The following is a 70,555-nucleotide window of genomic DNA, read 5'->3' as shown; positions in this document are numbered from 1 at the left end:
TCCATCAATCCCGACATGACAGTGCTCACCACTTGGGCCACTTTCCTGCAAAACATCCCCTCCCTGCAGCCAAGAGGATTAGACCCTGGAGTGGGTGACAATTTCATTCTTTGCTTTGTTTATTTGTCTATTGGTTTGATAGTAGGAAGAACCCTGTGTAGTTTCTCCTTCTGCAGCCATTAAAGGTGCTTTGGCTCAACCCTTCCTGCCCACTTGCAGCACTGGAAGAGACTCTGTTAGAATTTGAATTTGGAAGATGGCAGTTCTGGAATATGCAGTATTTTTGCAGGAGAACACATAGTTTGGGGTGGGGATGTTGGGGCAGAAGGAGCTGTTCTGGTGCCAGGCCAGACAGCAGGGCTTGCACATCACTTTCAGGTGAACAGTGCCCATGCCTTTTGGCAGTCCATGGTTGATCAATAGGTGCTGTGTTTGGGAACTGAGCAGGAAATCAATGGCCTTGCATTCCAGCTGGTGCTGAGAGATCAGAGAGGCTGGGAGGGGCTGGGCTTCATTTCTGATTGCAGCCACTTCAGCACCATCAGTGTGCTTGAGTCCAAGAGAAGAACTTGTCTGAGCACAGATGCACAAAGAAACTGCAGTTCCCAGAGCAGTGCTCTGCGTCTGACAGCAAAGCACCAACACAATCCAGATTCCCCAAGAGTGTGATTTATTGAAGCAACCGGAGAGCAAGTTCAGCACTGCTGCTGATGGGGGCACTGTCTATCTATCTATCTATCTATCTATCTATCTATCTATCTATCTATCTATCTATCTATCTATCATCTACGTATATATGTATGTATGTATGTATGTATGTATGTATGTATCTATCTATCTATCTATCTATCTATCTATCTATCTATCCATCTAGCCATCTATCCATCTATCTATCATCTATTTGACAGATATCAAATATTCCATTTGAATTTTCCCATCTCTGCTCCAAAGCAGCTGGTGGTATAAAGGTCACCTAAAGGCATCCCTTTGAGGAGAGGAGGAGAGACAGGTTCCATTGACTGATCCAGAGCAGGCAGAGATGATTCCCTCTGCAGAGATGGTTGTTTTTTCCCCTCACGGCTCTTTTTCTCCTCCACTCTCTTCTGCTGTGAAACCTTCTTTTTATGCAACAAATTGCTGCATGTCCTAAGGGAGTGGAACAATCTCAAGCCCTAGGTGGAGTTTGGAGACTTTGGTCATACATAGATTACATGACGCATGGTTTCCTTCATTGGCATCCCTCGGGGTGTGTCAATTCATTTGTTGATGGGGCCTTTGGAGGATCTCTGTTAGTGTTGCTCAGAATTCTCAGTTGACAAAAGAGGGAGGATAAACACCTTGGTCCTCTCCCATATACTCAGGTGGCCATAGGGGCTCTCTGACCTCCCTCAGAGAATCAAATTCCACACATCCTTATCTCCTGAATGAGCAGGATTTCTAACAAGAGTATAGATGTCAGAAAAGCAGGAATGGTGGTGCAGGCCTGAAGAGAACATGAACTCCACAAGTGTCTCTCACAAGGGATGAAATCACACAGGAAGCCACCTGCAGAGCCAGGATGGAGCTGTGGGACAGGGCTGAGTGTGAGTGACTATGGAAAGACAAAGAGGACAGAGCAGAATGGGAGGGAGGCCCTCAGCAGACCCTTAAGAAATGGCACACATTTCCTGTCAGCTGCGCAAGAGTCTGTTGGGGATTCAGACCCAGCTGGACCCTGATTGTACTGCCAGTGTCACTTTGGAATCTGGGTCTCCCCATGGGCAGAGAACAAGCCAGGAGAGCAGCAGCACAGTGCTTTGGGAACGTGTGAGCCCATCAGTGTTTGAGTCTTGGCCCACAAATGTTGTGTGGGGAGTTGAAGGCCATGTTCTCTTGCTTTCTGTGCAGGTTGTTCTGGAGAAAGAGCAGGAGCAGATTGATTTGTCAGAGATGCCATGCAAGACTGAGGGAGAGCTGTTGCCAGCCCGAGAGCAGGAAGAGCAGCTTGGGCAGCAGATGGAAGAGCCACTGGAGAATGTCCAGGTAAGCCTGACTCAGCAGGTGACAGAGTGCAGGGCAGGAAGAGGGGCATAAAAGACAGCTCCTGGGACTGAGGAGGCCAGGAGTCCCAGAGGCACTTGAAAGCACAGAGCCTTGTAATCTGCAGAGATCAGCACTGGGACAGGAGGGCTACAGTGGAAGCAGAGGTGGTTAAGTAAGCAGAAAGAAGTGACTGAATGAGTGTGATTTTGAGGCTGAAAGAGGGAAAAGCTGAGCCTGATGGCAGCTCCCAGTCACTTGTTCTCCATTTGTGTGTACAGAATATCAAGACAGAGCCACAGGCAGAGTTGCCTGAAGCTCAGAGTGCCATGGTGGCAGTGAAGAGGAGGCACCAGGAAGATATGAGGAGCACTGAAGAGGAGATGAGGCTCCATGAGCAGAGAGGAGATCAGCAGAATCAGGTGAGTGAAAGAGTAGAAGTCACTCCACTCATCAAGCTGTCTCTCTCGTGTTTTTTAGAGGACATCAAGGAAAATCTCCAGGCAGAGCTGCAGGAAACAGAGGCTAGGATCGACGCAAAGGAGAAGAGGCTGGAGGAAGAACTGAAAATTGTCATAGAGAAAATTAATCACCTGATTCAGAAGAAGGATTCTCTACTAAAACAAGTGAGTGAAACAGTGATAGCCACTGCAGTCACTGCAGTCTGGTGGTTTCAGCCCCTCTTGCCTTTCCTCTGCAGAGCAGCAGGGAGCTGGGGTGATGCCCCTCAGTGCCATCCTGCTGTAGTGTCTATCCCAGCTGCTTTGAAGGAAATTTCCTGGTGTGCTGAATCCCAACTGCTGCTCTGGACAGTGGCACAAGCCGCTTTCCCCTTTTGCCAGCACTCGTCTGAATGCATTCCTGCTGGCCTCTTCCTGCTCTCCTTGTTTCTTCAGGTGTTTTTGCAAGTGAACACAGTCACCCAGATAGATGTTGAACACAAGCCACAAGCTGTCTGTATCCCTTGTGGAATCTGCTCCTCTCCTGCTCGTTCCCTTTCCTCACAGTCAATGAGCCTTGGCAGAAAGGGACAAGCTGTAGTCTCTGACTGCTTTGTTCTGTTTGACTTGAGGTCGGAGTGTTGACATCTCACCTGGCAGCCTGCAAAGGCTTCCAGCGAATGACTGGTGATGAAGAGACCCAAGGTTGGCGTGAGGCACAGCAACTGTCCCAAGCAGAGATGCTGAAGGTTGAGCATGTCTCCAAGATGGTGGAGGAAAAGTGGACTCAGTGGGAGGAGGTACAACATTTGGACAAGGAGCTGCAAATGTGTCTGCAGCCCTTGGAGGGGGAAAGGGATCCTTGGGAGGAAGTGGAATGGTCATTGCTGCAGTCATCCTTCAGAAAATCCATGAAAATGGAATATGAAGGTGGCTATGAACTCAATTAAAACCAATTTCTGGTTTTGACCATTTGGTTTCAGAAGCAGGTGTCCAAAATAATCCAGTTTATGAGCTTGGCATGTGGCTAAGAGCAACTTCTTACGGGCTTGAATTTGAAAAGAGTACTTGGGGTAATCTCTGCCAGTCACTTTCCTGACACCAACTCATTTCTACTCTCAGAGCTACCAAGAAGCCTTGGTTCCCCTCCCTGAGAAGTGGAGCCTGTGCAACTTACTCGTCTCCAGCACTGACACAGATGCTGCTCAGCCACAGGAGGATTTCCCGGAGCTACTGAGTACATCTAGTTTATTTCTTGTCTAAGGGACAGTGAATTGTGTGCACGTGCCAGCATAGCTGTACCAAATGTTCCTCCTCAGTTTGGTGTCACAGGGACATTTAGGTCTCTCCACAGGAAGTATGGATGCTAGCTTTGGAACAGGCTGCAGAGAGCTGCAGAAACTGCAGGCCCATGGCCTCTCAGTCCTGCCTGAGAAGCTAGCCTGGGAATTCAAAGGAGGATTTCAAAACAATCCTCAGAGACAGAAAACAACTGCCAGGTGCTGTTTATCTGTCCTCTTGTTTCCTCTTTCAGGAGAGGGTCAGGGGGGTAGAGTGCCCCTGACCAATGATGGTGATGTAGCACTTTGCTAACCAATAAGAGTTTCTTTTCTGTACTTTCCACGTATCTGTCTACAAGACAGGACAGAAGCAATAAACTAAAGAATTCTCGTGTTGAGACTCCCTTGAGAGTCCAGTGTCGTTCTTTATAGCCGTTCCCAATCGGAAAGAAAAGGAAGTGCTCTGCTTTGAGGCAGGGAGAGAGCACTCTGCATGTTCCTGCTGTCCCTGAGGGCAGCCTGGACTCGTTAAAGTTTACCTGGCTTCCCTTTCTACTGAAGAAAGAAGCAGGAATTGTTGCTGGAGCAGTTGCTTGAGTTCTACCCATTGGCCCAACCCCTGCTCAGATCAGCCTCTAGGAAAACACATCAAGCCCTTTGTGATTCTGCAGCACAACCCATTTAATCTGCTTCTTGCTCATAAGAGCTGACAGTGTTGTGCCCTCCCATAAAGACCTGGTGGGGCTGAGAAAAGATCCCATTTCATCTGTGTGTACTTTCAGCTGTTGAGACAAAATTGATCCACACCTCGGTATGTCTGATGCCAAAGCCAATCCCATTGTGTCCTGAATGGGGGCAGCAGCTTGTCAGGGGCTCAGGCTGGCTGTGGCTTGTGGCCATGGCTTGTCAGTGCTCATGCTTGGCCTTTGGCAGCCTTGCTGTGTGCCCTGGCCCTGAGGGCTGCTGTGACTGCAGGGGCTGGAGCCTTCCTTAGCTGGGAGAGTGGCGCTGCCGCCTGGCCGGCCGCTGCAGAGCTGAGCTGGCCCGAGGCAGCAGCCCCTCGTCTGGGCCGGCTTCTGCACGGCACGGCCTGGACTCCCGAGAGGGACAGCATCTCCTCTGGGCAGCTGTGCGTGTCACAGCAGCGCCTGAGCAGCACTGCTGTCCTCGCTGCCCTTGCCCGCTGTGCCCACTTGGGAAGGTGGGGGGGACGTGTGCGGTGCTGAGAGGCCGAGTCCAATGGCAGCCACTGATCCGCACTGTCAGGGTGAAGGGAAGCACTGGGGTTCTTCCCATGGGCCACGGGCAAGGGCATCTTGGAGCTCAGCCTGCTCATACAGGGTGAGGGTCCTGATGCCAAAAGCCCCCTTGGAATAGGTTACAGCATCAGCTGCTTTGCTTTACAGATGGAAAGCCATTCATTCTTTTGGCAAATTGCAGCATGGTGGAGACGATGGGAACATTTGGCAATGCTCGTCCTCTTACCAAATTGGCATCTCTTTGTAGGAATTGATTCTAGGTGTCAAGATGCATTTAATCTTAGGAAGTATGAAACCTTTTGTTGAATGAAACATTGAAGTGTTTATTCCCAAGAAAAGAAAGGCTCTGTTAGGTCCAGCTCTCTTTAATGTTTATAGATGACAAACATACTTGCTACCTGTTCTCTTCTGGTCTCTGTTTCCTCTGAATGTAGTCTCCCTGTGCTTAGTTTCCTATCAAGAAGTCTTTTCAAAGGATTGTTCAGTATCAGTTTTTGTGCCAGGCACTTGTGCTGTGCAGCTGCCTCTCTTCTTGTTGTTGCTCCTGTTCTTCTTGTTGCTGCCCAGCTGACCATACTACTCTAAAATCCAACTCTACATTCCTACTCTACAATCCTACTCTACAATCCTTCTCTAAATTCCTACTCTACAATTCTATTCTAAGATGGCCATGAAGAAAACTGTTCTAAATTGATTAGAACATTATCCTTCTCTCCTTCCACTGTTTCACTGAAAGAATGAGTGGCACCAGGCTGGAGCCAGGCTTGGCCAATGTTACAAATTGATGCTGCACTAAGGAAAAGAAAACAAGAAGAAAGCATGATTTTCCAAGCTAAGAGCTTCAAAGGCAGGGGAATATTTTTTAAATGAAAAGGGCATTGAGTCAGAGTAGGTTTAAGGAGCATGGGGCAGCAGTGGCATAAGTTGGCCCAAGAGCTGGTAGGTGCCCCACGCCTGGAAATAGCTCAGGTCTGAGTATCCTGTTCTCTTTAAGGATGTCCCTGCTCTCTGCAGGGCACTCGGACCACATGAGCTTTACAGGTCCCTGCCAGCCCTGCCCAGTCTAGGATTCCTCACCATTCTCAGTTGAACAGCACCAAGATTGGAGGTGAGGAGGAGGGGGGCACATCTGATGCCTTGGAATTCAGAGGAGAAGGAGCCACCATGCCACAGACACTGTTTCACCTGCAGCCCCTTGGCATTTTACCTGCAGGAGCTCCTCAGCAGACCAGCGCTGTGCCTCGTCTGTCTGCAGGCAGCAGCTCAGGAAGTTACGCAGCAAAGCTGAGAGGAGTTTGGGCTGCGGCCGCTGTGGGGTCCCTCCTTTGGCTATCAGGAGTTGAACCTGGAGCAAACAGAAACACAAGGCTCCACCTGCTTCTTTCCCATCTGCAACTGCTCTCCCAGAGCCCATTGTTTCAGCTCCACTCTGCAGTGGCAGATTTTGCTCTGGCAGAGAGGCAGAGATGACTTCCCTGTATCATCAAAAAACACAAGCCCCAAAGCAGCTCCAGCTTTTCCAACATCCAGCAGGTCTTGCTTTGGCAGCTGATTTCATGGACTGATCTAGTTAGTGGGAAAATAAAGACATGCAAATACATGTTTCCTTCTCTGAGAGTTCACACCAGCTTGACAGGCTTCTTGGAAGAGGGATTTTGCTATTCTAACTCTACTCTTTCCAAGAATTATTACATAAAAGGCAGCTCAGCAGTGCTTGTCGTCCCTCAAGCACAGCTGCCATAAAACAAAACTCATCAATTTTTGTCCTGTTGTTGAAAACAATAGTAATTGGAAGAAAAGAAAGGAAATCCCCCCAGGTGCTCTTCAGGGAAGGAAACAAACATTTGAGATCCCCTATTCAACACAGATACATTAAGATGCCTCCCCAAATGTATTGAGATAAAAATGCCTGTTTGGGCACACAGGAGCCACCTGTAGCTTTGTCTCTCTGCAGTCTGAAAATTTCAGGTTTCCTTATGATGTAAAAGGAAAATATTCCTGGTGAAATCAGAAGAAAGAGAAGTGTCATCCCTTTGCTAAGCCTCTGATCGTTGGATACTCAAGTCAATGCAAAAACACTGGGCCCATTCCAGAAAGTGGCAGGAAACAAACTGGAGGTTATGGCAGGCTTTCCCCATCACCAGGCTCCAGCTTGGTGATACGGAGAAAGTGGCTTGGTTTATGAACAAATATGGTCACTAAGTGTTTCAGCAGCACGGCACAAGAAGCAGCAGGGACTCTGTGCCTTTAAACCATCCTCTCCAGGTTGCAGGCAAGAAGTGAGAAGAAAGGGGGTGCACTTCTTCTCTCAAAACCACTATTTTAGAAACTTTGTTTGGTTTGAGTTTCTTTCCTTCATTGCTGGAAAAAATAACACCAGTTCTGAGGTGCTTTTTTCCTGTTATTAGGGCCATCTACACAGCCAAAAGAGCTGGAACAATAACCCACAGCAAAATGTTGCCTGAGAATGGAGATTGTTGGCGTGGGGTAAGGCTTGAATTGCCCCACTGATGCAACCAAACCTAGAGCTGATGCTGATGTGCTGCAGGGACATTTCTAGAAGGGGGGCTCAGTGGAAATACTTGCAGCAGATGGCAATGGCATATTAGGGCATCTCCTCATGCTCCTTTGATTTGGAACTTGATCTTTTTTTATTGACTTTTATGTTATCTAATATGTGTCTTTTATATTTTTCTCTCTCTTGAGAGAGGATTAAGGTCTCTAGGTCTTCTCTTTGCAGTGAAAGAGTTAATATCTCACCCTGGCCTGCAGATGGTTACGATGATTTTTGCTGGGTAGTGGTTGCAATAATTACGGTGATGGATTTGAGGCCGTGTTGTGGTTGTGCTAAGACCTCAGGGACCTGGCCACAATGGTCATGGCTGATCTGGCTGTGTGGCTGGTCTTTGGCCCCTGCTGTTTTTCATTTCAGCTGCAGACTGATGGCTTCCCCTTCCCACTGATGGCAGCCGCTTGTGGGGGGTCGCGCTGGAAGAGGCATGGCTTGGCCAGCAGCTACTCCCAGGGCCCAGCGGACTCTGGCTCGGCACGAGCAGACAGGGCCAGGGCTGAGGCCAGGGCTTGGTGTTAGTAAGATGTTAGTAGCTGTAAATTGACTTAGCTCTGGCCAGGGCCCCGCAGCCTCCCGTCCCCCGCCTGGCTCCTGTTGGGGCCTGGCCCGGCCCCTCCAGGCCTCGAAGGCTGCGGTGGAGCGGGGCAGGCCCAGCCAGAGCCCAGTTACCTTTCAAGGCTGGAAACAAGAGAGGGCTTGCCTGTCTTTTAAAATGTAGAATTCACAGGGCCAGAGCCAGCTTCTAAAATTATTTAATGGGTTATCACTTCTCAGAACTAGACAGCTATTGGTTTTTTACTAGGCACAGAGGAAGCTCTTAGCAGCTTCTCTCAGAAAAATCATTTTTTTGGCTGGCTTCTTCCCTCCTCACTGAGTAATAATTAATGTAAAACCAGCATATCCACACATGCTCAGAGTCCCCAGAGTCCATGGAATGGCCAGTGATTGGGGAATGCTGGCAGCCACAGTGATGTCAGTCATCCCTCCTTGGTTACCCATGGGACTCCTCAGCCCCTTTTGAGATTTCCTACGCTGCCAAGGCCATGGGGAGGAAATGCCTTTGCTGCCATCCTGGGCAGGATCTTGCTCGGCACATTATGGCCTCATGTCCCCCATGTCTCATTGTCCTCTGACAGCCCCTGTGTCCCTGCACTTCCCTCAAGAGCAGGACTTTGGTGCCAACACCCCAACACTCCAAATCCATGCAATGGCATTGTCCCTATGGTACCCCCACACTTACTAGATGGACGAGAATACTGCTTAGTTGACCTAGGAATTGATCCCTGGGCAACAAGATAATGTTGCCCTATCGCCCTGCCCACTTTTCCCCCTCCTCCCTTTCTTCTTTTGGATACTGAGGCAAAGAGATAGTGCTTGAACTAGGGGGAAAAGCTGTAGCTCTGAGGAAAGTAGTTACTTTGTAACAGGGTATGGGAATCCAGCACTTCTTAGAAATCAGCAACTTTAGCACAACAAGCCAACTGCAAAAAGCTAACCCCTGGGTATTTGAGCAGACAATCTCATAGAGCATGTGCAGAAACAGAGATAAAAAAGTTCAAGCCTGAGGAATACTTCTGGCCTTCATCCGCAACGACCATCAGGAGGCTGACGACCACCTCGTCCAGAGCCCTGCTACAAGGGCTTCCATAATGAAGGAATTAGAAAATATGAAGGTCAGGGAAGTAGAATGTGCCCATTAAGTTAAAAAAGCTCAAAAGCTTGTACTGTGCAAACAATGGACAAGTGGCGGAGCTATTCCCCTCACTTGTGGTGTTGAATGAACAAATCCATGCTCTATAGGCCCTGCACTATGGAGTACTGTTTTCTTGACTACTTTTTATGCATCATAATCCCAGTATGATTTTCATTTTCTTTTTAGGATCTTCTAATCATAATAAGAGTAAGAGAGCGAGTTGTGTATTGAGAAGGTCGAAACAGGGTAACCCAGGACAGAAGCAGAATTTCCAAATGCTATCCCTGGAAAGGAAAGGACACAAAACAGCGCTGGGGAAGAGCGTCCCTCGCACAGCCCTCAGAGCTGCCACAATGCACAAGATGGCGGCTGGGGCTGAGGCAGCCATGCACAAGATGGTGGCCAGAGCTGAGGCTGTGCCATGCACAAGATGGCCGCCAGAGATGAGGCTGTGCCACGCACAAGATGGTGGCCAGAGGTGAGGCTGTGTCTCTCAGAGCGTTCTGCAGCCTCTACCAGCCCAGCCCCAGCCCCAGAACAGCGCAGGGCAGTCAGAGCCCCTCTTCCAGCCATCTCTTTCAATGGACATTGACAGACACCCGGGGCACGGACACAGGGTAGCATCTGTGGTCTGTGCACACAAACACGTACCAGCCAGTTTGTGACCTTGGCTGGCAGTAGTCTCAGGTGAAAATAGAAAGAAACTCCAGGGTTTGAATGTTTTAAAATAGAAAATTTCATTTGCGTAAAGAAAAAGTACCAAAAGCGCAATGAGGCATCAGAGCCTGGGTCTTCCATGCAGGACTCATAGTGTGAGGTGATGAAAATGGAGATGGGATTTAACTGAAAGCAGACTGTGCAATGGTTGCTCACCTGTGATATCCATCCCTCAGGGTACTTATTTATTTAGAACATGATGAAGACTTTGTAGGAATGAAAATAACCCATCAAACTACAGCAGGAAATCCATTGTAGCTTAGGTTCTTCTTAATTGAGATGCTTTAGGTTGAGCAGAGATTCTGTGATCAGCAGATGCACAGGCAGAGGCTTCTTGGGCTGCTGCTCTAGCACCCAATATTTTGAGTAGGGGATTGCAGGAAAAAAACGAGAGAAACCCATCAACTCCTGAAGAGAAAGAGTCACTGACAGGAAGCAGTGGGTGAAGAAATGTGAGGGGAAAAAGGCAGAAAATGGGAGGTCACAAGTGTGAGAAATGTGAGTGAGGAAAGGAGAGAAATGGGAAGGTGAAGTCAGCTGTGTGTGACGGTGGGGTGGTGAGAACTTCAGGGCTCGGGCACCTCAGCAGCTGCTTCTGGGCTTTCAGCTCTTTAGCCCTCAAAAGGGCTGCTGGAGTGAAAACAGCTCTTAAGGCAAATACGGAAGAAAAGAGACAGATCTTCGTAGCTCTGATCTCTTAGGAGGTTTTAATTCAGCTTTCTCCTCCAAGAAATCCCAGTTCAAAAGCTGCTAGGGTCGGAGAGAACTTGCTTTTTATCCGCTGTGGAAAAGGGTGGGTCAAAGGGAATAACCAGTGAGAAACACAGAATGTACATAAAACTGGAGGCATGCTGGGGGTGGCTTTTTGACCTCAGCACACCTGTAAAGGTGGCCAGCCAGGGTCTCTCTCCCAAGGAGAGGGCAACCATCTGCAGCCTAAGGGGTCTCCTCCCTCCAGGGAAGAACGGCCACACCGCTGGCCAGATCCCTGGCCACTACAGGAGGGAAGAAAAGGGTAGGAAAGCTGAATGGCAAAGGGTGAGAAACATGAGGAGCAGCAGCTGCTCCAAGCTGGGAACATGAGTGGCAGTGCTGATTGCCAGGGCCTTCTGTCCCCCAGGTGAAGCCAAGGCAGGAGCAGGTTGAAAAGTGCTGGCGCTGCTGCTGCTGCTCAGTGCCAGGGAGCTCTGTCTGGGCAGGGCATGGTGCCCACTGTGCTGTGGGCTCTTTCTCCTGCTAGATCTGGACACACCTGGGAAGAAATGATGATTTCCTTACACCTGTGAGGGAACTGATGGATTTTGTGGAGGCTGCATTGCTCTGCACACACTCGGGCCACCTGCAGCACAGAGCTTTGGCCCCCCAAAAGGTAAACTAGAGGGAAAGAGCTGGAAAAGATTTTGTTTCGATCTTTCTTACCTGCTCAAGAGAAATGGCCAAAATGAAAGTGACCAAAGAGGGCCCATTCCCCACAGCCAGCTCAGGGTTTGAAAGGAGGCAGTACTCTATTTCAGTGCAGAGTGTGTGGAGAATCCCTTCCTTAAATTGTGCACATGTAGCAATCTCACCTACTAGCTTGTATCCATGGAACTAAGACATCTTCGGTACTTTGCTGAAACTCACAGGCTAACCATTTCCCCAGATTATTTGACATATTTAAATCCTGTCTCAGAATATATTGAAATGGAAATAGGCTTGTCCTGAAGCTCTCTGGTAGTCATTGTCATAGCTTCAGAAGGAGACCCATGTAGAAAAGAAGCCAAGACACAGTGGGGGTTGCAAAGAAAATTTATTCCATTAGTTGCAGTAGCAAATAATACATACCAACTCCTGGACTCCCAGAAACCCACTGAGCAGGAGAAGGTGGTGAAGCATGGTACTCGGTGGGAGGGGCAGGTAGTGTCATGGTTTTAAACCAGTAACTAAAAAAAAAAAATACTTATTTTTTTACTGTGAGATATGGATTAGAACAAGAGCAAAACAGGCATTAAACTTAAAAGGAATAAAGAAAGTTTATTAACAAACTCCAATAATAAGAACACCAGAATAAACTTCCAGAAAAACTTTTTTTATCCCCTATCTACTATTCCCTTGTTCACATGACAACAGAGACAAAAACTTTGGAACTTTGGTGGTTAAAACAGTCTTAATTCCTGCTACAGTCTTTTCAACAGTCTTTGTAGAGAAACAGAAGTTTCTTTCTGTTAATTTATGGAGTTTCTCACAAGAAAACTATTTTTTGTTATAGTTCTCCATTGCCCTGATGTCAGCTGCCCAGAGCTCCTAGTATCAGAGCTCACTCCTCCCATTTCACATCACTCTGAGGTGTGTATCCAGCATCACTCTCTGCTGGAGAGCAAGTAACACAGGATTTGCTGTCCTTGTAAGGCCATAGTGTCTCTTAGAAGTCACTGCAAAAAGTGGTGTCAGTATGACGACACAGAGAGCAGCCAATCCAGGTCTGCTCCAGAAGATTCAGGCTGAAGACAGAGAAGTCAAACACCTAAGGCAGCAGCACTTCACCCCTGAGTCTAGGGATGGCATTTTAAGGATGAGGTATTCAAAAGCAGAAGTCTTCTTCATCTGTTTCTGTGAGCTTCACCAGAAAACAGTTTTTCTCATTGTCCCCCAAGGCTTCAAATTTTCGCTTCACTGTTTCCAGCACTTCACTATATCACAATCACTCTACTTTTTACTCGAAATTTTTGCTTTGAACACTCTATTCCTCCCTATATACTGTCATGAATTAAAGGAGTTCTTTCAGGACTTTATTGTCCATCTCCATAGCTTTAACAGAAAAATATTTCATCTTAATTAAAGCATCTTCTTAATTCTCTACCTTTCCTGAAGCTTCTTTTCTTTCTTGTCACTGGTAGTTTATAAAGTCTCTTTTCATGTTGATCACTCTCTTTTTCCTTCTCTGGATAAAAAAAAATAATAATCTGCAAGTCTCATCTGGGTAATGAAAGGGTTAAAATCTTGCCCAAGCTTTGTAGATGGTTCTGTGACCTCTGCCGGTGCAGGAGCTGGAGCTGTCTGCGATGGAAGATTCTTCATGGCTGTTCTGGAAAGTGTAGTCGCCGCTTTAGCCCGCTGCAGGTTCAGAGCCTCTTTCTTTCTTCACTTGGCAGTCTCTAGTAAATTTAGTCACAGTAAAACCTGCAGCCAAGCCAGAGATCGGCCCGGCCTGGCCAGAGACCGGGGAAAGCCTTCCACAGGCCCCATCTCCCGGCCGGGAGCCGCTGGGCCCAGCCCAGCCCCCGCCCGGCCACATGGCCTGGGCAGGGAACAGGAGGCCGGAGCTCTGTTACCTTTTACAGCCAGGAAAACAGAAAGTACCAAAGTGCCCTGACTTTACATCTTAAGGTAGGGTTCACAAGTTGTTCTCCCTTTTCAATGGTTAAAATTGCTGTCAATTCCCAGTAATGACCAATAATTGGTCAGGTGAAGACACTCCTTTCAGTCCCCAGCAACTTCAACTTCTTTAGCTCTCACAGCCATCTTAAAGGTAAAGTCACCTCATGATAACATGATAGTCAGAAAACCATTGTTATTGTCCTGAAGCCATGGGGTGTTTCCTGTAAGAGGAAGAAAAAACCAAAAGATACAACCATAAAATAGAAAATGAAAAGTTAAAAAAAAGTTAGAAAAGTTAGAAAAGAAAATAGAAAGTTAGAAAAAAGAATAACTGTTTTACTAGGCATGTTCTGAAACACTTGTATGTTTTTCTTCTAGTGTACCTTGACTAAATGATGCATTTTTTTGATTGAATATGTAAAATTTTGATTAAAATTAAAAAAAAAAAATTCTCTAATCAGTCTCATGTGATTACTTATGGATATATAGCAGCACACTTGAGATTTACACTGGAGATACTTTTTGTAGCTTCTTAGAATCATAGAACCATACTGCCTTGGGTAGAGCCATGGCTTGGGTTGCAAGGCACTTAAAGATCATCTTGTCCCAACACTCCTGCCATGGTCAGGAACAGCTTCCACTAGACCAGGTTGCTCAGAGCCCCAGCCTCACCTTGCACACTCAGCTCCTCAACTGAGCACCCACTGAGCCACAACAGCAGCACTGAGCAGTGCTGGAAGCTGCACTGTGTCCCAGAAGCCAGAGTGTGTTCAGGCAATGCAGGGAGGATTTGGGAGGAAGGCTTTGCTTTATGAGGCATTGAAGAAAGAGGGAAGAAAGAGAAAAAGGAAGCAGAGATCCCATGGGAGAGGATCACCAGGGCTGGGACCAGCATTGATCCAGCCAAGGGTGTCCAGGGTATTGTGAGCTCTCCACCCAGGCTCTGTGGGGGTACCTTTTTATAGGTAAGGCCATGTAGCCTCCCTGCAGCCCTGTCAGACTTTGCCAGTGGTTCTGAAAACAAGAGGCACAAGGACACCATTAAGACTCTTCTCCCATCCTCCCTGACACCACTGTAAACCTGTGGGAGCCTGCTGATCTTTTTCCTAAAAGCTTGTCTGGTGAAGTTTTTGTCATCTTGTGGCAAGCATAGAACTGCAAGAAATTTCCTGTGGGAAGGGATGGATGGGTGAATCATATGATTTCATGCAGAGGATTGGCACTGACTTGGCTGGAGATGGTGTCTTGTTTCCAGGGTTGTGGCATGGTAGCCATCGAGGATTGCCAGGGATGGTTTGTGCCCATTTCACTGCAGTGGTATTAGGGGAAGCTCTGCTGCTGGAGAGCAAGTAACACAGGATTTGCTGTCCTTGTAAGGCCATAGTGTCTCTTAGAAGTCACTGCAAAAAGTGGTGTCAGCATGAAGACACAGAGAGCAGCCAATCCATGTATGCTCCAGAGCCTCAGGCTGAAGACAGAAAAGTCCAACACCTAAGGCAGCAGCACTTCACCCAAGTATAGAGAGTGGTTTGAGGTGGAAGGCTGAATGCTGCTTAAAGTTATATTTTTAAAAGGTTTGAAGTTATTCTTCCTCTCCAGGTCTGACTTTCCAGCCATGTGATGTACTCACAGAATGTTTTTACTGCATGTGTTTTGCATTCAGTGTTATTAGGACAAAAATGGCTATTTTGAAAGCATGTATCTTATGAAATCTCGAAGCCATTCTAAGCCTGTATATGTGGCTGTCACATTTGGAAAGGAAGAGGAGGTTGAGGTCAAGTGGTGGGGAAAATCCCCCAAGCCTCCAGTACTGACATCCACCCCTTTTCTCACTTCTGCTCTGCTCCCAGCCTCTCCTTCAAGGACAGCTGAACACAATGGCTGAGCCCAACAAGAATATCACTCTATCAGTCTTCATCTTGTGCAGGCAGCTGGCCAAGTTCTTTTTGTGTCAGGGAGGCAGACTTGGTCAGAGGAAAGCCAGCCCTGATTCTGACTTTTGTGGCTGTCAGGGTGAAGACTGTGTTTTGAGGTTTGTAACCTGAAAGATTTTCCACCTTACCTGGAGATTCACCTGGGGACTCCCAGCTGAAGACATTCAATTCTCACTCTTCTTTCCTCAAAAGGATAAAGATTTGGGGGCTGGCTATAGACTCAAAATGCACAATCAAGAACTACCTACATTCTTTTATATGTTCAGCCACATTCAGTTAAGATATTAGCTCGACAAGCCTGAGCCAGGACAGTCCCTTCTTTCTGAAGACCGAGGATATTTGTTCATATACAAAGACATTCTAAAGACTTTTTATTCATTAACCTGATGAGTTCTGCTCTTTCCAACAACAAAATCTTCTCACCTGCAGCAGGTGGGGACCACCCCATGCACAGGTGCAGCTTCACAAGCACTGCAAGCTGGGATGCTCAGATCTGGTTTGCACCAGGGCTTCTCCCCACTGTGAGCAGGCATGGGACAGAGGAGTAGTGACAGGCTTCTGGGAAAGCCAGCAGGGTGCCAACCCTCCATCACATTCCTCTGCCAAGGACACTGTGCCCTGCCTCACTCCCAGCAGTTTCCAGCAGCCTTCTGCTCTTCAGGGATATTCCTGCTTTGTTCCCCAGCTATGAACTTGCAGACTTAAATCCAAGCTACACCAAACCTCCCAAGCTCATACAATCATTTTTAACAGGTATATAAAGCAACTGTAATTTACTGAATTGGTGTCTTTCTAATTGTAATATTCAGAAGCTCTTTTCCCATATTTCCATATAAGGCTGTTGAGGTTTTATTTTCTTCCTGTTTGGCATAGACTGTTTTTTTATTTCTCCTTTGTTTTTTTAGGGATGTGGACAGAAATGACAGCCAGAAACACACAGGTCTAAGGAGTATGTGGACATTACACATCCTAAAGGCAGTTGACAGCAAGAGTGAAATGTGACCCAGAATAAGGATGTGCCTGTAAAACCTGTCTCAGCCCACACTCTCAACAGCAGCACTCTTGCATGCTCCGTCCACCAGCAGCAGTCCCCAAGTGCCCAAGGGAAGGCACCCCAGCAGAATTCACCCCATGCTCCCCATGTCACCGTTCCTTGTGCTGCTGCACTGACGAGCTGTAGGAGCAGCTCCTGGCCCAGACAAAGCAAGACCCAAGTCTCAGGCTGTGGATGCTAAATGCAAGCAGCAAGCAGGGAACCCAGTGTCTGTGGAAAAGCAAGTCACATAACTTTCTCAGGCTTGAATGAGAAAGTAGCCTGGGAAATCATAAGGAGGAATCAAAATAATCATTAGAAATAGAAGACAGCCTTGCAGGTGTTTTCAGTTTCTTGTTTTATTGCAAGAGAAGGTCAAGGGGTGGTGTAGACCACTGACCAATGATGGTAATGTCTTAGTTTACTGACCAATAAGAATTTAACTTTTCTGGACCTTTGCATACTTGTCTATAAAACAAGATCTGCAGTAATAAACCTTGCTCTCCTGTTCAAATCACAAGAGACTCCATGTCGTTACTACCTCACTGTCTCCAATATAGTGAGATGTCAGGATTTATAGAGGTGGCATGTTCTTGAATTTCACTTGAAAAAGAACAGAAGGGCAACAATGGATCAGGTGTTCAATCACAAAACACCCCAAGATGTCTCACATACAGGGGGCTAAACATTGTAGGCATGCAGACAATTGAGGAATTGGTGAAATAGTCTCCAAGAAAGAAAGGGGCATTCACAGCCCCTTTGAGTGTTCCCAAATATTGTCCTTCCTCAGTCAATTTCATATCCTTCCCCAGAAGAAGGTTATGGCATTGCTGGACACACCTCTACCCTTTCACCTGAAGAAATTAATGGCACGAGACTTAGGTAAAAGACAAGACTTCAAAATCCCTTTAGGTCTGTGCAGGAATCAACATCTGTGTCTCTCTAGAAAGACTGGTTGTGACAGATTATTTTGGAAAAAACTACAAAACAAACAGAGTCTCCATAAAGACATTTCAAGCCACTTTCTCTTTAAAATCTGTTGATGAGCCTTGCCTCCAACACTTCTCCATGTGTTTTATAGAACACTTGCAAAGGATCTGGATATTCCTTGGCTCACTGACAAGATGAGGCCATGATCTCCAGGCAGTCCTGGCAGCTGCTTCAGCTGACAGTTTAGAGCAGCCCATAACATATTCCTCTGTAACCCTCCCAAACAAGCTGACTGGGGGAGGGGGTTGTCCAAACTCCTACTCTTTGGACCACTTAAGGCAAAGAGTGTGCGTTAAGGAGAACAGTTGGAAAACACCCCTATATGTATCATAAAGAATTGCCATTTCCTCTAATATTTTCTTAAAATGTGGGCAACCTCATAGTAGAGGTACTGGGCTTCAACCTTTTCCTGATAAATTTATTTCACTAGACAAACATACGTCTTGAAGAAAATAATTAACCAGAAGAAAAAAGCCACTTCAATTTGATACAAGTAACAATGAGAGAAGGAGTTGTCACAAGGGAAATTTCTTTATTCTTAAAGTTCAATACTATCATATTTGAAATTCTTAAACTTATTAAATTTTCTTGAACTAATCCTATATTTTTTGGAATTAACCTACTCTTTATTGCTAACAGAACCTACTGTTCAACACTAATGTAAATAAGCCTAAAAACCTAATCTTCTGGTTTAAATCAAAAATCCAGAGTTCATAGATATTTCTGGCTGAAGCAGTTGCCTGGTGCCAGGACTCCACTTAATGCTTGTCAAATTCAGATATGAGGCTCTGAATATGTGACAGCTTGTTGTGGAGGTACAGGCACCTGTTCTTCATTTCAAAGTAGCTGGGGCTACCCTATGAAGGAGAAATAAAAAAAAAAAAAATAGGGCAGGCAAAGACTTCTGTAGAGTTTACAAGATGTGCTTTGCTTTAAAAAAGCCTTAAGCCAGACTCAGCAGTAACCACGCTCTGCAGATCTGGTGTCAAACATACCTGTTGTATCTGCTGATAATCTGCTAGGATTCGATGAAGTAGCATCTTCAAGAAAAAACACACAAAGAATGTTTCACTACCACCATAAAATGCAAACTTTACTAAAGCACTACAAATACATTCCGTTTGACTCCCGTGATTTTCTTTTCTGTGAGCCACCACTCTTCTGGGAGGTTTGCAACAACAAATCCCCAACTCCCAGTATCACCCAAGATCTGCAATTGAGCCTCTCAACAGGCACCAGAAGGAGCACATGCTCTAAGACTCTGCTTGGGACACCTCTCACCCTACGGATTGTTCTCAGACAGCTCAAACAGGGTTTTATGGGCAGGGTCTTGTGAAAAATCTGACCCAGCCCAAGCAGTGTCTGAGCATATATGCCAATTCCTCAGTTTCCCTGCATCTCACTGAGCAGCTCCAGGGAATCCAAAGGACTGCTCTGATGAAGCACAGTCTTCATGGCTTTATCCTTCTCTACCTGATGGGCTTCAGAGCCTGCGGTCACAGACTTCCATTGTTCCTGAAGCTGTGTGAAGTGCTCTCTGATCTTGTCAATCCGAGTATATAAATTTTGGTATTCCTCATACTCTGCACTGAAGTCATCCTTGTAGCGCTGGCGTTGGTCCAAGGAGACTATGGCTACGTATTTTCTAACGGAAAAATCAGACTATTTTTCTAGGAGTGTACTCTAAGAGAACATTCTGATATGTTTCTATTCCAGAAAGCACACTTGTACTGTTACACCAAGCACGTGGTGAATGTCAAACACAGACCACCAAACTCTCAGTCAGTCACTCTGGGTCTCAATGATTCTACAAACAAGCTGATGTGCTTCAAGAGAATGAAGTCAGGTAGCTCTAAAAATCTGCCACATTTCTATGAGACCTAGGAACTACTGTTTTATATTGTAGAGGTTCTCTTCCTTAGCAAGTGGATCACATTTAGGAAATATCGGCACTGATTTCCAATGTCAAAGGACTAACAAACACAGCATCTTCAGGGAGAGAAGAAACATTGCCTAATTTTATCTTCTTTCTGGGTAGGAAAACTTTTTCATTTACATTTCTTTTTGAAAATCCATCTGCAATACTATTTTGGCAGGGACTGCATTTCTGTTGAACTGGGTGCAGAGTTGGACTTTTAAGCTCCATTTTTGTCTGTCTAACAGCAAAGCAGAGTTAAGGATAAAATTTCATTTTTCTAGTGAGCTGCAGTTACATCACTGACCATTGAAAAGAGGCACTTGTATCAGAGGCACAAGAACAAACTGCAGACTGGTCTGAAACCACAACTAAACCCCAAACCACATCAGCTCTTAAGGAGGGCAAAACTCATCAATGCTTGAAGCCACTGATGGGAGTAAAGCCTTCTTCATTCCCTTCCCCCTCAAATCAACACAAGTGCAGTTCTAACAAACTCATGACACAAATCCAAGATGAAGTGGCAATGAGAATAATAGATATCACTTCAACATTGCCACACCAGTACTTCTGCTGCTCTAGTCCTGAAGACCGGTTTCTTTTTGGATGACAAGAACTCTTTCCTCATGGGAATGAATCCTTCAAAGTATCTGAGATTAATATTTACAAGCAGGAAATCTTTAACAACTTGAAATTCAGTACCAAGACAGACAACATATATGACTGATGCACCCCAGGCCAGCTGCACCTGACTGGTGTGCTGCATGGTTTTGAAAAGAAAACTGCAGAGGCCTTTCAACATTTTGGGAGGTAGCAGAGAAGCAATAGCCTGGACTACTGGCTTTTGCCCAGGGACATCCCCTAGCAAGAGCCCTACCACAGGCCTCCCTCAGCTGCTCCCCTGCAGGGCCCGCCTTGCCCTCAGCCTCCCCACGGAACATCCCTGGCTGTATCCAATATGAGCCAGAGCCCTGCCGCACCTGCTCCAAAGGCCGCAGCTGCCCCAGAGCCCAAGGGCTGCAGGAGGCATGACTGCCCTTGCCAACATCACAGCTCTGACAGAACCTGAGAGCAATTCCCACTGCTTTATACCACACACACACACACACACTTCCCCCTCCCCTCCTGCACTGCAAATCCCATGACGGGATGCAGCACCACTGCTGCAGCTGGCCCTGGGCACCTGCACTGCAGCAAGGAAGGACCTTTCCAGGCCTTTCCAGGCCTCATCTCAGCTTGGAGCCTTGGAGGCCCAGCCAAACCTTCCCCAACTTATCCTTTCCACACAGGAAACAGCTTGACACTGCACCCCACTGAGAGTGGCAAGAGTTAATGGCAATTTTACTCACCTCAAGTCGTCTGGTTGGTTGGCTGTTGCAGAGCATGTAGAGGCAATGGAAGTATCTTTTGTTTCGCCTGCAGAAAAGTAGGATCTTAATTATAAGGTCTTTAGATATCCAAAAACACCCACTTGATGGACTTGAACAAGTCCTTTTAGAGCTTCCTTCTCACAGCATTTTATCATAGGAGGGCACATGTGACCTTCTCCACAGTAGCCAGTCCCAGGGTTTAGAAAGAGGATGGCCACTTTATTCTACAGGTTCTGCATTGCTACATGGTGTAGCAGAAGTATAAACAGAAGTGTCAAAGTGGTAATTAAACTGGACAGAAATAGCAATAGTCACAGTATGTTCAATACAGCTGGTAAGCTTTGGGGTGGGCATTTCATTTCCAAAAGTGCATTTGCTCTCATGGCTCAGTCCACACAAAAGCTTCAGCCTAAGCCCCAACTTGAAACACAGTACAGATTTTTCCAACAGCAGCTGGGCAGAATTTTCTAGCTCGCTTCTGAAGAACAATGCTCACATCTTTAGAGACTCAAGCAGGAATCTTTCCAAAAGACATCTCAAGGTTTGCAGTTACCATGTGTATGTACAGAAGAAATGTGCAAAGACCGTCTCAAGGCACCTGTCTCTACAAGCACAGTACCACATACAAGAGCAGACATGCCTCCAGGCTAAAAAATCCTTGTCATTTGCAAGCTCAACCTCCAAAAGGGATAAGACATAGATTTAACAAAGCAACTGAACTCTGCCCTACTGGGTGTGTCCCTCTGATGACAAATCAAGTGCTCCTTGTGGATTTTCTGGTTAGCTTTTCAATGCTGTTTTCAGTCTGTACCACTTCTAGACCTATTGAAGAAAGAAATTCTGCAGCTAGGATGGAGAGGAGCTCCCAGGCCACTTCAAACTACAACTCCAGCAAACCACAGTCCAGGTTTTGTAGCTTCCATTGTGTTTCCATGGAAAGGCTGAGTTCAACAAACAGTGATGAAATCATTGAGATGCTTACATGTTTCAGTAAACTAGTCTGCAGTAAATGTCTGACAGGTTTCTATTGCCAGCATGCAGACTTGAAAAGCTGCTGATGGAAAAAATGGTGGCTCAATCAACTGTCTGAGTCAACTGTGTGTTTACTAGAAATCAAATGAAAAGAAAAAATCCAATCCCTGTGACTTTCTAACGCCTGGCTCTTCCTTTTAACCAGGTTCTCCAAACAGCAATCTATTGGACATTTCTTTCTTCTTGATTGGTTTTGCACTACAGAGGGAGAATTTCTAAAAATTAAGGTAGTTTTAGATAAGGTTGCAGCAGCACAGATTTCTGGCCTTTGCTGCTGCTGTCTTTTAAACCAAGAGTTACAATGGAATGCAATGGCAGAAAAAAGAATCTTGGTTTTTCATGACCATCAAGCAAGGAATAATGGTAGAGCAGAAATGTATAGCAGTGCCTTCATATATGCAGCCTTCAAAGCTGCCTTTTCAGCAGGTGCAAGAACACAATTATCTACTTGAGAACACTGTCCAAGAAGGATGTTCCCATAAGAGATAAGGCAGCACAAGGGGAATTTAAGAGAAGCACAGATGGAATGAAGGAAAGCACCAGCCTTGGCCTAACAGTGCTGAAGGTTTGCAGTTAGGTCACCAGACAAACATTCCACTGGAGAGACTGTGGGTAAGGGAATAAATGCTTCCATCACTTCTAGCCCAAGGTGTGGGAACATTTGTGAGCACCCTGTGGATCCAGTATAAAGGTGGTACTTTCAGAGCAACTTGGGAACCCCCACCACCAAGAAGACCAGAATGAAGAAGGACCAATTGGACAACACAGAATCCAGGTGGTACTGATATCTTCCTACTTAATGTCTCTCTCTTCCCCCCACCCTGCCCCTCTTCCCTAATTTCTTTTTATCTCCCTAGTTTGTATTAACTGTTAAATAACATTTTTCCTATTGACACTGGAAAAGGGCTGCACTTGCACCTTAATTTGGGCAGAAGCTTCTCTTAATAACCAAATCTTTACACCATGGTTATCCACCCAGGACTTAGGAAAGGCAGCACATTAATACCTTCATCGAATTCTGAGGGACACAACTGCTTCAGCCTCCCCAGTTGGTTTTTCTTTCCATTAGAATTGGGGATCTCCTCCTGCACCCCAGAAGGCTCTGGGATGCTAGAACTCTGAAATTTGTCTTGTTCTTGCACCTCACAGGTGCAGGGGGAAACGGAGCCAACACTTGGAGACATGTTCAAAGTGGAAGTGGATGTAGAAGGCAGCAGCAAGGAAGAGAAGTGGCCATCAGCTGCTGGCTGGTTGTAACTGAGCTGGCGAGCAATTCTCCGCTTCTTGCTCATCACAGGACCACGAAAGTCAGAAGCCAGAGGCCGTTTCTGCAACAATAACCAAAGAACTCATTCATCTATGTCCATATATTTATCTTTCTAGATCAGGTATCTCTCCCATTCTGAAAAAGTAACATTCTGAACTGGCAGTGCTTGAAAATACATCTTAACTGAAAACAACATTGAAACCAGGAAATACTGCAGGTAAATACATTCTCTATCTCACTCCTACTTTCTCATCTTAAGACTTAGCAAGTCTTTCTCCAAGTTGTGGGAGATAGACACTCCCTTCAGCACCTCTATCAAAGGTTTCCCCACAGAGGGAGAGGTCTGGTCTGTTTTGTCTAGTTCTCAATTTCCAATAGTACACACCAGGAAGAGACTCAGCTTTTGCTGTCACACACCCACATGATTTACTAAAGAGGCATCTGACTCGCTTCAGGTTTTATGTGGTAAAGACGGGATTAATCTTCACTGTCACAATCTGTCAGTACAAGGTGGGATGTTTGTGAATTCTCATCAGGCTGAACAAAAACCTCAGTCACATGTAAGGAATTCCTGTGCTTTCAACAAGAGTGACCTTCACTCCAGCAGCCACCCCACACTTCACACTCAAAAGCTCATAGCTGGGAATCTTGAAATTTTTATAAGAGAGTTTCACAAGTGGTGACTAAGGGGCCCTCACTTTTCCTCAGTGCCCTTCAATCATCTCTCAGCACCTCCCAAGGACCTTCTCAAAGGTGCTGGCTCCAAAGCCACAGCACACGGCCACAAGCTCCCCACTCCCACTGCAAACTTCAGGGCCGAGGATGGAGTAGAACAGGACAGCCATGCTGTGCCCAGGCAGAGTGAGACAGGAGAAAAATAAAGGCAGGAAAAAGAGAGACACAAGAGAGAATATCAAGGATCTGGAGATCCTGCATTGGTCCTGACATGTGCATAGTCTGGAGCTGGAGTCAACAGAGAGAGTGAAAGAGAGAGTGAAAGAGAGAGAAAGGGGAAAGAGAGTGTGAGGGCCCCATCTGCTCCACCATGCTGCATCCTCTCATGTACAGTAGATTTTTCATGTGCTTCTGTCACACAGGCACAGCTAATCCTTTGAGCCCTTCTGCAGGGAATGAGTTGAGGGTGGAGACTGAGCTCAAGGCTCCAGGCAGAGCAGCAAGTTGGCTCAGGACGCCGCTGCTCGAGCCCTGCAGGAGCCTCTCTTCTGATCACAGCCTTCCTGTGCCAGCAGTCACAATTACTGATTAACGTGCTTTGGCCAGGTCCTGCACATTCCCACCACAGCTTTTACACCAGCAGCAAGTGTGTGAAAGCTATTTAGCAAGTGTGCTGCAACTTCATACACACTCCAGAATGTTAAAAATGCACAAACTACCTGAGCAGGCCTTGCTGAAGCATCTCTCTTAGAAGCTTCCAGAGATGACTCTTGGCTGGTGCTGCTTGTGTTGTGAGATGGAGCTGTTTTTCTGGAAGGATGGTGCAAGAGTTCAAGCAACAAGGTCTAAATGGTCAACAGCCATAAGTCTTTCCTTGCTGGTAAATCTGACCTTCAGTGTCATTACTCAAGGAAACAGCATGAAGATGACTTGAGGCAGCTTTAGGCTGGATGTCAGCAAAACATTCTTGCCCCAAAGGGTGCTTGAGCCCTGGAATAGGCTCCCCAGGGCACTGGTCAGTGCAGCAAGGCTTCAAGAAGTGTTTCAACAACACTCCTGGGCATATGGTGTGATTCTTGCAGTGTCCTGTGCAGGGCCAGGAGTTGGCCATCAGTTGGATCCCAATGGGTCCCTGCTACCTCAGCGTACTCTAAGAATCTAGGCTTCATTTCCTAGGGCCTTCTTCTGAAAAGACTCTTATCCTTCCCCTAAAGACTGAACTTACCTGGAAAGTATCAACTTCAAATTCTCTCTGTCTACATCAGTATAGCCAGGCCAATTGTTCTGAATGCTTTCCAACAGATATTCCTTCAGACTGTAGGAATTATCCTTTAGATTCAGGTTGGCTACCTACAGGCAGACATTTAAGAGAACAACCATTCATGATGGGTGCTGTATGTAAACTAAAGCAATAGGATTGGTCCTCAGCAATGATTTGTGAACACCCACTTTGAACTAAACAACATCTTTTGGTAGAGAGATGAATGATTCCCTTATTGCATGAGTTTTCAGCTATATTAAAGTTTCACCAAAGAGAAACAACCACATAATTCTATTTCTATCTAGCAAGTGTTCCTTGGAAACCAACATGTAGTGCTACAAGATAGAACTGTGGTCAGGCCCAGAGTCCCTCTTCATGTGGCAGAGCCAGGGTTCATTCCAGCAAAGTGGTGCCACGCGAAGACCATGCACATGCCTTGTTGTATTCCTTTGAAAACCAGCGAGCTTCATATCTTCCTCAAGACAACTACCAAGTCTACTCAAAAAGGTAAAATGCAGTAGTAAAACCTCAAGATCACTAATATCAAAAGGGCTGGTTTAGGCTTCACCACTTCACACCTGCTCCGAGTTCCATAGAAAAGCCCACAGGAAAGTTTGACCCCTACAACACACTGAATACATGATCAACACATCACCACCATCTGTAAAAATTTACCCTTTTTTTCTCCTTGAAAACATGCTAAATATTGCTGATTTGGGTCAGTGATGATGTCTGTCTGTCAACAGTTTAAAAAAATGTAAAAGTAACAAAGCTACTTTGAATTAGGAATTCCTGTCTTAAAATCAGAACTAAGGTTGTGTTTGAAGGGAAGCAAGAGTGTGTGTACCACATCTCAGCCAGCTCAGGCTTCCCATTTTACATTTATACAAAAGAAACTCCCACTTGCTCTGCTATCTCGAAAAGCCTGAGCAAGGCATTTGAGTGTGCAGTGCTCACACAGCCCTTTCAGAATGCAAACCAGTACCTTGAGGCAGTTCACACCTCCTACAGGACATTACCTCCAAAGCAATCTTAAACATTGCAGTGGAACAGGAGGAAATGTTTTTACCCTCTACCTTCTAAGGAGCTGAGCTGTGAAATTTTTCTAATCTATTTGAAATCTAAATGGGCTTCCTCACTTGGGATGGTAGAATATGGCTTTCATGAAATTGTCAATTTGTGTCTTCAGCAGGCAAAAACTCTGCCACTGCCCTGAGCAACCACAGCAATAAACTTCAGAATGACAAGGAATGAAATTCTTCAATCAAGTTCTTAAAAAGTCCCTGTGGGACCAACTGAAACTGTGTCTATGCTGAATTTTCCTGCCTTGACTATGTTCCAAACAATTTTTCCTACCTAAAAAAGAAATATTCCTACTTGACATTTAGCTGAAGGGAACAGGGAATATTTAAAACAGAAGGACAAAACTACTGCATCTTTCCATGGGTGTGCATCTTCTAACTGTTTATCCTAATGAAATAGCAGTAGAAGATAGAGCAGCACTGGAGGAGGCACTAAATAACATTGTTCCAAGCAAGATGAAGACTCAATCTACACGACAGGAAAGAAACCCTGTGCTCAAATTTGGGCTACCACCTTTATCATGGAGCTTTTGCCTGAAACACCTTTTCCTGGCAGGCAATCCTCACAGATCCCAGCAGAAGCCAAGTACCATTGAGAGGTCACCAACTCTGTTAAAAGGAAATGCTGCCCTGTGCACTTTCCAAACGTCTCTCCTCTCAAACTTGTCCTAGGAAATTTTAGGTACGACTACAAACCACTTCACAAAATCAAGGAACCCCTGTCAAGTTATTGCATGAAACAGTTCAACAGTGCTAGGAAAAGAGAGAGGATTAAAACAGGCATGAGCAGCAACAACCTTACAAAGTGTTACTCATTGCCAGCTATTCTAGCAAAACACCAAGACCTCAAATATTTTGAAGTTTTGTTTCCTTTTCCTCGCATGGACTTGCAGCTTGAGGCATCTGGACTATGTTGATGGACAAACTGAACTTAGGTGTATGGAGCATTCTATAAGCCACTGCTTAGTTTCTAATTTCTAATTGAAAGAGGGTGAAGGAAACAAGTGAAAATGAGGAAGAAGAGAGGAGTACTGTGGAAAAATTGCCGTCACAAACTCCACAATCTCACCTGATGGAGGATCTTTCCAAGGGTACCCTTGTCCTTTTGCTTGATTCCATCTCTCTGCAAGCGAGCGAGTAACTCTGGCTTCTTGTAAGCCCTCAGAGCAAGTAAGTGAATCACCCTGTCCTTGTAGGGTTGGTGATAAACAGCAGTGCAAGGATTTTGTTCGCTGTCTGCAGGCTTCATGGGCTTTGCTTTTTTTTCCTCTGGTTCAGGACATGAAGTGCTCAGTTCAGCTCTTTTGACATCTGCTTGTTTTCCCAAAGGAAAGGAAAAGAGTAAAGGAAGTGTGAAATGGGAGGTTGGGAGAAGTCAAGAAACTTGATTTCAAAGGATGATGGAATTCTTGGGGACAGAGCTGGACTTAAATATCCATGTGGATCCCTTCCAACTCAGCCCATTCTCTGATTCTGTGACAAATCCCACTCCCTAATTGATACTGCATGGAGCATGCTGCAGAGGCACCCTGTAGCCTACCAGCAACCAGTTCTGTCTCACCTGTGTTTCTCAGTGCCAGCCCAAAGCAAAAGTGGCCCCAAGTTCCATGATTGTCCCACCACTGCCAGTCCTCAGACCCCAGTCACTAAATGTTAAATATGCCCTTAGGATCTATGTAAATCACCACCAAGAATCACACAAATCATCATTCACATGTGAAACAGTACATCCCCAATGAGAAATTGGCAAGGTGAATTTTGTCTCTCCAAAAAGCCAGGATGATGCTGCCATAAAATGCTCTAGACTGAGCTAAAGCAGGGCAAGAGCTGCCCTTCCAGTGGCAGGCATGTCCCTGCAGGCAGGGGACTGCAGCCACAGCCAGGTGAGAGCTCCTTTTTCTCAGGGCAGCTGGCTGTGCCTGGCTCAGCTCACTGCTGCAGGCAGCACCACTGAGTGCCTGCAATGGCAATGTCCACCTTGTGTGTGCCTGGAGCCAGGCTCCTTGGGGAAACAGCACTCACAACAGATAAAAAACAAACGACACCACCTAAGCGCATTGGAGTGTTTTCTTTGTGGGAAATGACAAAATCCATGGGGAAGATGACATCATGACTTTCCTTTCACTTGCCTTGAAAAGAACCCAAGAGGGTATTGTGGCAACAGTCACCTAATAATGACCAAGACAAAAAATGAAACCAAGCAAAGTTTTGCATATTGACCTGATGAAATTCTCTATGCAACTTCCTCAAAGTCATTTTCTTTCAATTTCCTTTTAAGGTGAATGGTTTAGCCCAGTGTGCTTGCAGTGGTGCAACCCTTGACTTCAATGCTCAAAATTCCAAGCCGTCAATCAGCATGGGAACAAGGAAGAACGAGCAGGCTTCCTCAGGGGGAAACAGGCCAATGGCTGAATGCCATTGTGACAAGGGATTGCAAAGCTGACCTAAGAGCAAAGCACCCGCAGTTGAGATCTCTGAACACACCCCCTTGTCTCAAGAATATGCTGCAAAAATGAGTTACCATGTTTCAAGTCTTACAGACATGGAGCAAAATATGAAAAGCAACCATACCTCCAAGTGGGTTAGACAATTTGACAACCTGCGCACTTCCAGTGTGTGACGCCTCTCTGGTATTTGGCTAAATGGAAAAAGAAATCTTCTGTAAAACGTTCAGCCCGCACTCCATTCCTGCTGATTAAGCAGGCCCTTAATTTTAAACAAGAGCTGAATTTGGAAAGGTTTACTCTCCCATCAACTACAAAGGGCTGCTTTGACACAATTCTCCCTCTGAAAGCAGCCGGCTACAAAACTGCCCTGAGAGAGCAACCGTCACTTAGCCTCTAATGCAGCCAAGCATTCAAGTACCAAGTCATCCTTTCCCAGTTGCTGGAATTGATGGGCACCAGCTTCCCTTGAAATCAAGTGTCTGAGTGCAATTGAACCGGCCAGCGCTCAGCTAACAAACCTGGCAAGAGTGGTTCACAGAAAGATCACAAAGTTGGGGCAGGACCCCACACTGGGATTTATTTGGAACTTAGGAAACCCATTCTGGAGTCAGCTCCAAGAACAACTTCAACTGCAAAATATCAACTTCATTTGTAAAAGGCATGGAAACCCTTGCTCATTTCCTCAGCTTAAGATGCAATTATTTGCATAGATGTTAAAATGGAAACAGTTTATCCTAAGTTAGTCATATGTGACAAAATTTGGCTTGCTTGGCTTGAACTCATCATTTAGTCCTGAATGTGCTGCATTCCACTGGAGCTTAAAAATCACTAAAATGTCTTTTGGCATAATCATATTTTTTAACAAAAACACCTGACTGCCATGCAAGGGCTTCATTCTGAAGGCAAAACTGGCTGTCAGTGAAGCTGAAAAGCTGCTCATCTGAAATTGGCCTGAACTTTTCAAGAAATAGGAGGATCACTTGCAAACATCTGTGAAAGCAATATTCAGCAGTCTTTTAGAAATCCTTCTACATTTTGCTTGCGAGACTGTTCATCTTTCATCCATGTCACTTGCACAAAGTGCTGACTCAACACAATTCCATTAATATTTCTGTTTCATTCATCACTACTGGCAGAGCTTGGGACAGGGAGAGGACATGAAGGGGAACAGGGAGTCAGTCCCCTGAACTTCACATCCTTTTACATCAGCTTAACAAAGGACTATGCTCTAAGAGCATCTGTGCATTTTATAGAAGAAGGGAAACCAATCATGTAAGCGACCAAAACATGAGCTTGAGTTACTTATGCAGTTGTTCATTGTTTGTTTAGCCTGCATTTTTTCCTACCTAATTATCTTAATTAACTTTGTAAGTAATTGTTTAATTAATCATAAGCAGTATATTAATCATAAGCACTGTATCAGTCTTAAGCACTGTCATTTCCCACTTTAGAGAGCAGGTAGCTAAGAACCTTTTGGCAGTCAGCTGTCAGAACTGGATTGTTAGATCACCAGAAGTTGTCGTTTTCCAAAACTAACCCTGATAAGCTTCAATGAACAAAGCCTGAGGTGTAAAAGGCTGGACACCTGGAATCTACGCCTAATAGCCCTCCAAGAACATGTTGGAGTAACCAGGAGACAAACACTAATAAAAACATTTCTGCCTCAGAGCTCAAAACAACCCATCTGGGAAAAAGTTAATCAACAGATTGAAAAATGTGGGCTAATTGAAATGAGAAAGGTGACACCAATATCCAAGCCAATACAATAGAAAAGTAGTTAATGAAAAGAATGATGTCATTTAGAAGCCATGAACAGTAATTTCTTGGTTTGATAAAAAGGTATGAATAAGTGGAAAAGCTTTGGAATTGGCATGCATGTGGCAGAAATTCTCCACTGTGCACCAGAGCCAGGAATAAAGTAATGGCTACTCCTAATATCAAAAAAAATTCCTGTTCAAGGGCTTCATTTATCCTTACATTTTCAGTGACCCCATTAAAAACATGGGACAATGAGAAATCCATGCATTTGGACCAAAAGCCATGCCCAGAGCATGAGGTTACTGAATGTCACAGCATGGGGTACTTCCAGCTTCCACTGGTACCTCCTCCATGTCATCCTTGAGAGCCACTTCCATCAGGGAACCTGTGACTTCCACTGGCACCTCCTGGGTGTCATCCCTGTGAATCGCCTCTAGCGGGGCGGCTGCCTCAAAGGGGCCCTTGGAGCACCAGTGGGGCCCCAGCCCTGCACAGCAGGACCCGCAGGGTCAGCAGCACGTGACATCAAAACCACGGCCAAGCCCCCACGGTGTCAACGCCCAGAGCCCGACAGCCACCCCTCACCTGTTGGTCCTGGGACCTCTGGGTCACCCTGACGGGCATGGCAGTGGTGCTGGGGGCCCTGCGGGGCGCAGTGTGGATTAGAGCCCTGTGGAACATGGTGGATCGTGCCCAGGCTCTCTGCTCGGCCATCCGGCTCTGCCTTGGCTGCTCCCGCTCCCACACAGCCACTGCTTCTGTTGAAAAATCTGGGAAATGTAAACTTGATGTTAGGAAAACGTGTTCTTTGCTCTTTGGCCTTTATGGCTTCCAAGGCTCATCAACAAGAAGGGAGATTATTTCCATGAAACAGAAAGTAGCCAACAAGCTCTAAGTGATGGCCAGGTGTTGGAAAGGCAAATTACTTCTTGGCTGAATTGCCTTTTGAAGGTGTCGGGCTTGACAGGCAAGAGTTATCTCCGACCTAGGGGAGCTTAGCAAGGCTTGGGCAGAAGAAAGTACCACTGATGGTGGACACAAAGAATGCAGAACTTATGGGCACAAGGACATTTGACAGAACCCCCAAGACAAGGAGCCAACTACTAAAGCCAAAGCAGCAACTGTGCTGAATCAGCTCTGGTGGGGTAAAAGGGAATTGCAGCAGGGCAAACCATGGCCACTCACTCCAGAAAGCTCTCACTAAGAACAGAGAGACAGAACATGCAGACTAATTAGCATGAGAAGTGACAGGATCATAATCAAACAGTAGAGGGAATAGTGATTATGAGAAGAACTTGGTAACTTGGAGACAAAGAACACTAATTGCTTTAGTTGATAAATAGTATAAATACTAAAACATTCTGATTCTTGTCACGGTGGCTTTGTGGATTTATCACTGAGCCCCCCTTTCTGCACAGAACTGTAAAGAATTACCTCCACTCAGTGCGTGGATTGGCCTCTTGATCACCTTGTGCTAGAACCAAGGAATTTGGAGCAACACTCCCTAGCACTGTGACACCTCCGCTCTTGCTGCAGCCACGGAAGGATCTGAGCGGGCCTGCTGTGTGCCGGTGACAATGGCCACGTGTCCTTGGAAATGGGGAGTTCCATGTTCCAGGCTGGGTGGGATGTCACTGAGGAGCGGGATGTGACACGCTTGGGGCAGAGGGAATTCCAAATGGGCAAATGTGGGGAATTCCCAGCCCTGTCCCATGAATGACTCAGCTGGTTTCCAAGTGCAGAAAGGGGTGCTCCAACCATCCCAGTTGCTGCAGCAGTGCAAACCAGGGCTAACAGAGTGTTTCTGCACAAAAGTGCTGTACTTGGCTGCCTCCGAGGTGAAGGAGCGGCTTAACACCTCTAAGCAGGGCAGCAAGGTGCAGCCCTCCCAGCACTGGTTAGTCCTGCCATGGGCTGATCAGTCTGTGAGCCTTTGAGCACGTACACGGTCACTCAAATATCATCTCCTTGACAAAAACCCCCAGAGCCTTCCTCATCCCAGCCTCCTAAAATAAAGCAAGCCAGCAGCACACCCAGGCGCCCACGTGCCCTGCAGGAGGAGCTGACATGGAAGAGCCTGCACTGATCCTGAACACAATTACAGGCTGATAGGTGTGCTGACTACTGGTGGCCATTGAAGTTACTGACACATCTGGAAAAATATTTTACACTGGGTTTATATTTGCATTTTCCCCATACACAAGCTTATTCCTGATTTAAACCATGCACCAAAACCCTTGTCTTGTCATTACAGGGGGAGGGAACAAAAGCATGTAATTGAAAATGTGTCCTGTATTACTTTCCAAAGCTCATTTCCCAAGAAATCTTGTCTTTTTTTTTTTTTTTTTTTTTTGTGTTTTTCTACAAGACCATGTCCATATCTGTCCATGTCAGGTCTCCTGGCTTCCACACACACAAGGACAGGGTAGTTTGAGGAACAGAAAAGAAGAAAGCAAATTGTCAAACACCAGATCTAGAAAAGAACTGTGTCCTTTTTTGTGATTGACTGCATGGTGTTGATTATGGATCCCCAATTACAGACTATTGGAAAAGCCTTTGTATGAAACATCAAAGGAAATCAAGGAGGACTTACACTGGACTCCTGAATGTCCAAAAGCCTCTTCATATATTAAATTTCATGACTTCTGCTCTGGGGTTACCAGAATTGACTGAACTCTTGGCACTCTTCATACATGACTGCCTTCACCTTGCACAGTAGATCCATTTTTAGCTCAAAGACTAGAAATGCAGGAAAGAACCAGTGGAAAGGAGCATATTTCTCAAAAAAGAACTGAACAATGTACTTGAGGGATGGCCTGTGTGCATCAGAGTAGGAGGGCCCATGGTCCTGACTGATTGAATAGGTCTGAAAATTAATGGGGAAATAAATGTCAATTTCTGTCCTGCACCTGCTTGTGTCTGGTTTAGAGCAAAAAGGAGGTCACTGGTTATCCCTGAGCAGAATCTTAAAGTAACAGGCAGTACTCCTGGAACTAAAGACATGGCACTAAAGACACCTACTGCCGTGAATCCTACTAAGTTTCTCGATCCTTCTACAGGGAATCAGGATCTCCAATCAAATATGGAAAGCTTTGGGAGTGTCCAGTTCCCTGCTAAAGTACCAATAATGCACTGCAAAGCTCACCAGTTCAGCCAAACACCAGCCAGCATCAGCTACTGAGTAGGAGACAAAACTGCTAGAGAGGTGGCAGAACAAAGCAATTTTTCCCTAAGTTGTGAACCTTTCCAAACCAGTCACAAAATACCATGATGCAGATAATCAATTGGCAAAAGCTTTTAATGCCTGATTGAATCCTGAAGGGTGGTGGGTAGCAAGAAACCAACAAGTTAGAGTGCCACAAGCAATGAGATAAATTGTAGTAGATAAACATAAAGAAACTCATTGGGGTATTGAAAGCATGGTAGACAATTTGAAAAGGCAGCTACTTAGCACTAGGCTGACAGGGATTGTGACAAGTATAGAGAGAAAATGTAAAATCTGCTTACAGAGCAATGCACAGTTTTACAGAAGACTGCCAGTAACTATCACAAAAAAGGGAAGTAGTGCAGGAGCTTAATGCCAAAGAGATTTTCTTGAGTTACCTCAATAAGAGACATATAGCTATTTATTAGGTTTAGTAGACACGTATTCTGCACGGCCAGAGGATTTTCCTTGCCACACCAACAAAGCTAGAGAAGTACAAGAAATAATACTCAGGTTGGGGATCCCATTTGGAATGTCATCAGATAGAGATTCTCTTTTCATGCCTTAAATTCTACAAAACCTATGCAAAACATTCCCAGTTCAATGGGACCTACTTAGCCCATGGAGGTCATACCCCAGTGGCCAGGTTGAGAGACCAAATCAGAGTCTAAAAAGACAAAGGAGTAAAATTGGTCAGGAAAACTCACTGGCCACAAGCACTTCCCCTTGCCCTTCTGAGAATCACAATTCACATGGCTTCTAAAGAAAAAGTCAGCCTAAATGAAGTGCTCTATGGAAGACCTCACCAAGTTGCAATCCTTTCTGGAGAAAATAATATGATAGGAAATGAAAATTTAAGACCATGTCTATTATCTCTGGGACAAGTGCTCTCATCTTTGCACAGGTTTCTGGTTTGACCATCCCTGATGAATCTGCATGCTCAGGTACATCTCATCAACCTGGAAACTGTGTCTGTGTCAGAATGTAAAGCAACGAGGCACTTAAATAAAACTGGAAAGGAGCATTTTAAGTACTCCTAAGCACTGCTGCAGCAATAAAAGGGGGTGGAGGCAAAAAGGCAGCTGGGGCAGGGGCAGAGGGGGAATGTCAGTGAGTGAGAGGTTGTCCTCAAGTCCCTTTTACCGGGACAGATGCCGTGGGGGCTCTCATCCAGAGCAGGAGCCAGGACCCGCAGGGCAGATCCTGTGTCCTGGATCCAGCCAGGACAGGGATAACTTTTGTAGCAGCCAGGAGGAGCATGGCCAGGACCTTGGGGTAATTGCATGCCACCTCCCACATGGCAGGGGGAAATGGAAGGGATTTGTTCTTCCTTGGCCAGTGTGCTGTAAGTCATGGGGCATGTCAAGTCCTTTGTGGTCGTATGTGACTCATTCACCTCTTGTACACTCTGTTTTTAGTGTTGTTGTTACTGTTTGTGTTCTTGTTTCACTGTTGTTTCTAGTAATTTGTTCTTATCTCAACCCATGATCTGTAATTATTTGTTTTCTCCTCTCCATCCTGCCACAGGGAAAGTGGTGGGGAAGTCAGTGAGTGTCACATGGTCTGAGGTGGTTCAGTGTGAGCACTAAACTGGGGAATACCATTCCTACTCTGCAACAATGTGGAAAACTCAATTTCCCAAGTGCTATAAATGAAATTAGAATTTCAGACAACCAGGTCCCTTGAGTTAACACCAGTTTAAATAAAAATGAATAGAATTTAGTAAATTAAATAGTAATTTGATATAAAAGAATACCGTTTAATAAAAGAAAACAATTAAATAAAAAATACAATTTATATATATAATTTGCCAGTAAGTATTAAGTATGATTAAAGCATAAGCAAAACCGACCGGGGTACGGGGAGGGCTTCTCATCCCACCTCACGTACAAAACTGACCGGGGTACGGAGGGGGTTTCTTACCCTGCCTCACGTACAAAACAAAGCACTTCAAGCTAAACTTACATACTGTATGCTCGTACATATTCATTAATGTTTCCCCTAAGTTTCCTCCTATTTCTCATTTTTCTGATTTCACATCATTTTTCTTCATGGCTCATGCCTCACTTGGTGTTAGGGGGTCTTCAGTCTTCTTTTGGGGTATTTTGGCGAAGGCTTCTCCTCTTCCTCGTTGTCCTTTGGATAACCTTACAGGTTTACATGTGTGTACCAAGCGTTATGTTATGTAAGTCTCGTAATTAGTCTTATATTTAATGATTTTTAGGCCCAATGCCTAAAGTTGTTCTAATTTTGTCTATTTCAAGGTTGTTTTCATCTTGGGACATCACTTATCTTCCAAACTACATCTTGTATCTCAATTTTAATCTGTAACATCTGTCAAGGGGTACATCTGCCTTGTAACACTGATTCTTTTGATTGCTTCTAATAGGAACTTTCCAAATAGTTACAAGTTAGTTAGCACAAATCAATTCCATTTATTACACAAATGATTACTTTCCTTGTCTAGTCCTACAGGAAAATTAGCCAGCTGAAAAGCAGCTGCTGTAATTGAACTGAAAGCCTGCTAGGTAGCGCTTGTTTTAAAGTGCAGACTTAATAAAGTTACAAAGAAAGCAAAAATTAAATATTGCCAAATAATCTTTATAATAAGATTTTAAAATATTTTAAAATATTTAAAAATCTATGGTGGGAGAAATGTCCTGTGGTCTTTTTCCAGTCCCACACTGACAATTCTATAAAGCAAATTACAATTGAATATTTTCAGCTCATAAAAAAAAAAAAAAATTAAGCAAAAAAGCAGAAACAGTTACATTTAAGCTGCAGATGATTGACTTTAATGCTTAAGGCTAAAGAAGGAAAAATGAGAGGATCTGTGTGTTGAAAATAAAATTTAAAAATTGAATGGTCCAAATGCATTCTGTTCCTCCCCCAAATGGACTTTCTCATATTCAAAATACCATTGACAGTTGAGGCCAAAATTCCAAGTGATTTTATGTCAATCAGCTGCGTTAAATCATTGAAGAGAGCATTATTGGCCTGGCTTCACAGGTGTCTGAATGAATGATGAACAGAGTTATACTTTCTTGAATAAATCAGATTTTCCAGGTTTGGTATTTTTCTTCCTTTAAACAAAGACAAAAGAGTTCATGCCTTTGCTTAGTCAGTTCAAGGTTCTGAAGGGTCACTCAGCTAGTATTGAGGACACAGACAGTGGGTTCTGAGCACTTCCAAAAAGATGTGCGTGTTTTGCAGACTTTTCATGGACAAAATGCCATTGAAAAAAAAAAGAAAAATTTAAATCAATTGAATTCAGACACCACTTTGATCACCATTAAACCACAAAGCTATACTCTTATCTTTCTGATTAATACAAACACAGAAACACTGACAGCCTTGGTTGGCAGAAAAAGGAAAACTCTCACTTCCAGACAACTCATTGAGAGCAGTTCATGTTAAACCCCCTGCCCTGGGTTTCACAGCCACTCCCCACCTGTGCCCATCCCTGCAGGGCAGGACCAGCATCAGGAGGACCTGTGGCAATTGGGGCTGACAGTGGCAGGTCCTTCTGCCCAGGGCAGAAGGAACAGCACCTCTGCTCCTGGCTGGAACAGGGGCCACTTGCCCAGGTGGACCTGGTGCCTCAAAAGGACAAGGGACCTTAGCCCCAGGGCTCTCCCCAGCCCTGCAAGAGGCCAATCCACCAGCAGCTCTAGCAGGGCTCTTGGAACTCTTCGTTCAACCAAAAGGACATAAATTGTTATTTCCCTCACACAGCCCCTGGACACTGCTTTCTCTCCCTTCTAATGCCCTTCCCCTTCTGCCCCTCCGTGGCTCACCCCCTGTGCTGGGGGGCACAGCCATGGGCCCCTGGACTCTCAGGGCCGTGTCAGCAGCGCTACCACTTCCCCCAGGAAATCCTGCTGCACCTGCATACCTGCAGCATAGCAAATGCCAAAGCCAGAGTGGGCAGCAGGAGCAGCTGCTGACACAGGACCATGTCCTCAATCTTCCTTTCCAGCTACCTGGATATGCAGTGACTCCACAACACGAGGTTGGGAATCAAACTGGGGGCATTCCCCTCTGATGTTTCTGCCCAGAAAGTAGAACTAATTCCAATCTCTTGAGCTTTGCAATTGGGTAAAGGAAAATGAGTTAACAATTGAACTGACCCAAAATAAAGCTTTGGAGTGGTACATGCAAATGGGACTTCTGGAAAGAAAGGGACCTTTTGACATCTCAAGGCACATCCATCAAAAACAGAAAACAAATCTTGGCTCAACTTGAAAGTATCAAGAAACCAGTGGAAGGTGCCATCAGACATTGCAGAGCACACCAAGTAGATAAGACCAAACTGGAACTGGGGAAATATTTAGCCCAATGAGGCTGCAGAAAAAGACATGTTAGAAAACAAAGTTTTAACACTCTTGTCAGAGATACCTCTCCCAGTAGAAAAAACAGAGTATAGTGCTAGGGATTGTCAAAGAATTGAAAGTGTAGAAGCAAGGTTTGATCCATAAGATTGGCAGTCATCCTAACTGGGCAAAGAGTAGTCCTAGGGTCACTCTTGTGTGAAATAGCAAATTGCAAACATAAAGCGATTCACTGGAGTATTGAAAAACTTCTGAAAAATTTGCAAAAAATCTATAATTGGGTCTGAAATGGCTCAGATTGTACAATCAAGACTCAAAAAATGTATAGTTTGTAATAGAAACAAGCCTAATGTTCACTATGCAGTGCTAAGAGCCATAAAATCTGGAGGTGTTCCAAGTGAATAGTGGCAGACGGATTTTACTGGATTTCCCAGAACATGGAGGTATAAATCCATCCTAGTTCTGGTGGATACCTTTTCTGGCTGGCCAGAAGACTTCCCTTGTCACACCAACCACTCTAGGGAAGTGGCTAAAATACTGTTGAACCAAGTAATACCTAAATTGGGGTACCTTTGGGAATGTCATCAAAGAGAGGTTCCCACTATTGCAGAAGGGCTAAAAGAGGTTAGGAAAGCCTTGGGAATAGCTTGGGATCTTCATGCTCACTATAGGCCCCAAGCTAGTGGCAAAGTGGAAAGAATGAATCATACAATCAAACTGCAGTCAGGCAAAATATGTTAGGAAACCTCCTCGGCACGGGTCCAAGCTTTACCTGTTGCTCTACTTCAAATTAGAATTCAACCATGGGACACCAGCAAAATCAGCCCCTATGGGCTGCAGTATGATCAACCCTACCAAGTACCACACATTTCAGGAAACACACACATATAAGGAGAGGTTGATCTGAATAATTACCTCATTTCTCTTAGGAGTGGTGATCTCCAGATGTCATGGTTTTGAAGCAGCAACTAAAAAATCACTAGAAAACTTACTTATTTTTTTGTTGTGAGATATGGATTAGAACAAGAGCAAAACAGGCTTAAAACTTAAAATGAATAAAGGAAGTTTATTAACAAAAACTACAAGAATAAGAAACCAGAATAAAACTTCCAGAACAACTCTTTTCTCCCTCACTACCTAGCCATTCTCTTGTTTACATGACAACATAGAGACGAAAAACTTCGGTGTTTATAACAGTCTCAATTCTTGCCATGGTCTTTTCATCAGTCTTTGTAGAGAAACAGAAGTCTTCTTTTGCTAATTTATGGAGTTTCTCACAAGAAAACTGCTTCTGTTATAGCTTTCTATTTCTCTGATGCCAGCTGCCCGGAAAAATTTTGCTATCAGTTGTCTCTTCTTATTTCACATCACTTTGAGATGTGTTATGGGTTAAATGAGTCTAGGGATGTTATTTTTAAGGATGAGTTATTCAAAGGCAAAAGTTCTCTTCAGCTGTCTCTGTAAGCCTCCCTGGAAACAGAAGATTTTTCTTTGCCTCTTAACTATGGGCAGCTAGGGCCCGGCGGTCAAAAGATATCGGGATGTAACAGAAAGATAGTTAACCCCCTCCTCCATCGTTTACGGTAATGACCCTCGTAATTAGGCAATAGCACCTAGCTGTGATGAAACCAGATGGGAGTGACACTGTGAACCTAGGTTTTAAAGTGTCAAATTCTTCACCAATAAATGCCATTTTTGCCATTCATGACATTGGTGTTGTGTGCAAATGGACTGAGTGACCTGGGGTTGGTCACCGTGCCGTTCCTGAACCAGGTTCCTCTACCTCGCTGAAGGCAATACTTAATGGCCCCGAATCTTCAACTATTACTTCTCCCCTCTGTTCCAGCACCTCACTGTATCACAACTACTCCACCTTTTGCTCAAAATCCACACTTTGAAACACTCTATTCCCCACAATATACTCTGTCATAAATTAAAGAAGTTTGTTTTTTTTTTCAGAACACTATTGTCCATCTCCATAGCTTTAACAGAAAAATATTTCAGCTTATTAAAGCATCTCCTTATTCTCTCTTCCTCATCTAAAACTTAGTTCTTTTCTTCACTGACTTTGATGGTTTTATCATGTCTTCTTCATGTTGATTATCCCTCTCTCTCTCTCTCTCTTCCCCTCTCTCTGGGAAAAAAGGGTTAATCTGTAAGTCTCATCCAGGTAGTAAAAGAGTTCAAGTCTTGGAAAGCTGCAGATGTTCATGGAGTCAGGTTTCAGTTCAGTGGCACAAACTGCAAACCAAGTCAGGCCGGCCGCCTCCGCTCTTCTCCTTCCCCCCACCCTCCGCGGCCTTGTCTGGCCTGGTTGGGGGGGATGAGGCCGAGCCAGAGCATTGTTACCTGTTCAAAAGCCAGAAACCGAAAGAGAAATTCCCAGTCTTAAGCCTTATGATAGGTATTCACAAGTTGATCTCACTTTTCAATGGTCAGAATCACTGGGAGTTCTCAGAAATGGCTAGCAATTGGTCAGGAGAAAAAAGTCCCATCAGCCTCCAGCAGCTTCAACTTCCCCCCAGCTCCCAAAGCTATCTTAAAAGTAAAGTCACCCAAAGATACCAGATCAACAGGACTGGATATACCAGGGAACAAGTTCCAGCCAGGAGCTTGGGTGTGCTTGAAAGACTGGGGAACTGCTCTGCTACAGCCAAAATAGGACCTTTCCAACTTCTGTTGCCAACTCTTACTGCATTGAAATGGACAGCGCAAAATCGTGGATACATTAGTCCAGAATCAAAAGAGCCAAAACTCCTTAGCTCAAGATGACATCTCCTGGGGATTTGAAGAAATCTGGACCAAACTTTACACACCTGGACTTTGTTAAAATAGCAGTCTATACCTGTTATAAGGCCTTATGCTGTAAAATGAAATAGAAGTATTAAGAAACTAGTTCCCACAAGGAACTTCATCTCAAGAAAAGGGGGGACTTGGTAAGGACCACAGAACAGAGCAGCACAGCCTTGAAGAAGTGGATGAAGGATGTAACTTAGGCAAACAGAAGTCATGCAAAACAAAAGCAGGATGCCAGCTCAGCTCTGCAAGGCTGACAAAGCAGAAGTTATTGTGCAAAAAATGATATTGTGCTTACTCAAAAGTGAGGGCCGAGGGACAGCCACCTAAAAAGTACACTGGATATTGAAGACGGAACCCCAAGAACTGTAAGGACTTCCAATAATGGGTGCAAATTTGTAAAATAAAGTAATAAATATACATCAAAGTAAGAAGGGATAGCGAATGAACATGTAATCAGTGTGTACGATAAAAACTCTGTTCACCTGACACTCGGGGCACTCAATTAGAGGAGGGATCCTCTGAGTGACCAGCACAGTGTAATAAAGAATGCCTGTTTTCCAATAATCAAAACTGTGTTAGAAAGTTTCTATTTGGCCAATTTCACTAATGCCTCCTGGCACTGCTTTGAATTATTTCCCTGTGCCCTGTCAGTGTATCACAGGGAGAACTTTAAAAGCATGATGAGACACCCAGCCACAGACACAAGGTGCAGGTGACCAAGCGGGGAGCAAAATGGGAAGGTAGAAGCTGGAAATAAGAAATTATATTCCTTTTTTTCTCTCTGATGCCATGTACCTACAGGGATGGAAGGTCTGCTGTGACAGCACCAGGTGGAGGAGGCTGATGTGGCCAACCTGTGGACTGTGACATCCCTGAGCAATGGGTTGTGACCTTACTCCCCTCACTGCTTATCCTGGGGTGACCAGAAGGTGAAAGGTTTTGCTGTCACTGGTGAGTGGAGGCTGATGTCACCAAGCAGTGGACTGTGACATCACAGAAGGAATGGATGACGACCTTGTGTTCCTCACTGCTTCTACTCAGTTGGCAGAGCTTGGGCCAGTCTGGCTGCAGCCTGAACTCAATCCAAGCAACATTGTGAGGACTGGAGGATCAAGCCAGGCTTCTCTAGTGCTGGGTGGTGCCTGTTACTGGCCCATCTTGGTGCCAGCCTCAGAGCCATCACTCCTGTTTTCCCTGCCCTGCCTGCTTCAGGCAGCCAAGCACTGCAGATGCAGCACTGAGGGTAAGCTGTGCAGGAAAATGTCCCACCAGGGCGGCTGTGGGGTGCATGACAGGACTCAGAGAGCTGGGAGGGTGGCCTTCCCCAGGAGCCTGGCCATTTCATCCTCCCTGCCCCAGAACAGCTGATGACCATGGCCTCTCCCTCCTGCAGGAGGTGGCAGCAGTGGGGGAAAACAGCCGCTGATCCTTATCTCTCCACAGCGTGCTGAAGAGCACAAAAATGTCCACAGAGACTGACAGCAACTGCCCCATCTGCCAGGACACTTTTAAGGATGTGGCTTCTACTTTGCCCTGTCACCACCAGTTTTGTCTGGGCTGTATCCTGCAGTGGACACAGAGAAATCCAGTGTGCCCACTCTGCAGAGGAGCAATAGTGACTGTGCGATTTTCTGATCATGGAGAAGATGACTATCTGGAGATACCCATCACAGTCCCTGAGGAGCTGCCAGATGGCAGCAGCCAGGCAGAGAGAGCTCCTGGCTCTCTGGATGAGAACAGCTCCCATCCTCCTGTGGTGTCCCCTTCATCTTCTCCACAGGGGACAGTGTCTCCAGCAGAGCAGGAAGGTTCAGGGCTGGAGTTTGCGGGGAGTGTCCTGCCTGAGGTCTGGGCAGAAACTTTCCGTCAACAACAGCATCTTCTGGACTCTGTGCGGCCCTGGCTGCATGAGAGGCTGGCAGGAATATACCAGGGCTGGTGGTGGGTGGTAGATGCCATAGAGAGCAGCATCTTGCATGGCCTTTGCATCCACGGGCCAAATGCTGGGGTTCTGGTTGAGGTGCTGCAGCCTCTCCTCGAGGAACACACAGCACCACTGGTCCATGATGTCATCAGCATCATAATAGGCCAGCACCGTGAGGAGGCCCAGAGGCTTCTGCACACAGAAGATGGGAACAATGGCCCTGAGGCCAGCTCCAGCTCCAGCTCCACCAGTTCCAGCTCCAGCTCCAGCTCCAGCAATTCCAGGATCTCCAGCTCCAGCAACTCTAGGAGTTCCAGCTTCAGCAGCAACAGCTGCAGCTCCAGCTCCAACAGCTGCAGCTCCAGCTTCAGCAGCAACAGCTGCAGCTCCAACAGCTGCAGCTCCAGCTCCAACAGCTGCAGCTCCAGCTTCAGCAGCAACAGCTGCAGCTCCAGCAGTTCCCAGCAAGGGACTCCCGACAGCAGCCCCACAGGCTCCGATGAGGAGGAGGAAGCTGGTGCATCAGAGGCTTCCCCCTGCCCAGTGCATCAGTTGCATCTGCTCCCAGGGTAGGGACTGCTTGTGCACTGGGCCCCCACATGTCTGACAGAAGAAGGAGCCCAGGCCCTAGAACTCTCCCCAGGCCTGCCAGAGGCTGCTCCACCAGTAGCTCTAGCTGGGCTCTTGCAAACCTTTTTCAAGGAGAAGGAAATAAATTGTGATTTCCCTCAGAAAATCTCTGGGTACTGCTGTGGGCGGCACTCAGGCACTGGGGGGCACAGCCATGGGGTCCCAGAGCCATATGGCCATGGCAGCAGCATCTCTTCCCACAGCTTCCTGCTGCAGCTGCACACCCACAGAGCAGCAGAAGCCATAGGCACAGCAGGCATCAGGGGCAGCTGGTCCTGCCACAGGACCATGCCCTCAGCCTGCCTCTATATTTTCTCTTACCTACCCACTTGGCAGAGGGGAGTGATAGAGTGGCTTTGCTGGGTGCCTGGACAGGGTCCATGCAGGGTCAGTCTCTTGCAGCACGGGTGGCTGCAACAAACCTTTTCAGGGCAGAGGGTGGAGAAAATAAATAGGGATGGGTATGATTGTGTGACCACAAAAAAAAAGATCTTTAATAAGCAAAATAACAAACACATAATCCAAACACATATGGGGATGCACACAAGAGTCGAGGGACAGGGTAACACAGTAACTTATATAAACCAAGGTAGGGGCGGCATCTGAGGGAAAGGGACCAAAAAAAGCTGAGGATTAGGAATATGTAAAATAATGCACCAAATCTTAACCAGTGATAACAAAGCAACATTTACATAAAACTAAACAGGGGGCAATGTGGGTGATACTTTACTCTCCACAACTACATGGCCTTCAGTCAAGGTTTTTACCCACCCCAACATAAATCCACCAGATTTTTCACATTTTGTCCTGTATTGACTACCCCAAGGGCTACTGCATAAACAGTTTAATTTGTTTAGGACCCCACTTAAAATTATTCCTCTAAGTCACATCTGACTCTACTCTGCAATATGCATTCTCCAAAAACCCAGGGGGCCTAGGAAACTTCCCTCTTGCTCAGTCAGTGGGGACAGATCTGCTATTTTGTTGACTGAATTCATTGGAATCGCATGATATCCATCTTGATATTTTACTCCCAGAAGATGAATTTCCTGGGAAGCTCCCTTGACCTTACTTTGTTTTATGACAAAACCAGCTTTCAGGAGGATCTGGATTATCTTCTCTCCTTTCCAAAAACTTGCCCTTCTGTGCTGACTCATACAATGATGTTGTGGATGTACTGCAAATGTTCTAGAGCCTCACCCTTTTCCAGTGTCATGATAAATACTGGGGCTGTGTTTCCAGCCCCGGGGCTATACTGGATTCCTGTGCACCTGCAAACTGCACCTGCACTCACCTGATGAAGTAATGGAGAAACATGTACCAGTTATGTCTATGGTGCTGTGGACTCCAGTTTACACTGAACTTTGTGCACGCCCAGCATGGCAGCACTCGGTGATGGTGTGTTGTGGTTTTAAAGCACAAGCTAAAAAAAAAAAGACTAAAAAACTTACTTATTTCTTGCTGTGAGATATGGATTAGGGGATGGGCAAAACACACTTAAAAGGAATAAAGAAAATTTATTAACAAAACTACAAGAATAAGAAACCAGAATAAAAAAAACTTCTTCCCCACCACTCAACTTTTTTTTGTCCAACTGACAACTTAGAGACAAAACTTGGTGGTTAAAGCAGTCACAACTACATAGTACATAGTATCCTTTTCATCAGTCTTCGTAGAGAAAAAGAAGTTCTCTTCTGTCATTCTATGGAGAGTTCTTGACAAGAAAACATGACTTTCTTTTCTCATGACTTTCTATTCTTCTGATGCCAGCCATACGGAAACTCTGCCATCAGGTTCTTCTCCCAATTGACACCACTCAGAGGTGTGTTCATGGGCCATGAACTCAAGGGATGTCATTTTAAGGATGAGTCATTCAAAGGCAAAGGTTCTCTTCATCTGTCTCTGTGAGCCTCTCTGGAAACAGAAGTTTTCTCTTTTTCCTCTTGGGGGCCACAAGTCTTCGGCAACTCTCACTTCTCTTTCTCTGTTCCAGCATTTCATGAGATCACAACTACTTCACCATCTGCTCAGCTTCATCAATGGATTACTTTTGCTCAGATCTATGCTTTGAAATACTTCATACCCCTTTGAAATACTCTTTCATGAATTAAAGGAGTTTTTTTCACTACATTATTGTCCATCTCCATAACCTTAACAAAAGAATATTTCTGCTTATTAGTGCATCTCCTCATTCTCTTCCCATCTGAGGCTTGATCCTTTCTTTTACTGACTTGGATGGTTTATGTTGTCTCTTTACATGTGAATCACTCTCACTTTCCTCTCTCTGGAAAAGGATTAAATCTGCAGGTCCCATCTGGGTAATAAAAGGGTTAAAATCTGGCTCAAGCCTTGTGGGTGGCTACCTGATCTCTGTTGGGCAGAGGCTGCGGCTGTTTGTGATGGAGAATTTTCAGTGGCTGCTCTGGGGGAGTGTGGTCAGCATCTCAGCATGCTGCAGGCTGATGACTTTCCCTCCCCTTCCTCAGCAGTCTCTGGTGAAACTCAGCAGTGGCAGAAACTGCAGCTGAGCCAGGATCCGGCCTGGCCCGGCAGCCCCCCTGTACAAGGCTCAGCGAGCCCTGCAAGGGGTTCAGCCCCTCTGAGAAGGGGCTCCTGTCTTCACAGTCTCCATCCCCCCCTGGGAACCGCACAACTCCGGCCAGCCCCGCTCCCCCCGCGGCCTTGTCCCGCCTGGGGGGGAGGAGGCTGAACCAGAGCCCTGTTACCTTTCACAGCCGGAAACAAAGAGAACAGAAATTCTCAGGCTTAGGTTTTAAAGGGTGGTGTTCACAGGTTGATCTCACTTTTCAATGATCAAAACTACTGTCAATTCTCAGAAATGGCCAGCTATCGGCCAGGAGAAAAATACTCCCATCAGCCTCCAGCAGCCTTAACTTCTGTGGGTGTTTTCTACTTTTTTTCTTAAATGCCAATCCGTCACATGGTGTGACTTCATTCAGGCCATGATACTCCACTGTCAGTCTCCACTCTCCCTTAGACTTATTCACAGGCCATATGGGACTGCAAAGGCTCGCAAGTCTTGCTGACCACTCCTGGGTTCTCCAGTTCACAAACCATCTCATGGATGGGGGTCACACAGTCCCAGCTGAGGTAGTACTTTTGACAATGCACTCTTGTGGTAGCCATTGGTACCTGTTGTTCTTTGACCCTCAGCAGCCCCACAGCAGAAGGGTCCCCTGAGGCACCAGGGACCAGCTCTCTAATTTCCTCTGTCTCCACAGCAGCTATCCCAAAAGCCCAACGATGCCCTTCTGGGTCCTTGAAACATCGTCTCCTGAAGTACTCTATGCCGAGGATACACAGGGCCTCTGCGCCAGTGGCGTTTTATCATTTGTGGCTGTTTGAGCTGAAGGCTCTCTTCAGCTTGCAGTGCAGGCAAGCATCCCAATCTTTTGGGATTCCCTGTCACCCCAGGAACAGAGATGGATTCTGCCCCTAGACAGCTCTGTGGCATCAGGGTACATTTTGCACTGCTGTTGACCAAAGCCACCTGCTCTTGTGGGTCCAAAGTGCCAGGCCATCAATCCACACAGTCCAAGAGAGCTGAATGTCCCTTTCCTCCACTCAGGTGGACACAGAACCCCTCTAGTCCTGGTCATAGTACTGTTATAAATTCAACGGCAGATTAAAGATTAAAAAGATAAATTTATTATAAATTAATAAAACAACAAAACAGCGAGGAAAAACCACAATAAATGGACAGCGCAGCGCTGGGTGGACAGGGTCTATACGCAAGGTATAGGTGTTCCCAAATCCACGTCTGAGGGTTCTTTGGCCTGGGTTTTTATAGGGATTTTATGTCCCCAGGCTAGAATTCCAACCAGTTTCCATTCACCAAGTGTCCCTGATTGTCGGGTGAATGGATTTCCTGGCCTAGAACATTGAGTCAGTAAGTGTCCGGGCAGAGTCTCCTCAAATGCAAAGTGAGTCTGTATGTATTTTAACATATTTCATCACAGCAGAGTCGAGGGATCCGGGCTAGTGCTGATGGATATCTCGGAGGAGTAGTCTCTTCTTTGTCCTTCTTGATTGAGTTTCTTTAGCATAGGTTTGGCGGGTGTGGTGTTCAATTCTGGCAACGACCATTTTCCTGAGGCTCGTCCCTTTTGTCTTGCTTGATGGTCTCCGGGCCGAAATCGGCCGGGCGTTGCCTTTGTCCGGAGGTAGACTTTCAGGCTAGTTCTTTTGTTTCTATGATGGTCTTTGTCCTGTCCTTTCCTCCGAGTTGATGAGCCTGCTGAGGTTTGTTATCTGGGGGGGGTTCTTTTGCAATCCGTGACTTTGGAAAAGGAATTCTACCTCGACCTGGAGGAGAATTCCTTATTCCATATTTTCATTAGTTATAATTACACATACTTTATTTAAACCTTTTCTTCCGAATTTTTATTCACCCAATTCTTTATTACAGTACTCATTGCTTCACTTCTAATGAATACGAACTGGAAGTGCCTACAAGAAGATCTTCTATTCGGAGAACTTGCCCACTGGAAACCAGAGCAGATTTATCCCTGCAGAATTTCCTGTGCTGGTGTCAGAGACTGGAAAGATCGATGTCTTGAGAGCTTCTGGGACACGCGTGTGGAGGGGAAAAGGTCAGGCCTTCCCCGGGCAAGGCAGTGAACTACCTCACATTTGCCAAAGGGCCTGTATCCCAGCCTGGCTGAGCTGCCAAGTACTGACACACTAGAGGAAATGCTCCGCTCTCCACCCCTGGAGCCCCTGACCCAGCTTCTGTGTGGCCAAATGACCAGAAGTCCCACCTGGGGGGTAGGCCCATGGAGGCTGAAGGATGTTTAAGGCTCAGCATGAGGCCACATGTCCTGGTACTACTTTCATCTTGAAGTATCTATCTGAACACCACTGGAACTCAGGAGTTTGTATCTTTATGCGTGCTTTTATGTATCTTTTCTCTCTTTTTCTTCTTCTAATTCCTCTTCTTGGAGTAACATCATTTTGAGTAGTTTAACATCAAACAAATTTGAAGTTTGTGAAGTGGAATGGGTCAAGTCAATGCTCTGAGAAGTGTTTTATGTTGATTGGATGCTGTACCAAACCTTTTGCCAAAGCTCACTGATTTTCTAAAGTTTTCCAGTAAAGTTGTTTGGACCCCTCAAGAATCTATTTTTGTTTTTTCTCCCATGCATTTAACCCAGAGTACAAGAACCATTTTAACATAATCCCTTTCAAAATGCCCTTTTAGCAAGTAGCTTGGGACTTTACAGATGGTTGTTCTTCCTCTCAACCCTCACAAAATACCTTTCTTTGCTTTTTCTGTGGAATTCCAGCCTTCAGCCCTCGTTTGGTTACCCTTTTGCTAAGGACAGATTCAGCATTATAGTCCAGCCCTGATGGGAAGATGAATATATACCTTTGAATCAGCTCCAGCCAAGCTCCACAAGTCAAACAGGCAGATACATTTCACCAAAAAAGAACATCTCAAAAAGCAAAGGACAGTTCTCTTTTCTTCATCTAGACTAGGATATACATCAGACATGAATGTTAGTTTCTTAAGATGAACTCAGTAACACGACATGAACTTGAAATCAACACTGTCACCATCAACAAAATAAAACTGCATCCGGGAAGGAAAATTTAATTGGTTTAGAAGCACATACTGCAAAGGCAGAACAACATCATACATTAACATTTCACACATACATTTAAGTATGGGACTTAGAGCAGCAAACAGTGCAGCTCTTTGTGTCAGAGACTGCCCTTAAGCATTTTCATACCACCATTCACAGCAATTCAATCCTGATAGCAGTGGCTCAGCTTTACTACAGCCTGCAACATAAAGACAAGATCACTGAAACGTTGAGACTCAAATAAAACAGTAAGAAAAGCAACCCAAATTGAAAACAGTAAAAATTAGAAGCAAGAAATAAATAGAGATCCTTGATGCACCAACTTCAGGACACAGAAAATCTTTTTAGTAATGGATTGCCTACACCTACAATACGTCTTTCTTAATGCTATATTAACTGGATATTTATACACAAAAGTGACTGACTACATCACTAAATCCATTTTTATGCTACTACAAGAAAAACTCCAGCTTCCATTATTTCATGGAATCTTCTCTATTTTAAAGCAGCACAATGACAGTCTCCTATTCAAAACTCTATGCTAGCTATTCATAAACCATTGGGAAAGAAAAGTCTCAAAACAAAACTAAACTAAACTGCAAAGCATAGATTTAATTTATCCAATATATTTATTTTGGAAAGCCACTGCTGTTTGGGAACAAAAGATGCTCACCCTCTCAGTATTATTTTTTTATAGCACGCTACTCAAAATGATTCCTATTCAGCAACTGCTCTGATTTGCTCCAATGCTGAGCTAAGAGTCACCTCAGACACTGACTCAGTGAGGTAGGGATTGGCTTTATTCGGCGCCGGGTACATGGGGGTCGCTCCTCCTAACACACACACTCAGCACTTTACACAGCACAGTTTATCGTTCAATTTCATGCATATTCATTACATTCCTTGGGATAGGACTGGTTATACAAGTTACTTCTTGAAAGTCATTCATATCACTAGCATAGCTGACTCGCCCATGCAGTGTCCTGTGGTGATTGCTCTGAGGAAGTCTGCGAGTCTTCCACAGGGGTCATTCCGATGAAGGCTGGCAGTCTCCCTCACTTTGCACTTTTCACTTTTCTTTCTGAAGCATGAACAGTCCTTCATCAGCAGTTTCTGTGCCAGTTTCAACAGGTTCTGCTCCTCTTCTCTTCTTAAGGTGCATTCTGTTTATGTTGACAAGGCTAAGGTGCATCCTGCTTCTTTGGCTTGTTACTAGTATTTGCTGACTCTTAATAGTTAATTCATGCTTACATGAGTAAACTATTGATCAACTCCTTTCAACTCCAGCAGCAAATAAACCCACAAGTCCATCAGAGACTAATCAAAATACAATAGAACCACCACTGAAAATGTAGCTTTGTTTCCTAGGAACTCCATAGATAAATAGATCCAAGGTTTCTTCACTTAAAAGCCTGGGTAAATCCAGGATCATACTCATTGTTATAAATGAAATTGAAATTTAGTCAACTAGGTCTGTTGAATTAACAGCAATTTTATAACGAAAAAAAAAAAATATAGATACACTATATATATATATAGACACATATATGAATATAGCTTGCCAGTACTTAAGTATGATTAAAACATAAGCAAAACTGACCGGGGTATGGAGAGGGCTTCCCGCCCTACCTCACGTACAAAACAGAGCAATTCAAACTAAACTTATATACTGTATGCTTATACATATCCCTTATTGTTTCCTGCAAATCTCATCCTATTTCCGATTCTCTAATTTTCCGTCACTATTCTTCACGGCGCATGCCTCACTTGTTGCTAGGGGGTCTTCAGTCTTCTTTTGGGGGGCTTTTGGATGAAGGCTTACACTCATCCTCATTGTTCTCTGGATGGCCTTACAGGTTGCGTGTGCACAGTTAGCGGTGTGTTATGGAAGTAAGCATTATGTTCCACTAATTAGTCTTACATTTCATAATTTCAGGCTTCATGCCTAAAGGCGTTCCAACCTTGTCCATCTCAAGGTCAATTTTGTCTTGGAACATTACTTAGCTCAAAACTACATCCTGTACCTTAATTTTAACATGTAACACCTGTAAAGGGATACATCGGCCTTGTAACACTAATTTCCTTGATTGCTACTAATAATAACTTTCTAAATAGTAACAATTTAGTTAGCATGAATCATTTCTATTTATTACACTCATTATATCCAAGAATTTACTGCCAGGGTGTCACGATCCCCAAGGTGGGATTCCTGATGTGGTTCTCTGATTTGATCTTAGAGTACAAAAGATTATCAGGAAACCAGGGACTTAAACAGTGAAACACACTTTATTGAGTGCTCATCAGCACTAATATGTGATAGAGGGGAAAGAGGAGAAAGCAAAGCAGAAGGAAAAGAGAGTAAGGGGATTATAGCTACCAACGTCGAGGTCCACTCAGCCATCCATCAACGCAGGGTCTTCTGTCCATTGGGGAGATCTCAAAGGAAGGTAAGTTTGGGGTGTAATTTTATAGATATTACAAAGCAAGGGGCATAGGGCCAAAACCAGAGGAGATTGATGATCATTGTGATGAATTCCATTGTGCAGGGGTAGGGGTAGGGTAGAGAGCAAACCACGTCTTGCAAGCCTTTGTTCACCAGCAGGAACGAGGGCAGTGTACCTTGCAACCACCTGCAAACAATCACTTAGCAAACATCCATCTCAGCTAGGCCCAAACCCCTAAACCAAGTGCCTTGTGACATTCAGGGTCTCAGTCTCTGTCCTTGAGACAGTTGTGAGACAGATGAGAGAATCTTCATTTCTTACACAGGGTGAACACATGAAGCTCCAGCACCCAGGGACACAGAGGCAGAGACAGACACGGACACGGACACAGACACAGACACGGACACGGACACGGACACGGACACGGACACAGACACAGACACGGACACAGACACACACCGTTGGATGCACACGCATCCCTTGCACTCACGCTTGGAACCATTTTCCAGCTGAGCTGAGGACAAGAAGTGACCATAATATCCCGGGCCCTCCAGCTTCACTGCAAGGCATCCGACAGCCTTGAAGGTCCAAAGTGAGCACTGGTCGGAGCTCTTTTTGCCCGGAGTGAGCCTGGAGGAGCTCCAACAGCCCGCAGCCCCTGGCCAGGCACAGCCCGTGGCTCAGCCGGGGCCGCTCCGCCTGCGCGGGGCCGCTGCCGGGGCGGTGTCGCGGCTCCTCCCGCGGCTCGGAGCTGACGCGGCCCCGGCGGCCCCGGCCCGGCCCCGCTGCGCTCCGAGCACGGCACCACCGCAGCCAGGGGGTCCAGGAACGGGCGGCATCCCGGGAGAGGGGAGAGAGACCTTGGCAGAGGGAGAAGTGACCAGCAGAGGGGAAAGATGCTGGCAGAGGGGAGGAATCCTGGAAGAGGAAAGAGTGGGAGATCCCGAGAGAAGGAGAAGCTCTCGGGATAGAGGGGGAGACCCAGGGAGACGGGGTAGAGCTCGACAGAAGAGAGACTCTGGCAGGGGGAAGAGCCCGAGAGCAGAGCGAGAGCACGGGAGAGAGGGAGAGTCCGAGAGAGAGGATCCCGGGAACGGGGGGAGAGCCCTGAGAGAAGGGGAAGAGTCCAGGGCAGAGGGAGGAGAGCCGGGGTGAGAGGGCATCCTTGGGAGAGGGAAGACGGCCGTGGAGGGAGGGGAGAACCGCCTTGGCAAGCGGGGAATCCCCGGATCGGGGAGTCTCGCAGCTGGGCTGAGAATGGGCGCGGGTCAGCGCGTTTTGGGAGAGCGCTGCTGCGGGGATGGGTCCGGAGCCGGAGGCACGTGGAAAGCAGCTGCTCGCAGCCCCGGCGGCGGTGAGAGCACGGCCTGTCCGGAGAGGCAGCGCGATGGGCACCGCTCAGGCTCCCAGCGAAGCAATGGCACCGCTCGGGTTCGCCGCCGCATCCGCGACAGCTCGGAGCATCGGAGCCTCCTTGGAGCCAAGGCTGACCTGCGCCAGGTGCATTGGAGCATCACCTCTGTCTTGAGAATCCACAACGAGCACTGCTGGGCAGGGACTGCAGATCCCCATTGGAGGCAGGGAAAAAAGAGCTTGGGGTGGCCCAAGACTCTGGAGGTTTCACTGAGGGAAAAGCCTACTCCCCAGGGATTCCCCACTCCTGGTGTTTGCCTGCGCCGGAGTGCAAAGACCACCGTAGAGCCAGCCGGAGCTCCGGTGCAGCGTCACCCTGTCCCTCTCTTTGAGGTTTCTGCCGTGCAAACAGGGACAGCTGAGTGGGACTTGTCCCTGCCCCATCCTCAGCCTGGCACGGTCAAGCAGACAGCAACTGCCCCAGGGTTACTGCCAGGTTGTGTGGCAGAGAGGGAACTGCAGGACCCAGTGCCACTCAGCTGTCCCTGCTGGGAAGGAAGGTGCCATCCAGTACTGGAGGAGCAGGGCATGGAAAGGTAGACACTGCTCGGTCTGCCTGTGGAAATTAGCACAGTGCCTGTCTTTCAAAGAGAGGGGCCTATGTGAGGCTTTGGAGTTTCCTGAAAGGTAGAAACCCCAGGGACAGAAAACACCATTTCTAGAGCACTGGCGGGGAAAACGTCCCATCAAGTTTAGACACCAGAATTCACGGATGAGTGGGACTCTGGGCCAGGTTTGCCTGTGATGGCAAGGTACTGCACATGAAGATGGAGGTGCAGATGGTCTCATCTGCCCCCTTTCTGGGTCTTTCCAGAAAGCAAAGGAATCCTGAGTGAGCCTTTGATGCGCAGAGCTTGGTTTAATGTTTTTTGTTGTTTTTTTTTCCTGTGGACATGTTGTGGTTTTAAACCAATAACTAAGAAAATTACTTATTTCTTGCTGTGAGTTATGGATTAGAACAAGAGCAAAACAGGCAAACAACTTAAAAGGGAAAAAAAAGAAAGTTTATTGACAAACTACAATAATAAGAACACCAGAATAAACTTGCAGAAAAACCTTTTCATCCCCATCTACCCACTATTCCCTTGTTCACATGACAACAGAGACAAAAACTTTGGAACTTTGATGGTTAAAACAGTCCCAATTCTTGCTACAGTATTTTCACCAGTCTTTGTAGGGAAACAGAAGTTTCTTCCTGTTAATTTATGGAGTTTCTCACAAGAAAACTATTTTACTATTTTTGTTATAGTTTTCCATTGCCCTAATGTTAGCTGCCCAGAGCTGCTGTTATCAGAGCCCACTCCTCCCATTTTCATGTCACTCTGAAGTGTGTATGGGCCATGAGTCTAGGGATGGCATTTTTAAGGATAAGTTATTCAAAGGCAAAAAAGTCTTCTTCATCTGTTTCTGTGAGCTTCACTAGAAAACAGTTTTCTCATTGCCTCTCAAGGCTTCAAATCTCCCAGCACTTCACTATACCATAATTACTCTACTTTTTACTCAAATTTACACTTGAACACTTTATTCCTCCCTACATACTGTATCATGAATTAAAGGAGTTCTTTTCAGGACTTCATTGTCCATCTCCATAGTTTTAACAGAAAGATATTTCAGCTTAATTAAAGCATCTTCTTAATTCTCTACCTCTTCTGAAGCTTCTTTTCTTTCCTGTCACTGGTAGTTTATGAAGTCTCTTTTCATGTTGATCATTCTCTATCTCTCTCTCTGGATAAAAAGATTAATCCATAAGTCTCATCTGGGTAATGAAAGAGTTAAAATCTTGCCCAGGCTTTTGTAGATGGTTTGGTGATCTCTGCCAAACAGGAGCTAGAGCCGTCTGCGATGGAAAGTTCTTCATAGCTGCTCTGGAGAGTGTAGTCGCTGCTCCAGCCTGTTGCAAGTCCAGAGCCTCTCTCTTTCTTCACTCGGCAGTTTCTAGTGAATTTAGTTACAGCAAAACCTGCAGCCGAGCCAGAGATCGGCTCGGCCCGGGCCCGGGGAAAACCTTCCGCAGGTCCCCCCCATCTCCCAGACGAGAGCCGCTGGGCCCGGCCCAGTCCCCGCCCGGCCGCATGGCCTGGGCAGGGAACGGGAGGCCTGGAGCTCCGCCACCCATCCAGGAAACAAAGAGAGCCAAGAGAGCTCTGCTTTTACACTTTAAGGTAGGGTTCACAAGTTGATCCCACTTTTCAATGGCCTAAACTGCTGTCAGTTCTCAGCAATGACCGATAATTGGTCAGGAGAAAAGACTCCAGGCAGTTCCCAGCAACTCCAACTCCCTTAAAGGTAAAGTAACTCCTTGAGAGGACAGCATCCATTAGTAACATCAGCCAAGCCAGCATCCACCCTGTCACCACTCATCATTTCACTGAAGAAAAAGATGAGAAAAATATGACAGAAGACATTATTTTCATAACTAGTGTACAGTAGGACTGTAGTGTAGGACTGCCGAGCAGTTTTATAGAGTAATATTGCCAAGTAGTAGGATTCTAGTGTAGGACTGCTGAGCAGTTTAGTAGAGTTTAGTAGTAGTAGGATTATAGAGTAGGATTGTAAATAAATAAAGTTTTCTGAAACATTAACTCAGTTGGAAAATTCCCCTCCTTTTGACTCTTTCAGAAAACTCAAAGAAAACCATATTGTTTAATGGGTGGGTGTTGCATTCTGTTTGTTGATTTTGTTTGTTTAACTTGTTGGTAGGGTCTTGTTATTCCCCCATGGTTATGTAATGGTTTTACCCCCCTTGTCAATTTTCTAAAACCCTCCCCTTATTCTTAGACCTTCCCTGTCCATCACCCCCAGCCTGCCCCTAACCCATGTCCATCATTGTAAACCCTACCCTTTGTTCCGGCACCTTCCATGCCCTTCACCCCTGGCTCAGTTTGTGGTTGGTTCTCTAACTGCTGTTCCGCCTATGTCCCACCCCTATTAGTCCCCAGTATTGTAAACCCCTCCCTTAACTCCTCCCGCATTGTACCCTGATTGGTCCCTGGTTTGTACCCTCCCCCGCTTAAATCCCGAAGCACGGAGGTGCTCGGGGCTCAGCTGCTCTCATCCTTCACCGTCCCAGTCCTTTCCCAGCCACCGCTCCCTTTTCCTCAATAAACCTGGTTCCTGGGAAGCAGTCGAGGCTCTAAGCCTCCTCCGTCCCTCCACTGAGACTCGTGACGCCTGAGACCGCAGGGCCTGACTGCGAAGGGCTCTGAAGGTTCGGTCTGAGGAATATCGCTCCCAGACCGTTCCCCACTCTTGGCGCTGCCAACAGACAAGTAGTGCAGAGCTAGCCAGGGCGTAAAGGGCCACGGAGTACGGCGTCAGGTGGGAACTTGACCCTTGCAAGAGAAACAATGGATTGGTCAATGGGTGGGCAGTTAACTTTTGAAAGAGGGACAGTGCATAATGGAGGCATTGTTGGCATGGAGTCGGTATTGAGAGCCATCGTGGTCTCATCTCACGTGCCGGCCATGTGGGAGCTGATGCTGTCACTGGGAAAATTTCACTCCTGATCAGGAGATACAAGGCCTGGTTCTGGGCTGGAGGGGTGAGAAGGATGAGATGCCGACTGTTTTGATGCAGGGCATTTCCTGAAATTGCACTGCCTACCTGCCCCTCCCGCCGAGCACCATGCTTCATCTCCTTCTCCTGCTCAGCAGGTTTCTGGGAATCCAGGGGTTGGTATGTATTATTTGCTACTGCAACTAATAGAATAAATGTGCTTTGCAACCCCTGTTGTGTCTTGGCTTCTTTTCTGCATGGGTCTCCTCCTGAACCTATGACAATGACTACCTGAGACTCTCAGATCAACCCTGCTCTCATATCAATGAATTCTGAGAAGTGATTTAAATATGTCAAATAATCAGGCAATATTTAGCCTGTGAGTTTCAGCAAAGTATTGAGTATGTCTCTTAGTTCCAAGGATACAAACTAGTAGGTGAGATTGCTGGGTGTGCACAAGTTAGGAAAGGTGTTGTAGTTCTTTTCGTATTACTTCTTGTATTACTTGTTGCTGTGGGATCTCAATCTCCTCAGGGCTGTGTTCTCTTGGGATACACCTTCACAAGAAGCTCCAGTTATCTCAGTTCTCTGGGTCAGGAAGAAAACTTCAAAGCTCAGAAGGATCTTCTTTCTTGTGTTTATTAGGATGTTATCAAAATACTTGGCAGGCCTCCCCACACTTTCTGCACAGGTTCAAATCACCTTCACCTTGCTCTCTTTGGATCTGAAGGCATAAAATAGCCCCAAACCATGTGACTGTTTCATCTTTATATCCATTTCTACCCAATTAACAATGGACACATGTATTGTTTTTATATATTAACAAACAAGTTTTCTGTATCTACTTACGTAACTAAAACTGTGGCTAACTTTCAACCAATCACTCTTTGTGCTCTTACAAACCGCAGAATCGTGGAGAACAACTAAGAACTTTTTCCTCCATCTTTACTCCATCTATTAAACACTCTAGAATCGGTATTTTTTACTTCAGTGATACACTAAACATCATAGTACTTTCTACTTAATTTTTTGTAAGTCCTGCTTTACCAAGGGATATTTGGAAGCCATTCTGTCAGTGACGGACAAGATCAATACCTTTTTGGAGAATACGACAAACAGAAATAATCCTCCATTTCTGGATTCCTACAGAAGGGATTCCCCACACACCCAGGGCAGAAATAAAGCAATGCCTCCTTTCTAACTCTCAGCTGGCTGTGGGAATCAGGCCTTGCTTGTTAACTTTAACTTTGGCAATTTCCATTGAGCAGGTAAGAAAGGTCAAAATGAAATTTTCCAGCTGTTTCCCTCTGGTTTACCTTTTTGGGGGACAAAGCTTTCTGCTACAGGTGCCCTGAGTGTGTGCAGAGTAATGCAGCTCCCACACACTCCTTGGTTTTCCTCCCAACTCATCATCACTTGTTCCCAGGTGTGTCTAGATCTGGCAGGAGAAAGAGCCCACAGCACAGTGGGCACCGTGCCCTGCCCAGCCAGAGCTCTCTGGCACTCAGCAGCAGCAGCAGCAGCAGCAGCAGCAGCAGCAGCAGCAGCGCCAGCACTTTTCAACCTGCTCCTGCCTTGGCTTCACCTGGGGGACAGAAGCCTCTGGAAATCAGCACTGCCACTCATGTTCCCAGCTTGGAGCAGCTGCTGCTGCTGCTGGTGGGTAGATCCTGCCAGTTTGACTGCTTCCAAATTGGAATAAAGGCTGAGGTAGAGATAGACAAACAGAGGAGCCCTGGGCACATCCAGTAAATGTACAAATACATGGAGAGATTTGTTAAGAATTATTTCAGCTGTTATGGCAACAGTGTTTTCTTCCCTCGTTCTTTGCAATGCTTTGGGCCATTCTCTTGGTCTGGTTGCCTTATCTTTGGTCCCATGTGAGTGCTCAGTTGGGGAACAGGCTGTAGGTGCTTGGGCCACTCTTGCTTTTATTCTTGGATCCCTTGAACAACAGGGCTTGTTCCACCATGAGAGTCTGTGCAGCTTTGTGACAGAGGAGAACTTCCCATGCTATTTGGTGTTTGCTGTAGGGGAGGTTGGGTGTCTGCATAAATCCCCACACCAACGCAGAAGGCTTGCTTTGTGATGTCAGGGCATGGTTGCCACATTGTCGTGGTGACATCAGAAGGTTGCCTTGGTGCACGGAAGGCCTCAGTGTCAGAGCAGCTCTTGGGCTTGGCTCAGTGCAGGAGCATCCTCCTGCTTGAGGCGTTTGTCAGTGGGCAGCTGCACACTGACAGGAGCCTTGTTCTTTCCTGTGTTTGAGCACAGTCTGCAAACTGGAACAGCAGCGCTCCAATGATGGAGCCACTCGCTGCTGCAGTTTGCGGTGTTTACGGCATTGTTTATTCCGGCTATTACTTGACTAATCTGGCATGTAAGTAGAGGTTTTCCCTGGCTGTAACCTAACTTGGCTTTTGTAGGTCTTCCTGCTTTTTCTTAGTCACTGGGTTGATTTTGAAACAGAAGGACCATTAGGATGCCGCTGCTTTACTAAAGCTCCTGTCGATACATTCAGCGAAAACTGGGTGTCTGTAGCCAGGAGTCTGTAGGCAGCATTTGCAAGGCAACCTGCAGGGGTTCCGTTCCCTGCGGAGGAAAAGGAGAGAAAGAAGGAGAGTCTGTGGCAGCAGAGTCTGTCCTTTCCTCACTTTGCTGGGTCGAGCAGGACACCTTTGAAAATGTAGACTGAGAGACCTTCTCGGAAGGCCTTCTAAAATCTCTGCAGTTGTTCCCAGAATTCAGAGAAAGATGATTTTTTTTTTTTTAATTTTATCATGAAAGGATTTGACTATCTAAGTTCGCTCTTTTCTGAGTGCTAGAACAGCAATTCCCTTTGCAACGAAATGCAAACTCCAAAGCAGTGTGTGTCTGCTCCTGAACCCTGGAGCTGGTGCTGCACTGTTTCACAATAGATCTGCCACAGCCCAGGGGGACTTAGGAAAGCTCTTCTGGGCAACTGTTTTCAGAAAGTTACTAAGAATTAATGCATGCAACTAATAAAATAAAAACAATTAAAAAAAAATAAAAAAAAAGAAGAAAAGTATTTGTAGGAGAGAATTAAAAGATGCTGTATGTCTTGGGTAGAACAGAAGATTTGAGCATTAAAAAATAATATGCATTATCTTGATTGAGTTTCTATTCATATACGTGCAAAACAAGCCAAAGTGCAGGCACGACCAAGAACATTGCCCTGTTCCCTTGCTGCATGTGTGAAAGAATTGTGTCTCCTGAAGGATGCTGTCAGAGGAAAATACCCTCTGTTTGGGTTCACTTATTCTATGGGATTCAGCAGCCCAGGCAGTTTTCTCACCCCATTGGGTTCATTTTCCCTTGCTCACTGCAGGTCACCTGAGGTGTGTATTCGGAGGTGCCAATCCTGAGGTGAGTGAGAAAGGAACCTTTGATATTCAAGTGTTTAGGAATGGTAAAGCAAACTGTGACATTAGCTTGCAGCACTAGAGTATAGATAGCCAGCTGAGTAGGCTGAAAATAAATACTTTTCCATGCAGCAGCAAAAGCAAAGGTGTGACTACTTCTTTCCTAATTTTCCATTTCAGAGCTTTAAAGAACTAAAAGCTCCATTTTGCCCAGGGAACCTTCCTTGCTGCTAGTAGCCAAAGAGGAATGTGGAATTCACAACCATATGCAAGAGGCTTGAATTAACCCTTTTTCAATTAGTGGGAGTGACTTAGATTCCTTTTTTTATCAAAGCTGATGATTTTGCCTGAGTAGAGCAGGTTGTAGATGTGAAAAGCAATCAAGTTGGAAGTAATAAGTAATGGCCTGTCTCTCCTGCTTGTCTCTTTCCACAGAGCCCAGAACCAGCAGCAGTCTCTTCCCTGGCTCCCTGTGCTTCTGGAGAAGAGGCCAAAGAAGAGCAAATTGAACAAGCAGAGCACAAGTGGCCTGAAAATTTCTTGACAGTAAGTGCCAGTTCTGGGTGGGGCTGTCTTTAGTGAGGGGCAGAGCTGCAAGTTTCTGGCCAGCCAGCGCTTGCTGTTGGAGGCTGAGGGTGCTGAGGGCTGGAGTCCTGGCAGCACCTAGCCATTCCCTCCAGCACAAGATAGCTGGGAATTGGGCTTTGAGCTGTCGTGCTGAGGCACCAAAGCACTGGTGCCTGTGGGTGAGCATCTGGCTGCTTGGCTCAGTGCTGCTCTGAATCTTGGCTTCTCCAATGCCATGGCCAAGGGCACTGGGGGGAGTTCTGGGCCTCACGGGGCTTGGTTTGTTTGCTTTCCCTTTTTAGAATTCTGTGTTCAGCTAGTGAAACAGCTCTGTAGTTTTTTGAGCAATTCTTCACTTTTACAGAGTCTGGTGGCCCATCTGTCCTTTGGCTTTTGTTAAACTGTTGCCATGACATGCTGCCGGATTTTCCCCAGCCAGCTCCCGGCACCGGGCCAGGAGTGGGCTGCTCCGGGGAAGCGCAGGAGCTTAGGGCTTATGCTCTATGGCACTGGCTGTCCAGTGTCAGGGACAGGAGCAAGGAGGGAGAGGTCTTCCATGTGGCTTCAAAAGAGATTTATTCTCTTGAAGGATCCAGAAACAAAAGACAAAAGAAACGGGGCGTACAGAAACTTCTCTGCGGGGGAGGAGCAAGGGGCGTGTACATATAACAACCCAACAGGGAAGACTTAGGGGAGGAGCACAAGGCGGGGTTACATAATACATAAACCAATGGAGAACACAAGGGGAGGAGAGTGGGGCACATGGGCCAATGGGGCTCGGAGGAGCAGGGGAATTCCAAACGGGGCGGTCCAGGCAGGGGTTGGCACAAGGGAGGATTGACAACTTAATGGGCGGGGGAACAGCGAACATTCGGGAACAAGGGGCAGGTATCAGGGTGGATTGGCAACCGGGGTAGGAGGGCACAACTGGGAATAAACTATTACCAAGGGTAGGGGGTACGACTTAACAATACAAAAGATAATTGAATCAAATAAAATGAATAAAAATACACCACAACACTGCCAGGAGATGGTAATGTTGTCCATGAAGCTGTGAAGGCCATTCTTGTCCCATGAGGCCAAAGAAACAAACTGTGTGGTTCTGAAGCCTTCCTCTGAGGTTAAAAGCGTAAGCAGCAAGCTTCTGTGGATACATTTTGTGGTGAAGTCTGCAGCTTTGAAAGCTGCTTTGAAGCCTCGAATGCGGGGTGACTGAAAATCCTTGAGAACAGGAAAGGCGTCTCCAAATTCCGGATGCTGTCTTTGCAGTCAAATGTGTAACGTGGTGCCTGGGGGGCTGCCTGGGCCCAGAGCACCCAAGGGTGTCGCTCAACAGCAGCTGAATGTGAGCCAGCTTGGGCCCAGGTGGCCAAGAAGGCCTGGGGTATGCTGGCCATGTGTCAGCAATAGTGGGGCAGCAGGAGCAGGGCAGTGAGCGTCCCCCTGTGCTGGGCAGCGCCGCGGCCGCAGCTGGAGTGCTGTGTCCAGTCCTGGGCCCCTGTGATCAGAAAGTCATTGAGGGGCTGGAGCATGTCCAGAGAAGGACAAGGGCACTGGGGAAGGCTGTGGAAGACAGGTCCAATGAGGAGGTGTTGAGGAAGCTTTAGCCTGGAGACAGGCAGGCTGATGAGGGACCATCAGCATCCCCTCACTGCATCCAATTATTATTTTAGACACTAGAGGGGGTCTCATTATTATGTTTTTTTTTTTGGTTGCATTTTTGCAATCTTAGGAATCAAAACCTGTTGTTTTTTTTTTTTTTTTACTTTTTCCACAATGGAAAGCTGTTTTGCTGAATATTTCCTGCCTTTTTCCAGTACTGGGAGAGGTTCTGATATAATTTTAATTTTCCATATGGCAGCTCTGAACGATGGAGTATTTTAGCACAAGAACACTTATTTTGAGGTGGGGACTTTGGTGCAGGAGGAGCTGTTCTGGTTCTTGGCCAGTCAGCTGGGCCTTGCACATCAAGTTCAGATTAACAGTGTCCGTGTCTTTGGCAGCTCTCACCCCAGCCCCTGTCACGGGAGCAGTGTGTGTAGTGTTTGGAAATTGGGCAGGAAATCAATGGCCTTGCATTCCAGCTGGTCCTCAGTGATCAGTGGAACTGAGAGGGGCTGGGCTTCATTTCTGACTGCAGACACTTCAGCACCATCAGTGTGATTGAGTCCAAGAGAAGAACTTCTCTCAGCACAGATGCACAGAGTGCAGTTCCCAGTGCAGTGCTCTGGGTGTGATCACATTCCATAAAAACCAGCGTGCTCCAGATTCCCCAAGAGTGTGATTTATTGAAGTAACAGGAGAGCAAGTTCAGCATTGCTGCTGATGGGGGCACTGGCTACCAAGTGTTGATGTGTGCTGGGACAGAAAGAACAGTAAAGAGAATTTATATGTAATAATCAGATCTCTATATCTGAGATCTATCTATCTATCTATCTATCTATCTATCTATCTATCTATCTATCTATCTATCTATCATCTACCTAACATTTACATTGTGAAATCTTTCCATCTCTTCTCCAAAGCAGTTGGTGGTATAAAAGTCACCTAAAGGGATCCTTTTGAGAAGAGGAGGAGAGACAGATTCCACTGACTGATCCAGAGCAGGCAGAGATGATTCCCCCTGCAGAGATGGTTGATTTTCCCCCTCAGAGCTCTTTTCCTCCTCCACTCTCTTCTGCTGTGAAACCTTCTTTTTATCTAACAAATTGCTGCATGTCCTAAGGGAGTGGAACAATCTCAAGCTCTAGGTGGAGTTTGGAGACTTTGGTCATGCATGGATTACATGACACATGGTTTCCTTCATTGGCATCTCACGGGGTGTGTCAATTCATTTGTTGATGGGGCCTTTGGAGGATCTCTGTTAGTGTTGCTCGGAATTCTCAGCTGACAAAAGAGGGAGGATAAACACCTTGGTCCTCTTCCATATACTCAGGTGGCCATAGGGGCTCTCTGACCTCCCTCAGAGGATCAAATTGCACACATCCTTATCTCCTGAATGAGCAGGATTTCTAACAAGAGTGTAGATGTCAGAAAGGCAGGAATGGTGGTGCAGGCCTGAAGAGAACATGAACTCCACAAGTGTCTCTCACAAGGGATGAAATCACACAGGAAGCCACCTGCAGAGCCAGGATGGAGCTGTGGGACACGGCTGAGTGTGAGTGACTATGGAAAGACAAAGAGGACAGAGCAGAAGGAGAGGGAGGCCCTCAGCAGACCCTTGAGAAATGGCACACATTTCCTGTCAGCTGCCCAAGAGTCTGTTGGGAATTCAGACCCAGCTGGACCCTGATTGTACTGCCAGTGTCACTTTGGAATCTGTGTCTCCCCATGGGCAGAGAACAAGCCAGGAGAGCAGCAGCACAGTGCTTTGGGAACGTGTGAGCCCATCAGTTGATGACTTCAGCGGGAGAAAATGCAGCACTCAATATGAATGATCAGCAAGTCTCATTTATTGGTAACTCTGAAATCACTTACGTAGCACCAATAATTAGGCTCATACATAGTGCAAAAGCAAGCTCATTATTGGATATTTTCATTTGAGGTCAACTCCACCTAATTCCACATTCCTGTGATCGCTCATCTATGCTGAATTCACATTCTTCTGATCACAGCATCCTGTTCTCAGTTAACAGTTATCACTAAGGCCTTCCTGACTTTTGCAACATCTCACACCAACTGTACTCCATTGTCTAACTCTTTCCCAGCTAACTGCTGCATGAGAATATGACCTTTGCTAGCTAGCCATTCCTCTATAATTCCCCTGTTTTCTTTTTGTACTAACAAAACTGTAGAAGTAGCCTTCTTTACCATGTTTTGCAAACATTGCAGTATGCAAAGAATAAACTGTAACACAATCACAATGATCAATGTAACAATTGCCATTTGTGCCAAATTTTTTAACCATCCTGTGAGACCTAGGGATTGAAACCAATTTTTTCATATTGTTCTGTAGTTGTTGAAGACGAGTATGAATAGACACTGAATGGTCAGAAAGATTCATGAAACACATCCCATCAAAGTCTTCACAGCCATGGCCCTGTGCTAATAGCAAGAAATCAACAGCAGCTCTATTCTGCAATACAGCATGCCTAACACTGTTCATATCCAAAAGCAAATCAGACAAAACCTTTGATGTAATATTAAACTGTTTTCCTGTCTAACATGCCAGTTGTCGTAACTGTGTTAAGGCTTGAGCACTAGATACTCCAGGTGTAAAAATAGATGACACAATCACTGTAGGACATTCCCAAAGTTCAACCTGATCTTTGCATTCTGGCCCCAACTGGAACACACTTCTCTTTTTTTGTAACCTGGTTCTATTAGCTCTTAATAGTTGCTGTATAGTGGGTGCAAACAATGTCAATTTTCCAAAATAACAAGGCCCTCCATAAATGTTTGCTGGCAGTCCTTGCCATGCACGATCTCCACAAATTAGAAAAATACCAGGCGGTAATTGTAGAGGTGTACTGCTAGAATTTACTTTGTGAGACCAATTGCCACAGTATACATCATTATTTTGCAAATATAGCAAATTCTGTGGAGAAACATTTGTACCATTTGGCCCATGAGATTTTTTCGCATGATTGTTCCAAGCCCAATTGACAAAAGTCAAACAGTAGTTGCTAGGGGCTGAACCTAACAGTCTTAACTCTTGTGGTTCTCACCCAGTAACATTTAAACCTGTAGAAATGTACCAGTTTTGAGCACCAATGGGATTTGCTGGAATTAAACTTGTGTCACAGATATTAATCATGAATTTACCTGATGGAATTTCACATAATGTTTTGTTTGCTTCCTTGGGGGTTTTCCAATTCTTTGTCCAGTTTTTAAACATTGTGGCATTGAGTGAATCATCTAAAGGTGTGCCCACTAAACAAGTTCGAAAAGGATCTGAAGGGGTAGCCATTGAAAGGCAAAAATTATCCTGTCCAGTTTGATTAGCCCACGTTACCCACATATTTTGTCTCTCATCCATGTCAATCAAAAACCCTTCATTTCCCTTTATCATGGTAAACCACAATAACAACCTGATTAGAGGTAGTCCTTTAAGGACTTTAAAAGGATTGCGGCAGTTCAGCCAGCATCTTGGCGGGATCCCATGTGAGATCTTGTGTCCCTTTTCTTTTACCCCTCTGCCTCGCCCGTCGATTCGGTTGCTTCGAACCACGGGGTGTTCCATCTTCTCGGCAGCAGGGATAACTTTCAGGGAAAGACCCCTTTTTCTCGGGACTGCCATTTTAAGAATTACTCCCAATTCTTAAGTGTGAGAAACATGAGAAGAGTGAGAACCATGAGGAGAAAAGTGAGAAACATAAGGAGAAATTTTGAGAAAGCAACATGGCATAAGGAAAGAAGAGGTGAGAAAAGGGTGGGAAAGGTGAGAAGGAAAGTGCGAGGAAGATGAGGTGAAAAGGCTGGGAAACAAGAGTGAGAAATTGTCAAGAGGGTTGTGACAATCATGATTGGGAAGGGAGAAAGGATAGGAAATGTGAAGGTAGAAAAAGGCAGGAGAAAAGGCACTATTGACAAAGGAGTTGCAATAATTCTTAACCCATTCCCCCATGCCTTTTCCCATTTATTGCACAAGCCCAGAGCTTCTCTGTGTGTCCATCTCTACTTCTGCCTTTATTCCCATTTGGAAGCAGTCAGACTGGCAGGATCTACCCACCAGCGGCAGCAGCTGCTCCAAGCTGGGAACATGAGTGGCAGTGCTGATTTCCAGAGGCTTCTGTCCCCCAGGTGAAGCCAAGGCAGGAGCAGGTTGAAAAGTGCTGGCGCTGCTGCTGCTGCTGCTGCTGCTCAGTGCCAGAGAGCTCTGTCTGGGCAGGGCACGGTGCCCACTGTGCTGTGGGCTCTTTCTCCTGCCAGATCTGGACACACCTGGGAACAAGTGATGATGACTTCTGGGAAAAACAAGGGGGTTTTGGGAGCTAATTACTCTGCACACACTCAGGCCACCTGCAGCACAGAGTTTTGGCTTTCAAAAAGGTAAACCAGAGAGAAACAGCTGGAAAAGGTTTTGTTTTGATCTTTCTTACCTACTCAAGAGAAATGGCCAAAATGAAAGTGACCAAGAAGTGCCAGCTCCCCATGGCCAGCTCAGGGCTTGAAAGGAGGCATTACACTATTACAGTGCAGGGTGTGTGGAGAATCCCTTCCATAAATTACGCACATGTAGCAATCTCACCTACTAGTTTGTATCCATATAACTAAGACATACTGAATACTTTGCTGAAACTCACAGGCAAACCATTTCCCCAGATTATTTGACATATTTAAATCAGAATTTAACATATTTGACATATTTAAATCTCAGAATTTATTGAAATGAAAGTAGGATTGTCCTGAGGCTTTCTGCTAGTCATTGTCATAGCTTCAGGAGGAAACACATGTAGAAAAGAAGCCAAGACACAACTGGGGTTGCAAAGCAAATTTATTCCTTTAGTTGCAGTACCAAATAATACATACCAACTCCCGGATTCCCAGAAACCCACTGAGCAGGAGAAGGAGGTGAAGCATGGTGCTCGGCAGGAGAGGCAGGTAGGCAGTGCAATTTCAGGACATCCCCAGCATCAACAGTCTGCATTTCGTCCTTCTCATCACTCCAAGCCAGAGCCAGGCCTTATATCTCCGGCTCAGGAGTGGAATTTTCCCAGTGACAGCATCAGCTCCCACATGGCCAGCACGTGAGATGAGACCACGATGGCTCAGAATACCGACTCCGTGCCAACAATGCCTCCATTATGCACTGTTCCTCTTTCAAAAGTTAACTGCCTACCCATTGACCAATCCATTGTTTCTCTTGCAAGGGTCAAGTTCCCACCCATTAAACAATAGAGTTTTCTTCATTGTCTTGTTGACCTGCTCAAACATGGATCAAATATGGCAGGGCCTCTGTCAGGATCCTCTAACAGAAGTGGGAGTCCTGAAAGGTTCGTATGATCTCCGAGTGCAAAAAGGACACCAAGGGATTTCAGTTCAAATCATAACAGCAACAATGTACCTTTATTTTAGTGCCAGCAACATGGGTTATGCAATGAGAGATGAGAGGGAGAGAAAAAGAGAGAGAGAGAGCGAAGGGAGGGATAAAGAAGCAAAGTATAGAGAGAAAAAAGGCGGGGGTCATAGCTACCAACAGACAAGATGGGGTCGCTGGTGTCTTCTGTGGGGATATCTCTCTCTCAAAAAGTAACTTAGAAAAGTCACTTTTATAGTCTGTTTCAAAGTGAGGGGCAGTTGCCCAAAAGGTGGGGAGATTTATAGGCTATTGTGGTGTGACCCATTGCTCTGAGAAGCCGGTGTAAGGCACAGAGCAGGCCGCTCTTCACAAGTCCCTGCTCACCAGCAGGAATTAAGGCAGTGTAGCGTGGCAGCACAGCAAACACACCTGCAAACCATCACTCTTGTGCTGTGACCTGTTGCTCTGGAAAGCTGGTGTCAGGTCAAGCACACCTCCAAACAATCACTTAGCAAACATCTACCTCAACCAGGCCAGAAGCTCTGCACAAAGTCCCTTGTGGTCTTCAGGGTCTCGGTCTCTGTTCTTGCCATGATTGTGAGGCAGATGAGGGAAACTTGGCACCGTCTCTTACAGCCTGCTCTCACCTCCCAGTCGCTGACAGCTTTGCACCAGAGGAGACTTTGCAGAGCACCACCACTGATCGTTCTGCTTTCTCACTTGAGCATGACTCTCTTCCAGACAAAGAGATTGAACCTAGGGATTGCAGTGGTTTAGATTTGTTAATTTTGTTTCCCGGCCAACATACCAAATAAATGTTGTGGTTTTATAGCAGTAATTTAAAAAATCACTAGAAAATTTACTTATTTCTTGCTAGGAGATATGGATAAGAAGAAGAGCAAAACAGGCTGCAAACTTAAAAGGAATAAAGAAAGTTTATTAACAAAACTACAAGAATAAGAAAACCAGAATAAAACCTCCAGAAAACCCTTTTCTCCCCCATTACCCAACCATTCCCTTGTTCACCTGACAATATAGAAAAAAAAAAAAAACTTTGGCGTTTACAACAGTCCCAATACTTGCTAGAGTCCTTTCATCAGTCCTTATAGAGAAACAGAAGTCTTCTTCTGCTAATCTATGGCGTTTCTTACAAGAGAAATAATTTTCTCCATAGCTTTCTATTTCTCTGATGCCAGAGAAAATCTGGCATCAGTAGTCGCCCCCCATTTCACATCACTCTGAGGTGGGTTATGGGTCAAATGATTCTAGGGATGTCATTTTTAAGGATGAGTTATTCAAAGGCAAAAGTTCTCTTCATCTGTCTCTCTGAGCCTCCCTGGAAACAGAAGGTTTTCTTTGCCTCTACAAAGCCACAAATCTTCAACTATTACTTCTCCTCCTCTGTTCCAGCACCTCACTGTATCACAACTACTCCACCTTTTGCTCAAAATCCACACTTTGAAACACTCCATTCCTCTCAATATATCCTGTCATAAATTAAAGGAGTTTTTTATTTTCAGAACACTATTGTCCATCTCTATAGCTTTAACAGAAAAATATTTCAGCTTATTAAAGCATCTCCTTATTCTCTCTTCCCCATCTAAAACTTAGTTCTTTTCTTCACTGACTTTGATGGTTTTATCATGTCTTCTTCATGTTGATTGTCCCCCTCTCTCTCTTCCCCTCACACTGGGAAAAAAGGGTTAATCTGTAAGTCTCATTCAGGTAGTAAAAGAGTTCAAGTCTTGGAAAGCTGCAGATGTTCATGGAGTCAGGTTTCAGTTCAGTGGCACAAACTGCAAACCAAGTCAGGCCGGCCGCCTCCGCTCTTCTCCTTCCCCCACCCTCCGCGGCCTTGTCTGGCCTGGTTGGGGAGGCTGAGCCGGAGCCGGAGCCAGAGCATTGTTACCTGTTCAAAAGCTGGAAACCAAAGAGAACAAGAAATTCCCAGTCTTAAGCCTTATGATAGGTATTCACAAGTTGATCTCACTTTTCAATGGTCAGAATCACTGGGAGTTCTCAGAAATGACTAGTAATTGGTCAGGAGAAAAAAGTCCCATCAGCCTCCAGCAGCTTCAACTTCCCCCCAGCTCTTAAAGCAAACCTTAAAGGTGCAGAACTCAATATATATATAGTCACACCAGGACAATTATTTTTCTTGTAATAATTCTATTTTATAATTACTAAATAATGTGGTGGGTTTAGCACTGGCTAAAATCACCAGTGCACTTACTCATTTGTTATTGCTGGGAGATATAGATTAGGAGAAGGGCAAAACAGGCTCAAAACATAAAAGGTATAAAAAAACTTTATTAACAGGACTTCAAGAAAGAGAAGCATCAAAATAATACTTCCAAGACTCCTTTCCTCCTCTTGCCTAACTTCTTTCCTTTCCCAACTGACAGCATAGACACAAAACGTGGGATGTTAAATCAGTACCATATAGACAATAGTCTTCCATACGTTCGTGTAGGGAGAGAAGATTTCTCTTGCCATGCCGTCGAGACTTCTCTACAAGAAACAGTTCTCTCATGGCTTTTCATTTCCACAAATAGCATCTGCCCAGGTTAAGTTCTGCAGTTGTGAAATCTTTCCCATTTTCATAGCCCTGCTACAAGTGTCTTCATGGGCTATGAACCCATGGGGTATTATTTTAAGGATGAGTTGTTCAACGACAAAGGTTCCCTTCATCTGTCTCTGTCATCATCTCTGGGAACAGAGCTTTTCTTCTTCTCTCCCTGGGGGCAAAAGGTCTTCCTCACTCTCATCTCTCTCCCTCTCTGTTCAAGCTTCTCATGGGATCACAGCTACTCCAATATCTGCTTGGCTTCTTATCAATGCATGCCTCTGTTCACATGCACAGTTTGAATGCTTCATTCCCCCTTCCTCTCTCATGAATTGAAGGAGATATTTCCATGTATCATTGTCTATCTCCATAGCCCTACCAAAAGAAATTTTCAGCCCAACCCTAAGACATCTCCTCATTCACCTTCTTTGAATCTTTCTTTACTGACCTCAGTATCTTCATGTTGTCTTCTACGTGTCCCCTCTTTGTCCTTTTCTCTTGAGGGGAGAATGGTGGTTTTCAGGTCTCATCTCTGCACTGATAGGGTTAAATGAAAGGTTTAAATCTTGCCAGGTCTGCAGATGGTCATGGGCAGTGGCTGCAGCAATTATGATGATGATTTCAGGCTGCCCTGGGCCCCTCTCTCTGCCTGGCAGCTGCTGGGAGGGGAGGCTTAGCCTGAAGCCATCGGTGTGTGCTGGGGAGAGGGTTTAGTGTCAGCGAGATGTCAGCAGCTGTGGCCCAGCCTTGCCAGGGGCTGGGATTCTGCAGCCTCCATCCCCTGTCCAGGAGCCACTGGGGTCCGGCCCAGCCTCTCCCAGGAGCACAGGCCGTGGGTGAGCAGGGCCGGCCTCACCAGAGGGTCACCTTCTGGGTCCGGAAGCCAAGAGAGAGATTTCCCAAGCTTTATTTTTAAAAATGTAGGTCTCACAGAGGCAGATCTAATTTCTAAATGGTTCAAAATGTTGTCACTTCTCAGCACTAGCCAGCTATTGACCTTTCCCAGGCACAGAAGGAGCTCCCAGCAGCTTTTCTCCAAAAAATCTCTTCCATAGGTGGTTTCTTCCTTCTCCAAATATCAATCAATGTGAAACCACCACAGGGATACAAATCCAAATGGCAGCAACCCA

The 70,555-nt window shown here is 45.7% G+C and overlaps 3 protein-coding genes across 5 annotated transcripts in view; 2 read left to right on the top strand and 1 right to left on the bottom strand.

Moving 5' to 3' along the window:
• LOC147648062 (uncharacterized) overlaps positions 1 to 4,139 on the top strand; it is a 13,437-nt gene extending 9,298 nt beyond the window's left edge. For both annotated transcript variants that reach the window (XM_086867821.1, XM_086867822.1), the window contains 4 exons: positions 1,888 to 2,022; positions 2,301 to 2,645; positions 3,092 to 3,259; positions 3,582 to 4,139. In XM_086867821.1, the coding sequence (XP_086723947.1) occupies positions 1,888 to 2,022; positions 2,301 to 2,645; positions 3,092 to 3,259; positions 3,582 to 3,722 (789 nt within the window). In that variant the 3' untranslated portion in view covers positions 3,723 to 4,139. The remainder of the gene's footprint in view (positions 1 to 1,887; positions 2,023 to 2,300; positions 2,646 to 3,091; positions 3,260 to 3,581) is intronic.
• A 13,863-nt stretch (positions 4,140 to 18,002) lies between these two features.
• On the bottom strand, positions 18,003 to 41,351 carry LOC147648061 (RNA polymerase II elongation factor ELL2-like). Its single transcript, XM_086867808.1, has 11 exons — positions 41,236 to 41,351; positions 30,687 to 30,871; positions 28,468 to 28,534; positions 26,966 to 27,207; positions 24,779 to 24,903; positions 24,273 to 24,363; positions 22,618 to 22,939; positions 20,559 to 20,625; positions 18,768 to 18,939; positions 18,290 to 18,334; positions 18,003 to 18,151 (listed from the first exon to the last, which is right to left on the bottom strand). The coding sequence occupies exons 2-11, from the start codon at positions 30,813 to 30,815 to the stop codon at positions 18,053 to 18,055; spliced, it is 1,359 nt and encodes a 452-aa protein (XP_086723934.1). The 5' UTR covers positions 30,816 to 30,871; positions 41,236 to 41,351; the 3' UTR covers positions 18,003 to 18,052.
• Positions 41,352 to 41,475: 124 nt separating this feature from the next.
• Positions 41,476 to 43,096, top strand: LOC147648060 (uncharacterized). Of its 2 annotated transcripts, none has more exons than XM_086867817.1 (2): positions 41,476 to 41,679; positions 41,880 to 43,096. In XM_086867817.1, the coding sequence occupies exon 2, from the start codon at positions 41,899 to 41,901 to the stop codon at positions 42,931 to 42,933; it is 1,035 nt and encodes a 344-aa protein (XP_086723943.1). In that variant the 5' UTR covers positions 41,476 to 41,679; positions 41,880 to 41,898; the 3' UTR covers positions 42,934 to 43,096. The 2 variants fall into 2 exon arrangements, with proteins under 2 accessions (XP_086723943.1, XP_086723944.1); XM_086867818.1 differs by having other exon boundaries at positions 41,830 to 43,096.
• Positions 43,097 to 70,555: the final 27,459 nt, after the last annotated feature.

This window comes from Cyanistes caeruleus, chromosome Z (assembly GCF_971803275.1).
Source record: "Cyanistes caeruleus chromosome Z, bCyaCae1.hap1.1, whole genome shotgun sequence".
In the NCBI taxonomy this organism is placed as follows: Eukaryota; Metazoa; Chordata; class Aves; order Passeriformes; family Paridae; genus Cyanistes; species Cyanistes caeruleus.
This window is presented reverse-complemented; position numbering and strand designations above follow the sequence as displayed.

What these genes read in the sequence shown, in the direction of transcription:
- LOC147648061 (XM_086867808.1), bottom strand. Translation starts at nt 30,815, where the DNA reads ATGGCCGAGCAGAGAGCCTGGGCACGATCCACCATGTTCCACAGGGCT. An exon ending in TTGAAGTTGATACTTTCCAG is followed by an intron (nt 24,364 to 24,778) that starts GTAAGTTCAGTC and finishes CCATCCTTCCAG; the next exon opens with AAAAACAGCTCCATCTCACA. An exon ending in CAGGCTCTGAAGCCCATCAG is followed by an intron (nt 18,335 to 18,767) that starts GTAGAGAAGGAT and finishes TTTTTCTTGAAG; the next exon opens with ATGCTACTTCATCGAATCCT.
- LOC147648060 (XM_086867817.1), top strand. Translation starts at nt 41,899, where the DNA reads ATGTCCACAGAGACTGACAGCAACTGCCCCATCTGCCAGGACACTTTT.